This window comes from Ranitomeya variabilis, chromosome 4 (assembly GCF_051348905.1).
Source record: "Ranitomeya variabilis isolate aRanVar5 chromosome 4, aRanVar5.hap1, whole genome shotgun sequence".
In the NCBI taxonomy this organism is placed as follows: Eukaryota; Metazoa; Chordata; class Amphibia; order Anura; family Dendrobatidae; genus Ranitomeya; species Ranitomeya variabilis.
This window is the reverse complement of record NC_135235.1, coordinates 726,733,028-726,805,116: the sequence shown is the minus strand read 5'-3', so window position 1 is coordinate 726,805,116 and position 72,089 is coordinate 726,733,028. Positions and strand designations below refer to the sequence as shown.

The 72,089-nt window shown below is 44.6% G+C and overlaps 1 protein-coding gene across 3 annotated transcripts; it reads right to left on the bottom strand.

Moving 5' to 3' along the window:
• Window positions 1–13,482: 13,482 nt before the first annotated feature.
• On the bottom strand, window positions 13,483–71,059 carry LOC143766688 (uncharacterized). 3 transcript variants are annotated; one of them, XM_077254546.1, is made up of 7 exons: window positions 70,800–71,059; window positions 69,415–69,563; window positions 69,106–69,285; window positions 68,900–69,023; window positions 68,719–68,816; window positions 47,745–47,832; window positions 13,483–16,103 (listed from the first exon to the last, which is right to left on the bottom strand). In XM_077254546.1, exons 2-7 carry the CDS (start codon window positions 69,490–69,492, stop codon window positions 14,599–14,601), a joined length of 2,073 nt encoding a protein of 690 aa, XP_077110661.1. In that variant the 5' UTR covers window positions 69,493–69,563; window positions 70,800–71,059; the 3' UTR covers window positions 13,483–14,598. The 3 variants fall into 3 exon arrangements, with proteins under 3 accessions (XP_077110661.1, XP_077110660.1, XP_077110662.1); XM_077254545.1 differs by having other exon boundaries at window positions 13,483–16,106; window positions 70,987–71,043; XM_077254547.1 differs by having other exon boundaries at window positions 70,987–71,043.
• Window positions 71,060–72,089: the final 1,030 nt, after the last annotated feature.

The window sequence follows — 72,089 nt, the reverse complement described above, 5'->3', positions numbered from 1 at the left end:
GGTTTCACTTGTGGGGGGTTTCTACTGTTTTGGCACATCAGGGGCTCTCCAAACGCAACATGGCGTCCGATCCCAATTCCAGCCAATTCTGCATTAAAAAAGTAAAACGGAACTCCTTCTCTTCCAAGCTCTGCCGTGCACCCAAACAGCGGTTTACCCCCACATATGGGGTATCGACATACTAAGGAGAAATTGGAGAACAACTTTCATGGTCTAATTTCTCCTGTTATCCTTGTTAAAATAAGAATTTGTGGGTGAAAAGATCATGTTTGTGTAAAAAAAAGTGATTTTTTTTTTTCACGGCTCTACGTTATAAACTTCTGTGAAGCACTTGGGGGTTCAAAGTGCTCAGCACACATCTAAATAAGTTCCTTAATGGGTCTAGTTTCCAAAATGGTGTCACTTGTGGGGGGTTTCCACTGTTTAGGCACATCAGGGGCTCTCCAAACACGTCATGGTGTCCGATCTCAATTCCAGCCAATTCTGCATTGAAAAAGTCAAACAGTGCTCCTTCTCTTCCAAGCCCTGCTGTGCGCCCAAACAGTGGTTTACCCCCACATATGGGGTATCGGTATTCAGGAGAAACTGCGCAACAAATTTTGTGGTTAATTTTCTCTTTTTATACTTGTGAAAATAAAAAAAATTGGTTCTGAATAAAATGTTTGCAAAAAAAAGTTAAATATTCATTTTTTCCTTCCACATTGTTTCAGTTCCTATGAAGCACGTAAAGGGTTCATAAACTTTTTGAATGTGGTTTTGAGCACCTTGAGGGGTGTCGTTTTTTGAATGGTGTCAAGTTTGGGTATTTTCTGTCATATACACCCCTCAAAGTGACTTTTAATGTGAGATGGTCCCTAAAAAAAAATGGTTTTGTAAATTTTGTTGTAAAAATGAGGGGTGTGTTGGGGTTAGGGTTGGAGTTAGAATTGAGAGGTTTCCACTGTTCAGGCACATCAGGGGCTCTCCAAACGCGACATGGCGTCTGATCTCAGTTCCAGCCAATTTTGCATTGAAAAGTCAAACGGTGCTCCTTCCCTTCAGAGCTCTGCCATGCACCCAAACAGTGGTTTACCTGCATGTATGGGGTATCAGCGTACTCAGGACAAATTGTACAACAACTTTTGACGTCCAATTTCTCCCGGTATCCTTGGTAAAATAAAACAATTTGTATCTGAAATAATTTTTTTGTGAAAAAGTTAAATGTTCATTTTTTTAAACATTCCAAAAATTCCTGTGAAGCACCTGAAGGGATAATAAGCTTCTTGAATGTGGTTTTAACCCCTTAAGCCCCGAGGGTGGTTTGCACGTTAATGACCGTGCCAATTTTTACAATTCTGACCACTGTCTCTTTATGAGGTTATAACTCTGGAACGCTTCAACGGATCTTGGCGATTCTGACATTGTTTTCTCGTGAGATATTCTACTTCATGCTATTGGTAAAATTTATTCGATATAACTATTTTTATGCCCTTAAATCACAGAGATATGTCACGCAAAATACTTAAAAAATAACATTTCCCACATGTCTACTTTACATCAGCACAATTTTGGAACCAAAATTTTTTTTTGTTAGGGAGTTATAAGGGTTAAAAGTTGACCAGAAATTTCTAATTTTTACAACACCATTTTTTTTTAGGGACCACATCTCATTTGAAGTCATTTTGAGGGGTCTATATGATAGAAAATACCCAAGTGTGACACCATTCTAAAAACTGCACCCTTCAAGGTGCTCAAAACCACTTTCAAAAAGTTTATTAACCCTTCAGGTGTTTCACAGGAATTTTTGGAATGTTTAAATAAAAATGAACATTTAACTTTTTTTCACACAAAATTTATTTCAGCTTCAATTTGTTTTATTTTACCAAGGGTAACAGGAGAAATTGGACCCCTAAAGTTGTTGTACAATTTGTCCTGAGTACGCTGATACCCCATATGTGGGGGTAAACCACTGTTTGGGCGCATGGCAGAGCTCGGAAGGAAAGGAGCGCCATTTGACTTTTCAATGCAAAATTGACTGGAATTTATATGGGACGCCATGTTGCGTTTGGAGAGCCCCTGATGTGCCTAAACATTGAAACCCCCCACAAGTGACACCATTTTGGAAAGCAGACCCCGTAAGGAACTTATCTAGATGTGTGGTGAGCACTTTGACCCACCAAGTGCTTCACAGAAGTTTATAATGCAGAGCCGTAAAAATAAAAAATCATATTTTTTCACATAAATGATCTTTTCGCCCCCAATTTTTTATTTTCCCAAGGGTAAGAGAAGAAACTGGACCCCAAAAATTGTTGTGCAATTTGTCCTGAGTACGCTGATACCCCATATGTGGGTGTAAACCATTGTTTGGGTGCATGGCAGAGCTCGGAAGGGAAGGAGCGCCATTTGACTTTTCAATGCAAAATTGACTGGAATTGAGATGGGACGCCATGTTGCGTTTGGAGAGCCCCTGATGTGCCTAAACAATGAAACTCCCCACAAGTGACACCATTTTGGAAACTGGACCCCCTAAGGAACTTATCTAGATGTGTGGTGAGCACTTTGACCCACCAAGTGCTTCACAGAAGTTTATAATGCAGAGCCGTAAAAATAAAAAATCATATTTTTTCACAAAAATGAATTTTTCGCCCCAATTTTTTATTTTCCCAAGGGTAAGAGAAGAAATTAGACCACAAAAGTTGTTGTGCAATTTGTCTTGAGTACAACGATACCCCATATGTGGGGGTAAACCACTGTTTGGGCGCATAGCAGAGCTCGGAAGGGAAGGAGCGCCATTTGACTTTTCAATGCAAAATTGACTGGAATTGAGATGGGACACCATGTCGCGTTTGGAGAGCCCCTGATGTGACTAAACATTAAAACCCCCCACAAGTGACACCATTTTGGAAAGTAGACCCCCTAAGGAACTTATCTAGATGGGTTTTGAGAGCTTTGAACCCCCAAGTGTTTCACTACAGTTTATAACGCAGAGCCGTGAAAATAAAAATTATTTTTTTTTTCAGAAAAATGATTTTTTAGCCCCCAGTTTTGTATTTCCACAAGGGTAACAGGATAAATTGGACCCCAAAAGTTGTTGTCCAATTTGTCCTGAGTATGCTGATACCCCATATGTGGGGGGGAACCACTGTTTGGGCACATGGCAGAGCTCGGAAGGGAAGGAGCGCCATTTGGAATGCAGACTTAGATTGATTGGTCTGCAGGCGTCACGTTGCATTTGCAGAGCCCCTGATGTACCCAAGCAGTACAAACCCCCCACAAGTGACCCCATATTGGAAACTAGACCTCCCAAGGAACTTATCTAGATGTGTTGTGAGAACTTTGAACCCCAAAGTGTTTCACTACAGTTTATAACGCAGAGCCGTGAAAATAAAAATCTTTTTTTTTTCAGAAAAATGATTTTTTAGCGCCCAGTTTTGTATTTTTACAAGGGTAGCAGGATAAATTGGACCCCGAAAGTTGTTGTCCAATTTGTCCTGAGTACGCTGATACCCCATATGTGGGGGGGGAACCACTGTTTGGGCACATGGCAGAGCTCGGAAGGGAAGGAGCGCCATTTGGAATGCAGACTTGGATTGATTGGTCTGCAGGCGTCACGTTGCATTTGCAGAGCCTCTGATGTACCCAAACAGTACAAACCCCCCACAAGTGACCCCATATTGCAAACTAGACCTGCCAAGGAACTTATCTAGATGTGTTGTGAGAACTTTGAACCCCAAAGTGTTTCACTACAGTTTATAACGCAGAGCCGTGAAAATAAAAATCTTTTTTTTTTCAGAAAAATGATTTTTTAGCCCCCAGTTTTGTATTTTTACAAGGGTAGCAGGATAAATTGGACACCGAAAGTTGTTGTCCAATTTGTCCTGAGTACGCTGATACCCCATATGTGGGGGGGAACCACTGTTTGGGTGCATGGCAGAGCTCGGAAGGGAAGGAGCGCCATTTGGAATGCAGACTTGGATTGATTGGTCTGCAGGCGTCACGTTGCATTTGCAGAGCCCCTGATGTACCCAAACAGTACAAACCCCCCACAAGTGACCCCATATTGGAAACTAGACCTCCCAAGGAACTTATCTAGATGTGTTGTGAGAACTTTGAACCCCAAAGTGTTTCACTGCAGTTTATAACGCAGAGCTGTGAAAATAAAAATTCCTCTTTTTTTTCACAAAAATGATTTTAGCTCCCCAAATTTTTATTTTCCCAAGGATAACAAGGGAACTTGAACCCCAAAAGTTGTTGTCCAATTTGTCCCGAGTACACTGATGCCCCATATGTTGGGGTAAACCCCTGTTTGGGCGCACGGGAGAGCTCGGAAGGGAAGGAGCACTGTTTTACTTTTTCAACGCAGAATTGTCTGGAATTGAGATCGGACGCCATGTCGCGTTTGGAGAGCCCCTGATGTGCCTGAACAGTGGAAACTCCCCAATTCTACCTGAAACTCTAATCCAAATACACCCCTAACCCTAATCCCATCTGTAACCCTAACCCTGGCATACCCCTAATTCTAATCCCAACCCTAATCCAAACCGTAAATGTAATCCTAACCCTAACTTTAGCCCCAACCCTAACCCTAACTTTAGCCCCAACCCTAACCCTAACTTTAGCCCCAACCCTAACCCTAACTTTAGCCCCAACCCTATCCCTAACTTTAGCCCCAACCCTAACTTTAGCTCCAACCCTAGCCATAACCCTAGCCCTAACCCTAGCCCTAACCCTAACCCTAGCCCTAATGGGAAAATGGAAATAAATACATTTGTTTAATTTTATTATTTTTCCCTAACTAAGGGGGTGATGAAGGAGGGTTTGATTTACTTTTATTGTGTTTTTTTATATTGGATTTTTATGATTGGCAGCTGTCACACACTAAAAGACGCTTTTTATAGCAAAAAAGTTTTTGCGTCTCCACATTTTGAGACCTATAATTTTTCTGTATTTTGGTCCACAGAGTCATGTGAGGTATTGTTTTTTGCGGGACGAGTTGACGTTTTTATTGGTAACATTTTCGGACATGTGACAGTTTTTGATCACTTTTTATTCCGATTTTTGTGAGGCAGAATGACCAAAAACCAGCTATTCATGAATTTCTTTTGGGGGAGGCGTTTATACCGTTCCACGTTTGGTAAAATTGATAAAGCAGTTTTATTCATTGGGTCAGTACAATTACAGCGATATCTCATTTATATCAATTTTTTATGTTTTGGCGCTTTTATACGATAAAAGCAATTTTATAGAAAAAAATAATTATTTTGGCATCGCTTTATTCTGAGGACTATAACTTTTTTATCTTTTTGCTTATCATGCTGTATGGTGGCTCGTTTTTTGCGGGACAAGATGCCGTTTTCAGCGGTACCATGTTTATTTTTATCCGTCTTTTTGATCGCGTGTTATTCCACTTTTGTTCGGCGGTATGATAATAAAGCGTTGTTTTTTGGGCTCGTTTTTTTTTTTTTCTTATGGTGTTCACTGAAGGGGTTAACTAGTGGGACAGTTTTATAGGTTGGGTCGTTACGGACGCGGCGATACTAAATATGTGTACTTTTATTGTTTTTTTTTTTTTTTTTAAGATAAATGTATTTATGGGAATATTATTTTTTTTTTTTCTTCTTTATTTAGGAATTTTTTTTTACACGTGAATTTTTTTTTTTTTACTTTTTTACTTTGTCCCAGGGGGGGACATCACAGATCGCCGATCTGATAGTTTGCATAGCACTCTATCAGATCGGCGATCATGCTTTCATCGGAGCAGGCTGCTCTGCAGCCTGCTCCGACTCGGAAGTACTCCCTGCAGTACCCGGATGCAGCCCCGCGGCCATTTTTGATCCGGGGCCTGCAGGGAGAAGATGCTCGGTACAAGGTGAGTACATCGCCTTGTACCGATCGTCTCAGGGAAGCACGCAGGGAGCCCCCTCCCTGCGCGATGCTTCCCTGTACCGCCGGTACACCGCGATCATGTTTGATCGCGGTGTACCGGGGGTTAATGTGCCGGGGGCGGTCCGTGACCTCTCCTGGCACATAGTGCCGGATGTCAGCTGCGATAGGCAGCTGACACCCGGCCGCGATCAGCCGCGCTCCCCCCGTGAGCGCGGCCGATCGGCTATGACGTACTATCCCGTCGGTGGGAATTAAGGCCCACCCCACCTCGATGGGATAGTACGTCATATGGGATTAAGGGGTTAAGCACCTTGAGGGGTGCAGTTTTTAGAATGGTGTCACTTTTGGGTATTTTCTATCATATAGACCCCTCAAAGTGGCTTCAAATGTGATGTCATCCCTAAAAAAAATGGTATTGTAAAACTGAGAAATCGCTGGTCAACTTTTAACCCTTATAACTTTAAATTTTGTTTCCAAAATTGTGCTGATGTAAAGTAGTCATGTGGGAAATGTTATTTTTTAACTATTTTCTGTGACATATCTCTCTGATTTAAGGGCATAAAAATTTTCCCCATATTTCTGTTCTTTTCATAGATAATTGCAAGTAAAATCGAAGAAATCTTACCACTTACATGAAGTACAATATGTCACGAAAAAACTATCTCAGAATCAGCGGTATCCGTTAAAGCGTTCCAGAGTAATAACCTCATAAAATGACAGTGGTCAAAATTTGTAAAAATTGGCTCGGTCATAAAGTACCAAATTGGCTCTGTCACTAAGGGGTTAAATTAGTGTCTGACCTATTTCTTCACATGGGGATGAGGGTTCATGTGGGTGGGGGCATCGGCTTCAACTGCCTAGGACACCAAAATACCTTGTTCCAGCCCCATGTACAGAAGAATCATCATACTGTGCATGCGGAGAGTTCTCTGTAGGAATTTACTTTGGGGGAATCTTACTGTGTTTGGGGGCAATTTAGTTGGCATCACACTTTATAGGAGCAATTAAAGGGGAATCTAGAGCTTCAATAGGAGGAAAATTACTCTGTAAGTGCTGTAAAGTGAGATCTGCTCTTCTGGGCCCCATGATTTCTGTGTGCACCCCTGATTATCATGTTTTCAAATCTCTTTTTTACTGAAGTTCTTTGTTACCTGCTGTGACCTTCTTTCTTTGTGATTGGTCATGTTTGATCATGTGTATTGCAGGATGCTGACCAATTCACAATTGTATGTGCAATAAAGACAGCAGTCGGAAACCTGTTTGCGTGTAACAGATGGTTACTGGACTTGTGACCTTTTAAATATTTTTTTCAGTAGTGTTTTATAAAGATTTGGATGCTGTAATTTCTATACCTACCATTTTCCTGTGGCACCACCCGTTTCCTCTTCATGGATCTTCCATATGTGGCTGAGCTGACCATTTTCTCCTTCTTTGTCGCTAGACTGGAGTTACTTCTGCAACGATCTTCCTGAATCAACTCCAATCTGGACAGATGAGTACTGAGGTGACAAGAATGGAGTTGTTGGAAGCAGTGGTGCACCGCTAATGGCACTATCCTCACAGCTGCTATGGGGTCTGTGAAACCGAGGGGGCCCAGCCAACATCGTAGGTTGAAGTGTATCGGCATCCTGGATGCCATTACAGTTGAAAGCAATGATGAAATAGGGAAACCGTCAGCTTCCTTCTCCATCATTCTCCCTTTTGTAGGTGCGTCATTTAATTGTGCCGCTGTGCTGAGAAGTGAAGAGTTTCAGAGCACAGGCTATGGAGACTGGAGCAGCGGGGAAACCAGGAGAGTTGAGTATTTTATTATTTTAAATCAGTGAGTGCATTGTGTGGCCCATTATATTGTATGTGTGGACTATTATACTAAATGGAAGGCAATGTGGTGGCCATTATACTATATGGTGGACTATGTGGTAACATTATACTATTTGAAGGGTTATGTGAGGGCTATTGTACTGTTCGCAAGGCCATTATACTTTTTTCAGCACTTTGTGGGGGCCATTATACTGTGTTCAGTGCTATGTAGAGCCCATTACACTGTTTGAAAGGCTATTATAATGAATGCGAGTAATTAAATTGTGAAGATTTGTGTGGGGTCCATCATAATGTGTGGAGGGCTGGGTAGGAGCCTTTATGCTGTTTGGAAGGCTGTGCAGAGTTGAATATATTGTTTTAAGGGCTAGCTGGGGCCATTACACAGTGTGGATGGTTGTGTTGGGGCCATTATACTGTCTGGGGCCATTATAATGTATGTGGGGGTCATATTTGGACTGTTGGGGTATCATACAGTGTTGGGGTCACCACACTTTTCCAGGGGAGTTGAGGTGGGGGTACAAGAGGGTCATCATACTGTATATGTGGTGGAATTCAATGTGAGGGTATCATACCATGGTTGGGTGGGCAGTTATGTTGGCATCATTCTTTATAGGTGCAATCAAAAGACAATCAATGTGCGTCAATAGGAGGAAAAATAATTTGTAGGGGATGCAAAGTTGTGAGATATGCTCTTCTGTGACCGCACCAAGTATTTTTTTAGGGGTATTCCAATTAGACACAAAATGAGAGACAAATGTGCTAAAAGCCTTCAGAGAAGGACAGCCTATGGGAGAAAACAAAATCTGCAAACAGGTATGTTGCACACCCAGTCAAACGTCTACAAATTAACATAAGATACACTCAAGAAACCATAAATAGGTATATACCTTTCGCACTATTATGTCGGTCCCAGGAACACGTAGGACTCACAGCGAGTGTGATAAATTGTAAAAAACTTTATGTATACAGTACATCAACAGCACAATAGGTGTATATGTAAATGAAAACTAATAAAAACACAATATGAGGTAGTTTGTGTGCACTGTACACTGAATAGCAAACTTTGGGGTAGTGACAAACCAGGCTGTAAACAGGTGAATTATAAAAATTAAAGTGTGGAGATAAGCCTAATCTGCCCGCCCTGCCATCGTAGCGTATGTGCCAATATGCATTCAGCTACACATTAAAAACCTCAACAAACAGAGGAAACACTACAGTAATGAAGTATGTAATTAACCCATTCCCCACTATGCAGTCCAGTAAAGTTTTTAGTTACATCCACTTGAAAGGAGAGCCGCACTCGGCGGTGTACGGAGGTCCTTGGCGAAATAAAGAAGCAAGTAGAGTTGCAATATAGCCAACAGGCAGGCCTGGATGGTGGCGTGTCTGATCACAAAAACCAAGGCAATGCGGGCACAGGTACAGCAGCGTGTCGTGTCACACAGTCCACGGAGCATGAAAGCCGATGCGACCAACCAGTCCTAGTCCTTACACGTTTCGGAAAACTTGATTTCCATCTTGGGTTTGTACTTTGTTAATCCAGCGTTAATCTGCAGGTCTCTGCTTTAACCCTTTGCTCCTCTCCCCCTAACTAGCAGGGATATTGTTGTCTGTTACCTGTATGGATGCTGCTCAGTGCCCTGCGCCGCTGCGTAATGGTACATGTGTTGTGATGTCTTTGCTCCGCTGCATGACCATCCGCATGTGCGGCCCCTGGCTGCCACTGTGGAAGCTATTCACGGGTTGCAAAGTCCTCTGCAGCTGGTGCGTGACTTTCCATGTGTGTCCAGGCTTGCAGCCGCTGCCAGGTGCCTTAAGCCTCAGTTCCTGTGCTGACCGTGCTGTAATGGTTTCTGTTTGTGCTTAAGGTGCGTGCGGCCACACCTTCCCTGCTTTTATTAGGGTTAATGTGTGCACCTGAGTTGCCTTCCCCAGCCTATTGTTGAGGGGCAGCGCCTATATAAACTCCCTCTTTCCTGTTGGGGTTGCCAGAGCTTCACATTAAGTTTCTGAGTCTTGCCATTTGTGTGGGGTGTTCAGCTCTTCTGCCTGCGTTCAATTCTGGGAAAGCTGACACTTGTTCTTCTGCCTACTCTGGGGGCTGAGTACCCAGATCCATTTCTGTTTGTGTCTTGTTTTTCCGCCTGCTCTGGGGGGCTGAGTACCCAGATCCGCCTTTCCTAGAGGCTGCACATCCAGGCCTGTTTCTGCTGTGTTTTGTTTTCCGCCTCCCTGAGGGCTGCATTCTCAGGTCTAAACCCTTGATCCTGTTTCCATTCCTGTACCTGACCCTGTGTGAACTGTGTCCTCTGTTATATTCCTGAAATCCCTCTGTGCCTGGAACCCTGTACCCAGTGACTGTGAACTAACCTGGGTTCGTCTTTTAAAGATGGAGTACGGTGTTTTTGCCGAGCGTTTACTATGCTGTGCTCAGCCTGCTATGCGGTGCTAACTCTGTCTGGCCCCGGAACAACCCGGCGGTGCTGGCACCATCCCGCTTAAGTTCCTGCCTAGGTCCCATACCTGAAGCCTGACGGCCATAGTTAGGAACCTGACAACCGCTGCCTGGAGATGGTGTTCGATATCCGGAGACTGGCGACCGCTGTCTGGTTCCCGGAGCCCAACCACCGCTGCCTGGTTCTGTGCCATCCGTGTCCCAGTTGATGACCTAAGCCACCACACCGATGTCCCAATGTCATGCCTATGTTCCGATGTCCTGCCTGTGTCCTGATGTTCAGATGTCCAGCCTGTGTCCAGATGTCCAGCTTGTGTCCAGATGGCCTGATTTAAAGCCTTTGTCCTGATGTTCAGATGTCCAGCTTGTGTCCAGATGTCATGATGTTCTGCCTGTGTCCTGATGTCTCGCCGGTACCCTGGGTTCCACCCTGTGATGATGTCTGTCCAAGGTCAGTGTCTGATGTTCTCCTGCTGAGCCTGTGCTACGCCTGAGATAGAGGCCATCCTAGCATGCCCGTGCCAGATAACCCTGGACTGCATCAACCCGTGATGTCCTCCTGCCTTCGTCTGTTTCCCTGAGACGTGTACCCTTTCTTGATGTGCGGAATCGGGAGCCTGGCATAATTATGTTTTGTTTATGTACTGTGATTTTGTTTGAGTAAGCTTTATCCTTCTTCTTACCTGAAGTTGTGCGGTGTTATCTAGTTCTGCATGTCACCATTTCGTCCACGTGGAGGCGTCGGGTGGGCTACGTTTGCGGTTTCAGCTGTAACAGAGGGGACTGGTAACAAGCTTAACTGAGCGGCTTTTGTGTCCCTTTAATGCAGCAGATTAGTGAGATTATGGTTAAATAACAAGTACATAATGACAAAATAAAATGAACATAAACATATACAAACATAATTTATTTACAAAAGGAACTCAAGATTAAAAGCAAAAAAATATATATTTAAAAATGTAAAAAAATATATATTTAAAAATGTAAGTAAAATATGCAAATTATGGATATGCAAATACTGCCTGCACTTCAGAAGATGAATATACAGATGTATACACACATCACAAGATATTAATCGCAAAATATATGGACACACACGGCCATCTGCACATGCTGTCCGCAAGAGGGAAAAATACATGTTTAAAAATGTATATACAGTATACACATCTCAAGTCAAAACTATAGACTCCACAGCCAAGCTCTATGGGGCTAAGGTCAGGCGAGTTTGCCGGCCAATCAAGCACAGTGATTTTGTTGTTTGTAAACCAGGTATTGGTACTTTTGGCAGCGTGGACAGGTGCCAAGTCCTGCTGGAGAATTAAATTTTAATCTCCAAGAAGCTTCTTGGTAGAGGCAAGCACGAAATGCTCTAAAATTTCCTGGGAGACGGCTGTGCTGACTTTAGTCTTGATAAAACACAGTGGACCTACACCAGCAGATGATATAGCTCCCCAAACCATCACTAATTGTGGAAACTTCACACTAGACCTCAAGCAGCTTGGATTGTGTGCCTCTCCACTCTTCTTACAGACTCTGGGACCTTGATTTCCAAATGAAATGCAAAATTTACTTTCATCTGAAAACAACACCTAGGACCACTGAGGAACAGTCCAGTTCTTTTTCTCCTTGGCCCAGGTAAGACACTTCTGGCGTCTATTGGTAATGAGTGGCTTGATACAAGGAATGTGACACTTGTAACCCATGTCCTGAATACGTCTGTGTGTGGTGGCTTTTGAAGCAATGACTCCAGCAGCAGTCAACTCCTTGTGAATTTCCCCAATTTTTTTAATGGCCTTTTCGTAATTATCTTTTCAAAGCTGTGGTTATCCCGGTTGCATGTGCACCTTTTTCTACCACACTTTTTCTTTCCACTCAACTTTCCATTAATATGCTTGGATACAGCACTCTGTGAACAGCCAGCTTCTTTAGCAATGACCTTTTGTGGCTTACCTTCCTTGTGGAGTGTGTTAATGACTGCCTTCTAGACATCTGTCCAGTCAGCAGTCTTCCCTATGATTGTGGAGCCTACTGAAACAGACTAAGGGACCTTTTTAAACGCTTAGGAAGCCTTAGCAGGTGTTTTTTGTTAATTATTCTAATTTACTGACATAATGTCTTTTGGGTTTTCATTGGCTGTAAGCCATAATCATCAACATTAACATAAATACTTGAAATAGATCACTCTGTTGAGACTGACCTTAGCAATGATGTACAACTTGTGGGACAGAGGAGAGACTTTGGGGATAAGGGAATACTCTAATTTTACCCCATTATGTCAAAATCAGCGACTGGTGGACTTTGACAAATTTACTGGTTTCTGAGGTTGGGAATCAAGGGGAATTCAGACTTTAGAACAGTTAGTAGGAAATGGAACACTTAAAAGCTTTAAGAGTATGTGCACATGTTGCAGATTCCATTGCAGATTTTTCCATGCGGATTCTGCGGAATCCGCAGGTAAAACGCCCTGCATTTTACCTGCAGATTCCCTGTGGATTTTGTGCAGATTTTGTGTGGAATTCCCCTGCGCTGCGGATTCCTATTATTCCATAGGTTTACATGGTACGGTACACCGCATGGAAAACTGCTGCGGATCCGCAGGGCTAAATCCGCTGCGGATCCGCAGCCAAATCTGCAACGTGTGAACATACCCTAACAAACTACAAAAAGAGTTTGGATTGCCTCACGGCCTCTTCTTTTGATACCTACAACTTAGGCATGCATATCTGACTTAGTTTAGCGCTGCGGCACAGGATATACTGAAAAAATATTTACTATACTCAATAGCAGCGGCAAAATACATGACTGGCTTAATTTCAAACATCTATCAGAAACTCTCTCACAGTCTCGCATGGGAGACCATCCCGACAGCTACATTAAAAGAGGAAGCAGATATGATGCTGATTACGGAAGTTTTGAATCCACAATGGCTGTAGGTCTTTTGCGAACATTGTATAAAGCTTGCAAACTTATTGCACAACATTGGACAGACGCTCAACCACCGACAGTTAATGAGTTAATTAATAAGCAAAACAATATTATTTGGTTGGAAATTTGACAACACCTAGGGATCCTGGATAAATGTTCCAGACCTACCATCTGGAGTACTCCTGAGAGAACATATGGCAATTTCTGGCTTCATGAACACTTGTAGTATCATCAATCCAGGTTAAATGATATAAGTAGGGCGAGTACACATGCAAACTACAGTAATTATGATAACAATGGCAGATATTCTAATGTATACACATCATAAAAAAAATAATAGTATGAATACAGATTTATCTGGAGTGTTATTGGGGAGACGGGTTGTATTAGTTTGAATGAAAAAAAAATCGAATCAATGGAAGAAGATGACAACTTTATTGTATTTTATGTACAACAATAACATAATGATATCATGTAACATTGAAAATAGCTTTGTTCTACTGATGTCTCTTTGTAAAACCTATTGTGTAATTTTCTTAATAAAATTATCTAATAAAAAAGTGTGTCTTATAGTCTAAGAAATATAGTAAGTTCTAAAGTAATTTCCCTCTCATTCAATAATACGTCCGTTAAATGGTTTTGCACAATTTGTCAATAACGTATACTGTATAGTTTGAATTATTTTTGATGGTCAACAAAATAATATTTTCCAGTAATTCATTTTTCACACTCTAGGTCTGATAATGTCTTCTCCTCTGTGTGGGATTTTGACTTCTCATTGCTCATGTTTGGTCCTGTTAAAATATAAACACTTCTATAAACCTCCCATGCTGGGTCGGTTCCAGTAGTGTCAGCACTTGCATTTCGGAGGCTCAGGTTTTTATGTCATATGAGCCCCGCATCCAATTAGTGGTGGCTTCACTGTTCTCACCTTCAGACAAATAAACAATAAAAGGAAGTCAAAGAGAAGTCACAGTACTGGCTTCCTGTTCATGTTCAATACGTCTGAGGGTGGGGACAGTGAAACTGGGGCTGACTGGATACAGGGCTCGTGTGATGCAACAACCTCATATGAGTCCCAGGAATGCGAGTGACGATACCACTGGAACAGCACCGGCACGGAAGGTGAATATGATTTTTTTATTTTAACAAGGCCAAACATGACAATTCCTTTAAAGGGACTCTGTCACCTGAATTTGGAGGGAACAATTTTCAGCCATAGAGGCGGGGTTTTCGGGTGTTCGCTGGCTGCATGCTGGCTGCAATATTGGATTGAAGTTCATTCTCTGTCCTCCGTAGTACATGCCTGCACAAGGCAATCTTGCCTTACGCAGGCGTGTACTATGGAGGACAGAGAATGAACTTCAATCCAATATTGCAGCCAGCGGGTAAGGAAAGGGTGAATCAAACACCCGAAAACCCCGCCTCTATGGCTGAAAATTGTTCCCTCCAAATTCAGGTGACAGAGTCCCTTTAAGAAAATACCATTTCCGTATAAAACATTTCCCACATTAAGAACATGAAAAAGGCTTCTACCCTGTGTGGGTTCTCTGATGGCGATCAAGAACCGACTTTCGGTTAAAACATTTCCCACATTCTGAACACGAAAAAGGCTTCTCCCCTGTGTGAATTCTCTGGTGTATAACAAGATATGATTTCTTGTTAAAATATTTCCCACATTCTGAACAGGAAAAAGGCTTCTCACCTGTGTGAGTTATCTGGTGTCTAACAAAATATGATTTCTGGTTAAAACATTTCCCACATTGTGAACATGAAAAAGGCTTCTCCCCTGTGTGAATTCTCTGGTGTATAATAAGATATGATTTCTGGTTAAAACATTTTCCACATTCTGAACAGGAAAAAGGCTTCTTCCCTGTGTGAGTTATTTGGTGTATAACAAGATGTGATTTCTGGTAAAAACATTTCCCACATTCTGAACAGGAAAAAGGCTTCTCCCCTGTGTGAATTCTCTGGTGTATAATAAGATATGATTTCTTGTTAAAACATTTCCCACATTCTGAACATGAAAAAGGCTTCTCCCCTGTGTGAATTCTCTGGTGCTGAAGCAAATCTGATTTCTGGCTAAAACATTTCCCACATTCTGAACAGGAAAAAGGCTTCTCCCCTGTGTGAGTTCTTTGGTGCATTACAAGATGCGCTTTCTTTTTAAAACATTTCCCACATTCTGAACATGAAAAAGGCTTCTCCCCTGTGTGAATTCTCTGGTGCTGAAGCAAATCTGATTTCTGGCTAAAACATTTCCCACATTCTGAACAGGAAAAAGGCTTCTCACCTGTGTGAGTTATCTGGTGTCTAACAAAATATGATTTCTGGTTAAAACATTTCCCACATTGTGAACATGAAAAAGGCTTCTCACCTGCGTGAATTCGCTGGTGTCTAACAAAATATGATTTCTGGTTAAAACATTTCCCACATTGTGAACATGAAAAAGGCTTCTCACCTGCGTGAATTCTCTGGTGTCTAACAAAATATGATTTTTGGTTAAAACATTTCCCACATTCTGAACAGGAAAAAGGTTTCTCCCCTGTGTGAGTTATTTGGTGTATAACAAGATGTGATTTCTGGTTAAAACATTTCCCACATTCTGAACAGGAAAAAGGCTTCTCCCCTGTGTGGGTTCTTTGGTGTCTAACAAAATCTGATTTCTGGTTAAAACATTTCCCGCATTTTGAACAAGAAAATCTGTTCTCTGCTGTGTGAATTGTTTGATGTTTAATAAAAGACTTTTCAGGGGGAAAGCTATTTCCATAGTCGGAAAATGAAATCGGCTTCTTTGATTTAGGAACAGTTCGTTTTTTAAAGCTTATTTTGTGACTTTGATTTTCCTTAGTAGTTGGTAATGAATCAGAAGACAGGACTTGTTTCAAAAGATCAGATGACAGATCTTTGCAGTGAAGGGATGATGGTACATCTGGCGTAATGACATTCACTTCAATTGTATCCTGTGTGATCTCAAGATCATCTGATTTATAAATTGAAGATGTCAGCTGCACCACTGATCTCCTGGTACAGTAATCTGCTAAGAATAAAACAAATTATTATTTTTCAATGAATATCCTGAAATAATTTAACTTTTGAACATTTCTACTTAAACTGTCATTAATAATTCAAATTATGTAAAATATTTGAATTATTCACCAACAAAATGACAGTTGACAGTCTAAGGCTGCCATCACACTAGCAGTATTTGGTCAGTATTTTACAACAGTATTTGCAAGCCAAAACCAGGAGTGGGTGATAAATGTAGAAGTGGTGCATATGTTTCTATTATACTTTCCTCTAATTGTTCCACTTCTGGTTTTGGCTTACAAATACTGATGTAAAATACTGACCAAATACTGCTAGTGTGAAGGCAGCCTAATAGAAAACCTCATGGCATGAACCAGTGGAGTGTGGTGTTCAACTATTTGTTCATTCTACCTCCCAAATATGGAATAAAAAGCCACGAAACAATGTTATGTAGACAAAATAATACCAATGAAAAGTTCTACTCATCTTACAAAAAACAAATCCCCACTCAGGTCCATCATCTGTCAATGGAAAAACAGAGGTTTCTACATTAGTAGTGGCTTAAAAAGCAACATGGCTTTCATAAACCAATCTTGCAAAATCCACTCCTCCAAAGTTAAATCTCCCCCTCGCTTCGGAGCCTTGCAGTGTGCCCAAACCACATTTAGCATCCATGTATTTGACATTACTATAGCGAGAAGAACTCACTTAATTTATGGTGCGTGTGTCTTCTGGAGCACAATCTGGGCACTATGTGTTGGGTAATAAAATGGTATATTTTCAATTTTTACTCTCCAACATTCACTGCGCGCTAATTACCGGAAAATGGCTGTGGAGTCAAAATTGTCACTACTTCTATAGATTAATTCACACAGGGCTCTACTGTCCAAAATGGAGTCACTTTATGGGGATTTGTACTGCTCTGGTTTTCTGACATTGTCATATTAATGAATCTGTAAATGCTGTGTCCCATCTTCTCTGGGATCTGCTCCTATGACGTCTGCTTATCCATTCTGTAGGTGGCGCTGGAAATGGAGGAGACAACAGAACCAGAAGCTCTGGGGGGCACAGACTGTGGAGACACCAAGTTTAAGGTGCCTGCAACCTGTGATACCATCCATTCCAGCAGGGGTACCATCCATTCTGGCAGTTTGAGTGTGCATGCTGTCCAGCTAGAGTAATTTGCACCCTACTTCAGCCAACTGGAAAGCACCGCACTCCACTAAAGCTTGAAGCATATTGCCGGAAGCTGCAAGATACAGGCTTGTTCTCCTCTGGTTGTCCTCTGTACTCAGCTCCCAGCTTGTGTATTTGTTTCTTGTTGTGACCCCGGCTTGTTTACTGACTACTCGTATCTTTTGATTTTGTATTTTCTCTTCTCTCACGGTTGTAGTCAGACTACCTGACAATTCTTGCCCTCTCATACTACTGAAAAGCAAGTACAGTCATATGAAAAAGTTTGGGCACCCCTATTAATCTTAAGCTTAATGTTTTATAAAAAAAAATGTTTTTTGCAACAGCTATTTCAGTTTCATATATCTAATAACTGTTGGACACAGTAATGTTTCTGCTTTGAAATGAGGCTTATTGTACTAACAGAAAATGTGCAATCTGCATTCAAACTAAATTTGACAGGTGCATAAGTATGGGCACCCTTATCATTTTCTTGTTTTAACCCCTTCATGACCCAGCCTATTTTGGCCTTAATGACCTTGCCGTTTTTTGCAATTCTGACCAGAGTCCCTTTATGAGGTAATAACTCAGGAACGCTTCAACGGATCCTAGCGATTCTGAGAGATTGTTTTTTCGTGACATATTGGGCTTCATGTTAGTGGTATATTTAGGTCGATAATTTCTGAGTTTATTTGTGAAAAAAACGGAAATTTGGCAAAAATTTTGAAAATTTCGCAATTTTCACATTTTGAATTTTTATTCTGTTAAACCAGAGAGTTATGTGACACAAAATAGTTAATAAATAACATTTCCCACATGTTTACTTTACATCAGAACAATTTTGGAAACAAATTTTGTTTTTGCTAGGAAGTTATAAGGGTTAAAATTTGACCAGTGATTTCTCATTTTTACAACAAAATTTACAAAACCATTTTTTTTAGGGACCACCTCACATTTGAAGTCAGTTTGAGGGTTCTATATGGCTGAAAATACCCAAAAGTGACACCATTCTAAAAACTGCACCCCTCAAGGTGCTCAAAACCACATTCAAGAAGTTTATTAACCCTTCAGGTGTTTCACAGCAGCAGAAGCAACATGGAAGTAAAAAATGAACATTTAACTTTTTAGTCACAAAAATGATCTTTTAGCGAAAATTTTTTTATTTTCCCAAGGGTAAAAGGAGAAACTGGACCACGAACGTTGTTGTCCAATTTGTCCTGAGTACCTCATATGTGGGGGTAAACCACTGTTTGGGCGCACGGCAGGGCTCGGAAGGGAAGGAGCGCCATTTGACTTTTTCAATGAAAAATTGGCTCCAATCTTTAGCGGACACCATGTCGCGTTTGGAGAGCCCCCGTGTGCCTAAACATTGGAGCTCCCCCACAAGTGACCCCATATTGGAAACTAGACCTCCCAAGGAACTTATCTAGAAGCATAGTGAGCACTTTAAACCCCCAGGTGCTTCACAAATTGATCCGTAAAAATGAAAAAGTACTTTTTTTTCACACAAAATTTCTTTTAGCCTCAATTTTTTCATTTTCACATGGGCAACAGGATAAAATGGATCCTAAAATTTGTTGGGCAATTTCTCCCGAGTACGCCGATACCTCATATGTGGGGGTAAACCACTGTTTGGGTGCACGGCAAGGCTCGGAAGGGGAGGCGTGCCATTTGACTTTTTGAATGGAAAATTAGCTCCAATCGTTAGCGGACACCATGTCGCGTTTGGAGAGCCCCTGTGTGCCTAAACATTGGAGATCCCCTACAAGTGACCCCATTTTGGAAACTAGATCCCCCAAGGAACTTATCTAGATGCATAGTGAGCACTTATAACCCCCAGGTGCTTCACAGAGGTTTATAACGCAGAGCCGTGAAAATAAAAAATAATTTTTCTTTCCTCAAAAATGATTTTTAGCCCAGAATTTTTTATTTTCTCAAGGGTAATAGGAGAAATTGGACCCCAAATGTTGTTGTCCAGTTTGTCCTGAGTACGATGATACCCCATATGTGGGGGTAAACCACTGTTTGGGCGCATGGCAGGGCTCGGAAGAGAAGGCACGCCATTTGGCTTTTTGAATGGAAAATTAGCTCCAATCATTAGCGGACACCATGTCGCGTTTGGAGAGCCCCTGTGTGCCTAAACATTGGAGCTCCCGCACAAGTGACCCTATTTTGGAAACTAGACCTCCCAAGGAACTAACCTAGATGTGTGGTGAGCACTTTGAACCCCCAAGTGCTTCACAGAAGTTTATAACGCAGAGCCATGAAAATAAAAAATAATTTTTCTTTTCTCAAAAATGATTTTTTTAGCCCACAATTTTTTATTTTCCCAAGAGTAACAGGAGAAATTGGACCCCAAAAGTTGTTGTCCAGTTTCTTCTGAGTACGCTGATACCCCATATGTGGGGGTAAACCACTGTTTTGGCACACGTCGGGGTTCGGAAGGGAAGTAGTGACGTTTTGAAATGCAGACTTTGATGGAATGCTCTGCGGGCGTCAGGTTGCGTTTGCAGAGCCCCTGATGTGCCTAAACAGTAGGAACTCCCCACAAGTGACTCCATTTTGGAAACTAGACCCCCAAGGGAACTTATCTAGATGTGTGGTGAGCACTTTGAACCCCCAAGTGCTTCACAGAAGTTTATAACGCAGAGCCGTGAAAATAATAAATGTGTTTCCTTTCCTCAAAAATATTTTTTTAGCCCAGAATTTTTTATTTTTGCAAGGGTAACAGGAGACTTCATTTGACTGCAAAAGTTGTTGTCCAGTTTCTCCTGAGTACGCGGATACCCCATATGTTGGGGTAAACCACTGTTTGGGCATATGCCGGGGCTCGGAAGGGAAGTAGTGACGTTTTGGAATGCAGACTTTGATGGAATGGTCTGCGGGCATCATGTTACGTTTGCAGAGCCCCTGATATGCCTAAACAGTAGAAACCCCCCACAAGTGACCCCATTTTGGAAACTATACCCTCCAAAGAAATTATCTAGATGTGTGGTGAGCACGTTCAACCCCCAAGTGCTTCACAGAAGTTTACAACGCAGAGCCATGAAAATAAAAAATCATTTTTCTTTCCTCAAAAAAGATGTTTTAGCAAGCAATTTTTTATTTTCACAAGGGTAACAGGAGAAATTGGACCCCAATATTTGTTGCCCAGTTTGTTGTGAGTACGCTGATACCCCATACGTGGGGGTAAACCACTGTTTGGGCACACGTCAGGGCTCGGAAGGGAAGTAGTTACATTTGAAATGCAGACTTTGATGGAATGGTCTGCGGGCGTCACATTGCATTTGCAGAGCCCCTGATGTGCTTAAACAGTAGAAACACCCCACAAGTGACCCCATTTTGGAAACTAGACCCCCGAAGGAACTTATCTAGATGTGTGGTGAGCACTTTCAACCCCCAAGTGCTTCACAGAAGTTTATAACGCAGAGCCGTGAAAATAAAAAATAATTGTTCTTTCCTCAAAAATTATATTTTAGCAAGTAATTTTTTATTTTTGCAAGGGTAACAGGAGAAATTGGACCCCAACAGTTGTTGCCCAGTTTGTCCTGAGTACGCTGGTACCCCAAATGTGGGGGTAAACCACTGTTTGGGCGCACGTCGGGGCTTGGAAGGGAGGGAGCACCATTTGACTTTTTGAACGCAAGATTGGCTGGAATCAATGGTGGCGCCATGTTGCGTTTGGAGACCCCTGATGTGCCTAAACAGTGGAAACCCCTCAATTCTAACTTCAACACTAACCCCAACACACCCCTAATCCTAATCCCAACTGTAGCCATAACCCTAATCACAACCCTAACCCCAACACACCCCTAACCACAACCCTAACCCCAACACACCCGTAACCCTAATCCTAACCCTAATCCCAACCCTAACCACAACTGTAACCCCAACACACCCCTAAGCCTATCCGTAACCCTAACCACAAGCCTAATCTTAACCCTATTTCCAACCCTAGCCCTAATTCCAACCCTAACTCTAATTCCAAACCTAACCCTAAGGCTATGTGCCCACGTTGCAGATTCGTGTGAGATTTTTCCGCACGATTTTTGAAAAATCTGCAGGTAAAAGGCACTGCGTTTTACCTGCGGATTTACAGCAGATTTCCATTGTTTTTTTGTGCGGATTTCACCTGCGGATTCCTATTGAGGAACAGGTGTAAAACGCTGCGGAATCCGCACAAAGAATTGACATGCTGCGGAAAATACAACGCAGCATTTCTGCACGGAATTTTCTGCACCATGGGCACAGCGGATTTGGTTTTCCATAGGTGTACATGGTACTGTAAACCTGATGGAAAACTGCTATGAATTCGCAGCGGCCAATCCGCTGCGGATCCGCGGCCAATCCGCTGCGGATCCGCGGCCAAATCCGCACTGTGTGCACATGCCATAACCCTAACCCTAACCCTACCCCTAACCCTACCCCTAGTTCTAAACCTAGTTCTAACCCTAACCCTAGTGGAAAAAGAAAAAAATATATTTTCTTTATTTTATTATTGTCCCTACCTATGGGGGTGATAAAGGGGGGGTTTATTTATTATTTTTTTTATTTTGATCGCTGTGATAGAGCCTACCACAGCGATCAAAATGTACTTGTAACGAATCTGCCGAACGGCCATTTTGGAAGATGGCGGCGCCCATGGAGCAGACGGACCGACACCAGGAGCCTCGGTAAGTATAAGGGGGGGGAGATTGGGGCACGGGGGAAGCGTCGGAGCACGGGGGGGTGACATAGGAGCACGGGGGGAGCGGACAGGAGGACGGGGGAGCGGAGCACAGGACGGAGGGGACTACGGGACAGATCGGTGGCTTGGGGGGGCGATCGGTGGGGTGGGGGGGTCACAAGTGTTTCCAGCCATGGCCGATGATATTGCAGCATCGGCCATGGCTGGATTGTAATATTTCACCAGTTTTTTAGGTGAAATATTACAAATCGCTCTGATTGGCTGTTGAAAGTGAAACTGCCAATCAGAGCGATCGTAGCCACGGGGGGGGTGAAGCCACCCCCCCTGGGCTGAAGTACCACTCCCCCTGTCCATGCAGATCGGGTGAAATTGGAGTTAACCCTTTCACCCGATCTGCAGGGACACGATCATTCCATGACGCCACATAGGCGTCATGGGTCGGATTGGCACGGGTTTTCATGACGCCTACGTGGCGTCAAAGGTCGGGAAGGGGTTAAATACTCCTACCTACTTTTGACCGACTTACTAAAGCACTTTTTTTGGTTTTGTAACCTCATTGAGCTTTGAACTTCATAGCTAGGTGTATGCAATCATGAGAAAAGCTACTTAAAGTGGCCACTTGCAAGTTGTTCTCCTCCGAAGAGTGGCATCATGGGCTCCTCAAAACAACTGTCAAATGATCTGAAAACAAAGATTATTCAACATAGTTGTTCAGGGGAAGGATACAAAAAGCTGTCTCAGAGGTTTGACCTCTCAATTTCCACTGTGAGGAACATAGTAAGGAAATGGAAGAATACAGGTACAGTTCTTGTTAAGGCTAGAAGTGGCAGGCCAAGAAAAACATCAGAAAGGCAGAGAAGAAGAATGGTGAGATCAGTGAAGGACAATCCTCAGGCCACCTCCAGAGATCTGCAGCATCAACTTGCTGCAGATGGTGTCACTGTGCATCGGTCAACTATACAACGCACTTTGCACAAGGAGAAGCTGCATGGGAGAGTGATGCGAAAGAAGCAGTTTCTGCAAGCATGCCACAAACAGAGTCGGCTGAGGTATGCAAAAGCACATTTGGAGAAGCCAATTTCTTTTTGGAACAAGGTCCTGTGGACTGATGAAAACAAGATTGAGTTGTTTGGTAATACAAAAAGGCGTTATGCATGGCGGCAAAAAAACACAGTGCGTTGTATAGTTGACCGATGCACAGTGACACCATCTGCAGCAAGTTGATGCTGCAGCTCTCTGGAGATTGTCTGAGGATTGTCCTTGACTGATCTCACCATTCTTCTTCTCTGCCTTTCTGATGTTTTTCTTGGCCTGCCACTTCTGGCCTTAACAAGAACTGTACCTGTGTTCTTCCATTTCCTTACTATGTTCCTCACAGTGAAAATTGACAGGTTAAACCTCTGAGACAGCTTTTTGTATCCTTCCCCTGAACAACTATGTTGAATAATCTTTGTTTTCAGATCATTTGACAGTTGTTTTGAGGAGCCCATGATGCCACTCTTCAGAGGAGATTCAAACAGGAGAACAACTTGCAAGTGGCCACTTTAAGTAGCTTTTCTCATGATTGCATACACCTAGCTATGAAGTTCAAAGCTCAATGAGGTTACAAAACCAAAAAAAGTGCTTTAGTAAGTCAGTAAAAAGTAGGTAGAAGTATTTAAAACAAGAAAATGATAAGGGTGCCCATACTTATGCACCTGTCAAATTTTGTTTGAATGCAGATTGCACATTTTCTGTTAGTACAATAAACCTCATTTCAAGGCAGAAACATTACTGTGTCCAACAGTTATTAGATATATGAAACTGAAATAGCTGTTGCAAAAAAAACAATTTTTATAAAACATTAAGCTTAAGATTAATAGGGGTGCCCAAACTTTTTCATATGACTGTATCAATGTGGCCCAAGCCTAGGGGTCTGTGTGTAAGTCCAGATGTAAAGGGGATAAAGAAAAGGTAAAAGGAAGATGGGCAAAACTACGACTAACACACCTACTGAAATAATCAAGCTAAACAGTCTTTTTATTAAAAAAGTATTACAAAAAAATTAGCAACTAACGGCAAAACCTCTTTGGGGTAATTAGAGTATGGGACTGATAGCAATATAAACTATTGTAAAAGGCCAATATTTCATTAATTTCAACAAGAAATATGCACATTGTGTATTTGCTTGCAGAAATTTCTGCAAGGTTTCTGCATCCCTTGGCAGAAAACCGCAGCTGACAATACATGCGGTTTTTCAGCATTTTTGTGAATCTAAAGAGCTAAATAAAGATATATTAAAAAAAAAAAAAATAGTTGTGATGTCATTTCCTTGCTAAACCTCTTCAGCCAGATACCATCATTAATATTAAATAAAGACAGACACACACCAGCCTATGTAGGAGCATTAACATAATTAACCTACATATGCTGTAACAAAAAAACAATTATCAGAAATCTGCGTGAAATGCAATATCTGTTTATATTTCAAAATATTTAAAAAAAAATTGTGTGGCCTCCCACTTAATTTTCATAACCAGCAGAGGAAAAGCCGACAGCTGATATTAATAGTCTGAGAAGGAACCAATAGCCAAAGGTTCGCAGGCTACGAGTATTAATATCAGCTCAAAGCTGTTTGCTTAGCCTTTACTGGCTAGTTTACAGGGAAACCCCAGAAAAAAATATTGACATGGGTTCCCCCTATAAAATCAAACCAGCAAAGGTTAGGCAAACAGCTGTGGGCTGATATTAATAGCCTGGGAAGGGGCCATTGGCATCCCCCCAGGTTAGATTAGAAACATCAGCTCTCAGCCGCCCCAGAAATGTTGCATCTTATAGAGGCACCAATTCTGGCACTTATCCTCGCTCTTCCCACTTGCCCTGTAGCGGTGGCAAGTGTGGTTAACATTTGTGGGGTTGATGTCACCTTTGTATTATGAGGTGACATTAAGCCCACAGGTTAGTAAGGAAGAGGCGTCTATAAGACACCTATCCATTACGAACCATAGTGATATTGTATAAAACACAGACACCCAGAAGAAAGTCCTTTATTTGAAATAATCACAGACTCCTTTATTTAATCAAAATTTACCATACTTACTGAACGCCTTATCTCCGAACTCCCTTGTCTCCTGCAAACAATCAAAAAATGATAACCCAACATATAATACTATCCTGTCCACCGTAGTCCATTTAATACTGAGTGTCCCACGGCGATCTCACGTGTAGAACAGTCACATCAGGAGCTGTGACTGCTCTACCCGGCCTCCGGCGATACACTGACAGGAGGTAATTATTCCCGCAGTGTATCACTGCGCTGCCGTGAGAGTTCACCAGAGTTCATCAACTCCGATGCACTCACTTACGGCACTACCGATGTGAGAACTTTCCCACGCAGCGATGCCTTAAGTGAGAGCACCGGAGCTGATCAGCTGATTAACTGATTAACTCCAGTGAACTCTCACGGCGGCTCAGTGATACACTGCGGGAACGATTACCTCCTGTCAAAAGACATAGCCGGATGGGAGTAGTAGTGACATAAGATAACGCCTGGGTATACACATCGCATGAGTACACACACACAGTCACACACGCACATATTCTCCGCCCACACACACATACGCGCACATATTCTCCGCCCACACACTCTTCCTCCTTCTGACATTAATTCCCTTTGACAATTTGCTGTGTTTTTGGCAGCACATCCGCAAACCTTTTTACACAAGCATTTTTGCTGCAGATTTGACTGACTCTGAAACGCAAAAAGAATTGACATGCTGCAGAAAATAAAAGCTGCAAATACAGACAGAAATTTACTGATAATGTGTAGAACACTTCAGGATTGTCATTGAATTACTTTGCTTTAGTATTCCATTACGTTTTTTGGAGCATTAACACACGTAAAAAACCCCCAGCAAAAAGCATTCTGTGCTACAGCCTAAGGTCGGCGTCACACTAGAGAGTTTTACGGACGTATGAGAGGTGGAAAAACAACGCATTGCACACGGACCAATGATTCTTTATGGGGCAGTTCCTATCTGCCATATATTTCTCGGCCGTATTTAACGGGCTGAGAAAATTGCAGCATGCTGCGTTTGTCAGCGTATTGCTCAAAAAAATCCGCCAATGAAAGTCTATGGGGGTGAGAAAAATACGGATTACACACTGACCATGTGTGTGACTTGCGAGAAATATGCACGGGTGTCCTATAGAAAAGCCGGCAATTCAGTGCGGTGTACAGTAAAATCACCCTGACAGGTTAGAATAGATAGAATAAATGTCTACACATCGTAAAGGTAGGTGTGTGTGTATATATTATATATACTCCATATTATATTTATATATATACTAGATGGTGGCCCGATTCTAACGCATCGGGTATTCTAGAATATGTATGCGTAGTGTATAGCACAGGCCACGTAGTATATTGCACAGGCCATGCAGTACATTGCGCAGCCCACGCAGTACATTGCGCAGACCACGCAGTACATTGCGCAGCCTACTTAGTATATTGCCCAGCCCACGTAGTATATTGCGCAGCCCAAGTTGTATTTTGCACAGCCCAAGTTGTATAGTCACGTAGTATATTGCCCAGCCACGTAGTACATAGCACAGCCACGTAGTATATTGCCCAGCGCACGGAGTATATTGCGCAGCCCATGTAGTATATTGCCCAGCGCACGGAGTATATTGCATAGCCCATGTAATATATTGCCCAGCCCACGCAGTATATAGCAATGTGGGCATCATATCCCTGTTAAAAAAAAGAAATAAAATAAAAAATAGTTATATACTCACCTTCCGGAGCTCCCGGATCCAAGCGAGGCATTTACCGACGTGAGGCCTTTACCGACGCTCCTCGCGCGCTCCGGTCCCAGGAGTGCATTGTGGTCTCGCGAGATCGCAGCATGGAGCGGTCACCGGAGCGTCAGGCAGGCCTGTTGTCGATTAAGGGGCCGACGGACGGTGAGTATATAACGATTTTTTATTTTTTTAAATTAATTTTTAACATTAGATCGTTTTACTATTCATGCCGCATAGGCAGCATGAATAGTAAAAAGGTGGTCACACAGGGTTAATAGCAGCGGTAACGGAGTGCGTTACCCGCGGCATAACGCGGTCCGTTACCGCCGACATTAACCCTGTGTGAGCGGTGAGCAGAGGGGTGTATGTGGGCGCAGGGCAGTGAGTGTGGGGAGTAAGGAGCGGCCATTTTCTTCTGTACTGTGCGCGTCGCTGATTGGTCGCGGCAGCCATGACAGGCAGCTGCCGAGACCAATCAGCAAACAAATAACCGCGACAGAAAGAAGGACAGACAGAAAGACGGAAGTACCCCTTAGACAATTATATAGTAGATATATATATATTCCGTAACAGACGGAAGTGAACTAATTATATATATCTCTCTGATTGGTCGCGGCACGGGATGTAATGTTAAAAATAATAAAAAAAAATATAAAATCGTGCTATTCTCACCTTCCGGTGTCCACCAAAGCTGTCCCGCTCCTCGCGATGCTGCCGGCAGCTTCCGTTCCCAGTGATGCATTGCGATTCCCCCAGATGACTTAGGCTACTTTCACACTAGCGTCGGGCTCGGTCCGTCGCAGTGCGTCGGGCCGACGTCACCGACGCTAGCGTTGTCTCCGCCGCACAACGGGGGCAGCGGATGCATTTTTCCAGCGCATCCGCTGCCCCATTGTGAGGTGCGGGGAAGTGCGGGGAGGTGGGGGCGGAGTTCCGGCCGCGCATGCGCGATCGGAAAAAGCGGACCGTCGGGAGCAAAAAACGTTACATGTAACGTTTTTTGCGCCTGACGGTCCGCCACAACACGGCACAACTGTCACACGACGGTTGCGACGTGTGTCAATGCGTCGCTAATGTTAGTCAATGCAGAAAAAACGCATCCTGCAAGTACTTTTGCAGGATGCGTTTTTTCGGCAAAACGACGCATTGCAACGTATTGCAGTTAACGCTAGTGTGAAAGTAGCCTTAGCGGTTTTGCGAGACCACTACGTCATCACGGGTTATTGCCGCAAAGCATCACTGGGAACGGACCTGGCGGGAGCATCACGAGCATCGGGACAGCTTCTGTGGACGCCGGAAGGTGAGAATATTATTTTTTATTACTATTTTCTATTTTAATTCTTTTTTTAACATGGATATGGTGGCCACACTGCTATATACTATGTGGGCTGTGTTATATACTGCGTGGGCTGTTATATACTACATGGCTGCTATATACTACGTGGGCTGTGTTATATACTATATGGCTGCTATATACTACGTGGCTGCTATATACTACGTGGCTGTCTGTTATATACTGCGTGGGCTGTTATATACTACATGGCTGCTATATACTACGTGGGCTGTGTTATATACTACATGGCTGCTATATACTACGTGGCTGCTATATACTACGTGGCTGTGCTATATACTACGTGGCTGTGCTATATACTACATGGGCTGTGCTATATACTACATGGGCTGTGCTATATACTACATGGGCTGTGCTATATACTACGTGTGCTGTCTTATATACTATATGGCTGCTATATACTACGTGGCTGTGCTATATACTACGTGGCTGTGCTATATACTACGTGGGCTGTGCTATATACTACGTGGGCTGTGCTATATACTACGTGGGCTGTGCTATATACTACGTGGATGTGCTATATACTACGTGGGATGTGTTATATACTATGTGGCTGTGCTATATACTATGTGGGTTGTGATATACTACGTGGGCTGTGTTATATACTACGTGGCTGCTATATACTACATGGCTGTGTTATATACTATGTTGCTGTCTGTTATATACTACGTGGCCTGTGTTATATACTACGTGGCTGTGCTATATACTATGTGGGAAACACGTAGTATATAGCACCCCAGAATATTTTTTTTTCAGAATATTTTCCCACGCTAGAGTAGTATATACTGGCTGTGCTATATACTACGTTGCTGTCTGTGTTATATACTACGTGGCCTGTGTTATATATTATGTGGCTGTCTGTGTTATATACTACGTGGGCTGTGTTATATACTACGTGGCTGCTATATACTACATGGCTGTGTTATATATTATGTGGCTGTCTGTGTTATATACTACGTGGGCTGTGTTATATACTACGTGGCTGCTATATACTACATGGCTGTGTTATATACTATGTTGCTGTTTGTGTTATATACTACGTGGGCTGTGTTATATACTATGTGGCTGCTATATACTACGTTGCTGTGTTATATATATATCACGTGGCTGTGCTATATACTACGTGGGAAACACGAAACATGTAGTATATAGCACCCCAGAATATTTTTTTTCAAAATATTTTCCCACGCTAGAGTATTATATACATGGCTGTGCTATATACTACGTTGCTGTCTGTGTTATATACTATGTGGCTGTCTGTGTTATATACTACGTGGGCTGTGCTATATACTAGGTGGCAGTGATATATACTACGTGGCTGTCTCTGTTATATACTACGTGGGCTGTGCTATATACTACGTGGCTGTGCTATGTACTATGTGGCTGTGCTATATACTACGTGGCTGTCTGTGTTATATCCAGAAACAAAGAGGGATGTGGAGGGCACCACCATGTATATAACTATGAGGGGCTCATCATGGGCAAAAAATGCAACAGTCAAAAACCAAAACGAGAAAAAGCATGCCCATATAGCAGGGAACACCCAAACTCATTAAACGTGCCAAAAGATTTTTTTTCAATTGCACAAAATAAACAAAGCACATAAGACACACTAACAATTAAAAACATTTAAAAACACAATGTGAAATACTCAATGGTCATGCCTTATAATAAAATCCATGATCCACCGCAGCTGCCTGCTCAATCTCAAATTGCGGATATAAGCTCCAGAACATGCATGTGAAAATCCCTTAATGACAATGAAACTGCATATATAATTACAAATCTTGTGTATAATATTATGCATACCATAAATACATGCAGGTTAATACACTGACCTAACTATTCACAGTACCATGTAACCAATAAGGTGGGAAGGAACATGGTCAGTCCTGAACAAAACGTTAAGTTTAGTCTCGCCTGAAGAAACCAGGCTAAGTACCGTATATACTTGAGTATAAGCCGAGATTTTCAGCCCACTTTTTTGGGCTGAAAGTGACCCTCTCGGCTTATACTCGAGTCAATGGCAGCTGGGGGGTTGGCGGGGGAGGGGGAGCGGCGCGGTGACATACTCACCTGTTCCTAGCTCAGTCCCTGCATGTCCGATGGTCTCTGGGAGCCGGCGGTATCTTCCTGTGTTCAGCGGTCACGTGAACACATCACGTGACCGCTGAACACCGGAAGATGCCACCGGCTCCCGGAGACCATCTGACAGTGAGACGCTGCCAGGGACCGTCCGGGAGCAGGTGAGTATATATCGGGGGAGGTGAGCAGTGCGCGATAGTCACCTTCCTCGTTCCATCGCTGCGCGCCGCGCTCTCTTCCATCCTCTGCACCGTTCAGGTCAGAGGGCGCGATGACGCGATTAGTGTGCGCGCCGCCCTCTGCCTGAACAGTCAGTGCGGAGGATGGAAGACAGAGCGGCGCCTGGAACGAGGAAGGTGACTATCGCAAGTGCCGGGGCCGGAGCGAAGAGAGGTGAGTATGTGATTTTTTTTTTTATTTTAATCGCAGCAACAGCATATGGGGCCACAATGTTTGGAGCATCTATGGGGCCACAATGTTTGGAGCTTCTATGGGGCCACAATGTTTGGAGCTTCTATGGGGCCACAATGTTTGGAGCTTCTATGGGGCCACAATGTTTGGAGCTTCTATGGGGCCACAATGTTTGGAGCTTCTATGGGGCCACAATGTTTGGAGCTTCTATGGCGCCGCAATGTTGGGAGCTTCTATGGGGCCACAATGTTGGAGCTTCTATGGGGCCACAATCTTTGGAGCTTCTATGGGGCCACAATCTTTGGAGCTTCTATGGGGCCACAATGTTTGGAGCTTCTATGGGGCCACAATGTTTGGAGCTTCTATGGGGCCACAATGTTTGGAGCTTCTATGGGGCCACAATGTGTGGAGCATCTATGGGGCCACAATGTGTGAAGCATCTATGGGGCCACAATGTGTGGAGCATCTATGGGGCCACAATGTTTGGAGCATCTATGGGGCCACAATGTGTGGAGCATCTATGGGGCCACAATGTGTGGAGCATCTATGGGGCCACAATGTATGGGGCATAATGTGTGGATCATCTTATGGGGCCATCAACCTTTATGCAGCATTGTATGGGGCAAATGTTTCTATAGAGCATCTTATGGGGCCATTATTAACCTTTGTGCAGCATTATAAGGGGCGTATTTTGTATGGAGCATCTTATGGGGCCCATCATGAACTGTATGGAGCATTATATGGGGCTCCAGATTCAATATGGATAGTCAAAAACACAACCTACTGATGTCTCAATTTATTTTACTTTTATTGGTATCTATTTTTATTTTTGACATTTACCGGTAGCTGCTGCATTTTCCACCCTAGGCTTATACTCGAGTCAATAAGTTTTCCCAGTTTTTTGTGGCAAAATTAGGGGGGTCGGCTTATACTCAGGTCGGCTTATACTCGAGTATATACGGTAAATCTGTATGTTTCCAAGACCATGTGGTCCCTGTTCAGCAAGTAATGTTAATGGGACCCAGGCTATAATGGTATACAAAACCTGTTTTCACCGCAGGCAAGGAAAAGAAGGCCAATACTCAGACCCCACGATTGGGGTGTGAACAAGTCCAATGGAGCGTCATTTGAGCTGAGAGCAGGTGCGGGTGAACCTTTTCCTTGCCTGCGGTGGAAACAGGTTTTGTATACCATTATAGCCATTATACTAACAGGTCTTGACACATCTCCATTATTAACCTGGCTTAACCCCTTCATGATCCAGCCTATTTTGGCCTTAATGACCTGGCCTTTTTTTGCAATTCTGACCAGTGTCCCTTTATGAGGTAATAACTCAGGAACGCTTCAACGGATCCTAGCGATTCTGAGATTGTTTTTTCGTGACATATTGGGCTTCATGTTAGTGGTAAATTTAGGTCGATAATTTCTGAGTTTATTTGTGAAAAAAAAACGGAAATTTGGCGAAAATTTTGAAAATTTCGCAATTTTCACATTTTGAATTTTTATTCTGTTAAACCAGAGTTATGTGACACAAAATAGTTAATAAATAACATTTCCCACATGTCTACTTTACATCAGCACAATTTTGAAAACAACATTTTTTTTTGCTAGGAAGTTATAAGGGTTAAAATTTGACCAGTGATTTCTCATTTTTACAACAAAATTTACAAAACCATTTTTTTTAGGGACCACCTCACATTTGAAGTTAATTTGAGGGTTCTATATGGCTGAAAATACCCAAAAGTTACACCATTCTAAAAACTGCACCCCTCAAGGTGCTCAAAACCACATTCAAGAAGTTTATTAACCCTTCAGGTGTTTCACAGCAGCAGAAGCAACATGGAAGGAAAAAAATGAACATTTAACTTTTTAGTCACAAAAATGATCTTTTAGCAACAATTTTTTTATTTTCCCAAGGGTAAAAGGAGAAACTGGACCAAGAAAGTTGTTGTCCAATTTGTTCTGAGTACGCTGATACCTCATATGTGGGGGTAAACCACTGTTTGGGCGCACGGCAGAACTCGGAAGGGAAGGAGCGCAATTTGACTTTTTGAATGAAAAATTGGCTCCAATCTTTAGCGGACACCATGTCGCGTTTGGAGAGCCCCCGTGTGCCTAAACATTGGAGCTCCCCCACAAGTGACCCCATTTTGGAAACTAGACGCCCCAAGGAACTTATCTAGATGCATAGTGAGCACTAGGGTTGAGCGAAACGGATCGATCATTTTCATAAGTCGACGACTTTTGGCAAAGTCGGCGTCTCATGAAACCCGACCCGATCCCTGTGTGGGGTCGGCCATGCGGTACGCGACTTTCGCGCCAAAGTCACGTTTCAATGACGCTAAAAGCGCCATTTCTCAGCCAATGAAGGTGGACGCAGAGTGTGGGCAGCGTGATGACATAGATCTCAGTCCCCACCATCTTAGAGAAGGGCATTGCAGTGATTGGCTTGCTTTCTGCGGCGTCACAGGGGCTATAAAGGGGCGTTCCCGCCGACCGCCATCTTACTGCTGCTGATCTGAGTGTAGGGAGAGGTGCCGCTTCGTCAGAAGCAGGGATAGTGTTTTTTTCAGGGTACATTCACCCCCAAACCGCTTGTGCTGTAGCAATTTCCACTGTCCAACACCACCTTTTGTTTGCAGGGACAGTGGAAGCTACATTTTTTTTTCCTCAGCGCTGTAGCTCATTGGGCTGCCCTAGAAGGCTCCCTGATAGCCGCGTTGCTGTGTGTGTACGCCGCTGTGCAAACCAACTGCTTTTTTCAAAGCACAAATCCTGTTGTTCCTTCCTTTCTGCACAGCTATCTTGTTTGTTTGTCCTCACTTTTGTGTGCAGCAGTCCTTTTTATAGCTGCCTGCCATACTTTTCTGAGATTACTGCAGGGAGATAAAGATTGGCAAGTCTGCCTCTGTGCCAGTGCTGTGTGTGGCATCTGTCTCTCATTGTGTGCCACAGAAAACCTAGTGTGTAATATTGTTTTTTTTTTTTTTTTTTTTTTTAATTCTCCCTGAAAAAAAAAAAAAAATAAAAAATAGCGGGAGATAAAGATTGGCAAGTCTGCCTCTGTGCCAGTCCTGTGTGTGGCATCTGTCTCTCCTTGTGTGCCACCGAAAACCAGTGTGTAATACTGGGCCTTTTTTTTTGGGGGGGGGGGTAAATTCTCCCTGTCAAAAAAAAAATTAATAGTGGGAGATAAAGATTGGCAAGTCTGCCTCTGTGCCAGTCCTGTGTGTGGCATCTGTCTCTCATTGTGTGGCACCGAAAACCAGTGTGTAATATTGGGCCTTTTTTTGGGGGGGGGTACATTCTCCCTGTAAAAAAAAAAAATAATAGTGGGAGATAAAGATTGGCAAGTCTGCCTCTGTGCCAGTCCTGTGTGTGGCATCTGTCTCTGATTGTGTGCCACCGAAAACCAGTGTGTAATATTGGGCCTTTTTTTTTTTGGTAAATTCTCACTGTAAAAAAAAAAAATTAATAGTGGGAGATAAAGATTGGCAAGTCTGCCTCTGTGCCAGTCCTGTGTGTGGCATCTGTCTCTCATTGTGTGCCACCGAAAACCAGTGTGTAATATTGGGCCTTTTTTTTGGAGGGGTAAATTCTCCCTGTAAAAAAAAAAATTAATAGTGGGAGATAAAGATTGGCAAGTCTGCCTCTGTGCCAGTCCTGTGTGTGGCATCTGTCTCTCATTGTGTGCCACCGAAAACCAGTGTGTAACATTGGGCCTGATTTTCCTTTCAGTGTCAGGCACCTATAAAGGTATATATAAATCCTACAGAAGTTTGAGTTCACCTTATAAGTTGTTTTACAGTAACAAATACTGTTACTTTGGTTACGTTTTGCAAACAATGAGGAAGTCTAGTGGAAGAGGTCGTGGCCGTGGGCGGTCATTGTCAGCTGGTAATGATGGTAGTGGTGGTGGAGCATCAGGTGGTCGTGGTAAAAGCAGTACAGCACCTAAGTCTCGAGTTGTTGAGCCAGGTTCGTCGTCTGGCTACACAAGGCCTCGAACGCTCTCTTTTCTGGGAGTAGGAAAACCACTTTTGAAGCCGGAGCAGGAGGAACAAGTATTGGCTTTCATTGCTGACTCTGCCTCTAGCTCTTTCGCCTCCTCCTCGGAAAGTGCCAAATGTCAGCAGTGCATCGTCAGTGGATGCTCCCGGTCAGGAACAAGTCGCTTCCTTGCGTCCTTCACCCAGAACAACAGTGAAGGATGCGTCAGTCGACACAACAGGTTACTCTATGGAGCTCTTTACACATACCGTTCCTGATTTAGACAGTGAAACAGTTAACAGGCCATGCCCATTAGAAGTTGAATCGGACATGGAGTGCACAGATGCACAGCCACAGCCAGATTACTATGCTGTTCCTTTGACTCAGACCAGAACATTGCCCTCGCAGTGTACCGAGGCAGAATCCAACCCAGCGGAGACTATGGTGCCCCGTCACGAACGCTATACCACCGGCTTACACGGTGACACAGACGAAGTTGCACACGACATAGAAGAGGAGGTCATAGATGACCCAGTTGTTGACCCCGATTGGCAGCCATTGGGGAAACAGGGCGCAGGCGGCAGTAGTTCTGAAGCGGAGGAGGAGGAGCCACAGCAGGCATCAACATCACAACAGGTTCCATCTGCCGGGCCCGTATCTGGCCAAAAACGCTTGGCAAAACCAGTTGGAGGACAGCGTGGCCATCCGGTTAAAGAAGCTCAGTCTGCAATGCCTGAAAAGGTATCCGATAGTAGAAAGAGTGCAGTCTGGCATTTTTTTAAACAACATCCAAATGATCAGCGCAAAGTCATCTGTCAAAAATGTTCAACTACCTTAAGCAGAGGTCCGAATCTTAAAAGTCTAAATTCAAGTTGCATGCATAGACATTTATCCACCATGCATTTGCAAGCCTGGACTAACTACCAAACGTCCCTAAAGGTTGCAGCACCCTCGGCCAATGAAGCTAGTCAGCAACGCTACATCCCTTCCCTCACTGTAAACCCACCATTTCCCGCACCACCTGCAGTATCTGTGCAGCTTTCGTCGCCAGGCCAAAGCAGTCAGGGAATCACCAGGTTTGCAGTAGGAAACACTGCATGTAGGGCACCGGCAAGAATACCATCTCCAACCCTCTCTCACTCACCCATGTCCACCGGCACCACCGCTAGTTCCACGATCTCCAGCTCTCCAGTCCAGCTCACCCTACATGAGACTCTTGTTAGGAAAAGGAAGTACTCATCCTCGCATCCGCGTACACAGGGTTTGAACGCCCACATTGCTAGACTAATCTCATTAGAGATGATGCCCTACCGGTTAGTTGAAAGCGAAGCTTTCAAAGCGCTGATGGACTACGCTGTACCACGCTACGAGCTACCCAGTCGGCACTTCTTTTCTAGAAAAGCCATCCCAGCCCTCCAACAGCATGTTAAAGACCGCATGGTCCATGCACTCAGGCAGTCTGACTACAAAGGTGCACCTGACAACAGATGCATGGACCAGTAGGCATGGCCAGGGACGTTACGTGTCCATCACGGCACACTGGGTGAATGTGGTGGATGCAGGGTCCACAGGGGACAGCAATATTGGGACAGTTCTGCCTAGCCCACGGTCAAGGAAAGAGTTGGCTGTAGGCGTTCGCCCCCCTCCTCTTCTTCCTCCTCCTCCTGCAGAAGCGAGAGCTCGTCCACAGACCGCAGTCGCACATCCACTCCATCCGCAGCTGCCACTGTTGCACACCAGGTGTGCCATTATGGGACAGCTAGTGGCAAGCCTCAGCAGGCTGTATTGGCAATTAAGTGTTTGGGCGACAACAGACACACCGCGGAAGTTCTGTCCGAGTTTTTGCAGAAAGAAACTCAGTCATGGCTGGGCACTGTACATCTTGAGGCAGGCAAGGTAGTGAGTGATAACGGAAGGAATTTCATGGCTGCCATAGCCCTTTCCCAACTGAAACACATTCCTTGCCTGGCTCACACCTTAAACCTGGTGGTGCAGTGCTTCCTGAAAAGTTATCCGGGGTTACCCGACCTGCTCCTCAAAGTGCGCAGACTTTGCTCGCATATCCGCCGTTCGCCCGTACACTCCAGCCGTATGCAGAACTATCAGCGGTCTTTGAACCTTCCCCAGCATCGCCTAATCATCGACGTTGCAACAAGGTGGAACTCCACACTGCACATGCTTCAGAGACTGTGCGAACAGAGGCGTGCTGTTATGTTTTTGTGGGAGGATACACATACACGGGCAGGCAGTTGGATGGCAGACATGGAGTTGTCAGGTGTGCAGTGGTCGAAGCTACAAGACCTGTGTCAAGTCCTTCAGTGTTTTGAGGAATGCACACGGCTGGTTAGTGCAGACAACGCCATAATAAGCATGAGCATCCCCCTAATGCGTCTGCTGATGCAAAGTTTGACGCACATAAAGGAGCAGGCGTCTGCAGTCGAGGAAGAGGAAAGCCTTGATGACAGTCAGCCATTGTCTGGCCAGGGCCGTGTAGAGGACGCGGTAGCGGGCGAAGAGGAGTAGGAGGACGAGGAGGATGATGGGGATGAGTACTTTTTTAATGAGGAAGCTTCTCCTGGGCCAACCGAAATTAGTGGCGTTGCAACAAGGCCGGGTTCTGTTTTTTTAAGGGAGACAAGTGACGTAGATTTGCCTGTAACTGCCCCTCAAACCAGCACAACCGCAGATTTGACAACTGGAACTTTGGCCCACATGGCGGATTATGCCTTACGTATCCTCAAAAGGGACCCACGCATTATTAAAATGATGAGCGATGACGATTACTGGTTGGCCTGCATCCTTGACCCTCGCTATAAAGGCAAATTGCAAAATATTATGCCACATGAGAACCTCGAACAAATATTAGCAACCAAACAAGCTACTCTTGTAGACCGTTTGATTCAGGCATTCCCAGCACACAGCGCCAGTGATGGTTCTCACACGAGCTGCAGGGGGCTACAGGGCAGAGGTGTTAGAGGTGCACAAATCAGAAGTGGCGTTGGACAGAGGGGTTTTCTGACCAGGTTGTGGAGTGATTTCGCAATGACCGCAGACAGGACAGGTACTGCAGCATCTATTCAAAGTGACAGGAGACAACATTTGTCCAGTATGGTTACTAACTATTTTTCATCCCTTATCGATGTTCTCCCTCAACCGTCATTCCCATTTGATTACTGGGCATCCAAATTAGACACCTGGCCTGAATTGGCAGAATATGCATTGCAGGAGCTTGCTTGCCCAGCAGCTAGTGTGCTATCAGAAAGAGTATTCAGTGCTGCTGGTTCAATATTAACCGAAAAAAAGACTCGTCTGGCTACCCAAAATGTGGATGATCTAACCTTCATTAAAATGAACCACTCCTGGATTTCAAATTATTTTGCCCCACCTTTCCCGGCTGGCACCTAGCTTTCCTATAAAAAGGTCTTGCTTGTGGACTGGTCTTACTGAGTGTTCCAATCTCTTAATTTGCAGCAGCTGTTTGTCCAGCATACGACTTGTTTACACCTCCCTCAATGGGAAAACTCCCCCCACGGGGCCGTTGTCTCGCCACTTGGCGTAAGCACCTGTTAGATTGGCGTTTGTCTGAAGAGGTGGGTGTGCCCGCTTTTGGTCGACGGCACTGCCACTGGGTCCCTCATAGTACAATAAAGTGTCTCTGGCGGTGGTGGCGCGCACCCAACGTCAGACACACCGTTGTAACATGAGGGGCCCTGGGACGGTACCGCCGGCCACAAGAGAGTTCACCCCCCCCCCCCCCAGCTCAAACTGTGCTCTACCACGTGCAAAATTATCTCTCACAGCTCCACCAATGTTTAGTGTATGCTCTGACATCATTCAATGCCTGGCACTGACAATACCAATTTGTTGACATCTATGATGCTAGTTAAAATAGTCAGGGTCAGTGTCCTATATTGACACCAGTAAATACTTACTGCCAAATTACTATGTCAGAAACTCAGCAGATGAGCCCACCCCTGTACCTAAGTATGCCACACTTTTTTTTTTTGTTGTTGTTGTTTTGCGAGACATTAACATCTATTTATTTTTTGTGAGTACTAACTGTGTCAGACACTCCTTGCAATCGTCCTCCGCTGACCACACCAATGCTGCCTGTGTATCCATGTAACCGATTTAAAACTGCCTTGAGCCTACTTTTAGTTATTTTAGGCCTAGTAAGCCTGTCTGCGGTCCCTACTTGCAATCCTCCTCCTCCGCTGACCACAATGCTGCCTGTGTATCCATGTAACCTATTTAAAACTACATAGAGCCTATTTTTATTTATTTTAGGCCTAGTAAGCCTGTCTGCGGTCCCTCCTTGCAATCCTCCTCCTCCGCTGACCACAATGCTGCCTGTCTATCCATGTAACCGATTTAAAACTGCCTTGAGCCTACTTTTAGTTATTTTAGGCCTAGTAAGCCTGTCTGCGTTCCCTCCTTGCAATCCCCCTCCTCCGCTGACCACAATGCTGCCTGTGTATCCATGTAACCGATTTAAAACTGCCTTGAGCCTACTTTTAGTTATTTTAGGCCTAGTAAGCCTGTCTGCGGTCCCTACTTGCAATCCTCCTCCTCCGCTGACCACACCAATGCTGCCCGTGTACCCCTGGAACCTATTTTAAAGTGCATAGAGCCTATTTCTTTATTTTATGTAATATTAAAAAAGCCATGATGGACTACGCTGTCCCACGCTACGAGCTACCCAGTCGACACTTCTTTTGCAAGAAAAGCCATCCCAGCCCTCCACCAGCACCACCTCCATTGTCCATGCACTCTGGCAATCTGTGAGTACAAAAGTGCACCTGACAACAGACGCATGGACCTGTTGGCATGGCCACGGAAGGTTACGTGTCCATTACGGTGCAATGGGTTAATGTGGTGGATGCATGGTCCACAGGGGACAGCCTACTAAGTCTGTCTGCAGTCCCTAATTCAAATTGTCCTCCACTGAATAAATCTGAGCTTCAACCTTCTGGCTCTCATTAAGTGTTTTTTTAACCAAAAATTGGTGGTTGGGGCCTAATAACTCTGTTTGCCGCTCCCTGGTGTTGTCCTCAACTGTATAAAGCTGAGCTTCAACCTTCTGGCTTTCGGCCTATAGTATCAGATATTAAACTGCATTTGGCCTTCAACTTTGGTTACGGCCTACTAACGGTGTCTGCCGCTCCCTGGTGTTTGTCCTCAACTGTATAAAGCTGAGCTTCAACCTTCTGGCTCTCATTAAGTGCTGTTTTTTAAAAAATTGGTGGTTAGGGCCTACTAACGGTGTCTGCCGCTCCCTGGTGTTTGTCCTCAACTGTATAAAGCTGAGCTTCAACCTTCTGGCCTTCGGCCTATAGTATCAGATATTAAACTGCATTTGGCCTTCAACTTTGGTTACGGCCTACTAACGGTGTCTGCCGCTCCCTGGTGTTGTCCTCAACTAAATAAATCTGAGCTTCAACCTTCTGGCTCTCATTAAGTGCTGTTTTTTAAAAAAATTGGTGGTTAGGGCCTACTAACGGTGTCAGCCGCTCCCTGGTGTTTGTCCTCAACTGTATAAAGCTGAGCTTCAACCTTCTGGCTTTCGGCCTATAGTATCAGATATTAAACTGCATTTGGCCTTCAACTTTGGTTGCGGCCTACTAACGGTGTCTGCCGCTCCCTGGTGTTTGTCCTCAACTGTATAAAGCTGAGCTTCAACCTTCTGGCTCTCATTAAGTGCTTTTTAAAAAAAATTGGTGGTTAGGGCCTACTAACGGTGTCTGCCGCTCCCTGGTGTTTGTCCTCAACTGTATAAAGCTGAGCTTCAACCTTCTGGCTCTCATTAAGTGCTGTTTTTTAAAAAATTGGTGGTTAGGGCCTACTAACGGTGTCTGCCGCTCCCTGGTGTTTGTCCTCAACTGTATAAAGCTGAGCTTCAACCTTCTGGCTTTCGGCCTATAGTATCAGATATTAAACTGCATTTGGCCTTCAACTTTGGTTGCGGCCTACTAACGGTATCTGCCGCTCCCTGGTGTTTGTCCTCAACTGTATAAAGCTGAGCTTCAACCTTCTGGCTCTCATTAAGTGTTTTTTTAACCAAAAATTGGTGGTTGGGGCCTACGAACGGTATCTGCCGCTCCCTGGTGTTTGTCCTCAACTGTATAAAGCTGAGCTTCAACCTTCTGGCTCTCATTAAGTGTTTTTTTAACCAAAAATTGGTGGTTGCGGCCTACTAACGGTATCTGCCGCTCCCTGGTGTTTGTCCTCAACTGTATAAAGCTGAGCTTCAACCTTCTGGCTCTCATTAAGTGCTGTTTTTTTAAAAATTGGCGGTTAGGGCCTACTAACGGTGTCTGCCGCTCCCTGGTGTTGTCCTCCTCCTGAGTGTTCTCCTCCTCCTTGGTGTTCTCCTCCAGGTTGCCTTGTCTGAGCTTCAACCTTCTGGCTCTCATTAAGTGCTTTTTTAACAAAAAATTGGTGGTTAGGGCCTACTAACGGTGTCTGCCGCTCCATGGTGTTGTCCTCCACTGTATAAAGCTGAGCTTCAGTCTTTAGGCTTTTGGCCTATAGTAGCAGATATTAAACTGCATTTGGCCTACTAGTGTGGTTGGGCCCTTAAAACAGTGTCTGCTGCTCCTGGGTTTGCTACTCCACTGAACAAAGCAATGCCGCCTGTTTAGTCCTGTTACCAATTTTGAACTGCATTTAGCCTACTTTATTCTCTGGCCCTATATCTGTGTTTCCTCCTCATCCTGCCCATTGCCCAGCCACTGCTAGATGAGTCTGCTGGTACATTGACCTAGACCACTACATTCCCCTTGCACTCTACACAGCCAGAATCTGACCCTGCTGAAAGTAAGGTTCCCCTTCCCGCATGTTATACCACCTTACACAGGGACAAAGAGGAAGGTGGAGATGAAAGTGCAGGTTCCTTCATCAGGTGGGGGGGGCATACTCGTTGGCGAAGTCACTGGCACAGGGCCCCTCAGAGTACGCAAAAGTGTCGCTGCTGGTGGAAGGCGCCCCCGCCGTGCAAACACACCGCTGTACTTTGAGGGGCCCTGTGCCAGTGCCAATGCCGACGAGTGGGCCCCCCTGCTTGCTTAGGATCACAGCACTTGCAAACTTGACATACTTACCTCTCACTGCTCCACCGCCGTGACGTAGTCCACGTTTCCTGGGCCCACTAAAACCTTGAACCAGCCCTACCCCCCACAACTTTTGCCAAATGACCCCCAATTTCCAATGCCCAACTATTATTATAAAGTTAATTAAGATTGACAAGCTTCAGAAACAAGAATGGATGTTTTTGGCATTAAAATGGGCACTGTAGGCGTTTTCCTGGTCTCCACTCACTGTCGACTATGCTTCCCCATTGACTTGCATTGGGTTTCGTGTTTCGGTCGATCCCCGACTTTTAGCGATAATCGTCCGACTGTACTCGACTCGACTTTGAACAAAGTCGGGTTTCGCAAAACCCGACTCGATCTTAAAAAAATGAAAGTCGCTCAACCCTAGTGAGCACTTTAAACCCCCAGGTGCTTCACAAATTGATCTGTAAAAATGAAAAAGTACTTTTTTTTTTTCACAAAAAAATTCTTTTAGCCTCAATTTTTTAATTTTCACATGGGCAACAGGATAAAATGGATCCTAAAATTTGTTGGGCAATTTCTCCTGAGTACGCCGATACCTCATATGTGGGGGTAAACCACTGTTTGGGCGCATGGCAAGGCTCGGAAGGGAAGGCGCGCCATTTGACTTTTTGAATGGAAAATTAGCTCCAATCATTAGCGGACACCATGTCGCGTTTGGAGAGCCCCTGTGTGCCTAAACATTGGAGCTCCCCCATAAGTGACCCCATTTTGGAAACTAGACCTCCCAAGGAACTAATCTAGATGTGTGATGAGCACTTTGAACCCCCAAGTGCTTCACAGAAGTTTATAACGCAGAGCCATGAAAATAAAAAATAATTTTTCTTTTCTCAAAAATGATTTTTTTAGCCCAGAATTTTTTATTTTTGCAAGGGTAACAGGAGAAATTTGACCCCAAAAGTTGTTGTCCAGTTTCTCCTGAGTACGCTGATACCCCATATGTGGGGGTAAACCACTGTTTGGGCACACGTCGGGGTTCGGAAGGGAAGTAGTGACGTTTTGAAATGCAGACTTTGATGGAATACTCTGCGGGCGTCACGTTGCGTTTGCAGAGCCCCTGATGTGCCTAAACAGTAGAAACTCCACACAAGTGACCCCATTTTGGAAACTAGACCCCCAAAGGAACTTATCTAGATGTGTGGTGAGCACTTTGAACCCCTAAGTGCTTCACAGAAGTTTATAATGCAGAGCCGTGAAAATAATAAATAAGTTTTCCTTCCTGAAAAATAATTTTTTAGCCCAGAATTTTTTATTTTCCCAAGGGTAACAGGAGAAATTGGACCGCAAGAGTTGTTGTCCAGTTTCTCCTGAGTACGCTGATATCCCATATGTGGGGGTAAACCACTGTTTGGGCACATGCCGGGGCTTGGAAGTGAAGTAGTGACGTTTTGAAATGCAGACTGTGATGGAATGCTCTGCGGGCGTCACGTTGCGTTTGCAGAGCCCCTGATGTGCCTAAACAGTAGAAACCCCCCACAAGTGACCCCATTTTGGAAACTAGACCCCCAAGGGAACTTATCTAGATGTGTGGTGAGCACTTTGAACCCCCAAGTGCTTCACAGAAGTTTATAACGCAGAGCCGTGAAAATAAAAAATCATTTTTCTTTCCTCAAAAATAATTTTTTAGCCCGCAATTTTTTATTTTCCCAAGGGTTACAGGAGAAATTGGACCCCAAAAGTTGTTGCTCAGTTTCTCCTGAGTACGCTGGTACCCCATATGTGGGGGTAAACCACTGTTTGGGCACACGTCGGGGCTCAGAAGGGAGAGAGCACCATTTGACTTTTTCAACGCAAGATTGGCTGGAATCAATGGTGGCGCCATGTCGCGTTTGGAGGCCCCCTGATGTGCCTAAACAGTGGAAACCCCTCAATTCTAACTCAACCACTAACCCCAACACACCCCTAACCCTAATCCCAACCCTAACCACAACCGTAACCCCAACACACCCCTAACCCTAGTCTTAACCCTAATTCCAACCCTAACCCTAAGGCTATGTGATCACGTTGCGGATTTGTGTGTGGATTTTTCCGCACCGTTTTTGAAAAATCTGCAGGTAAAACGCACTGCGCTTTACGTGCGGATTTACCGCGGATTTCCAGTGTTTTTTGTGTGGATTTCAACTGCGGATTCCTATTATGGAGCAGGTGTAAAACGCTGCGGAATCCGCACAAAGAATTGACATGCTGCGGAAAATACAACACAGCGTTTCCACGCTGTATTTTACGCACCATGGGCACAGCGTATTTGGTTTTCCATAGGTTTGCTTGGTACTGTAAACGTGATGGAAAACTGCTATGAATCCGCAGCGACCAATCCGCTGCGGATCCGTAGCCAAATCCGCACCGTGTGCACATAGCCTAATTCTAACCCTAATTCCAACCGCAGCCCTAATTCCAACCCTAACCCTAATTGCAACCCTAACCCTAATTCTAACCCTAGCCCTAATTCTAACCCTAGCCCTAAGTGCAACCCTAGCCCTAAGTGCAACCCTAGCCCTAAGTGCAACCCTAGCCCTAAGTGCAACCCTAGCCCTAAGTGCAACCCTAGCCCTAAGTGCAACCCTAGCCCTAAGTGCAACCCTAGCCCTAAGTGCAACCCTAGCCCTAAGTGCAACCCTAGCCCTAAGTGCAACTCTAACCCTAAGTGCAACCCTAAGTGCAACCCTAGCCCTAAGTGCAACCCTAGCCCTAAGTGCAACCCTAGCCCTAAGTGCAACCCTAACCCTAAGTGCAACCCTAACCCTAAGTGCAACCCTAACCCTAAGTGCAACCCTAACCCTAAGTGCAACCCTAAGTGCAACCCTAGCCCTAAGTGCAACCCTAACCCTAAGTGCAACCCTAACCCTAAGTGCAACCCTAAGAGCAACCCTAACCCTAAGTGCAACCCTAAGTGCAACCCTAACCCTAAGTGCAACCCTACCCTTAACCCTAATGGAAAAAAAATATATATTTTCTGTATTTTATTATTGTCCCTACCTATGGGGGTGATAAAGGGGGGGTTTATTTACTAGTTTTTTTATTTTGATCGCTGTGATAGAACCTATCACAGCGACCAAAATGTGCAGGGAACGAATCTGCCGGCCGGCCTGCCATTTTCCAGGATGGCGGCGCCCATGGAGAAGACGGCCGGACACCGGGAGGGATATCGGAGCTAGGTAAGTATGGGGGGGTGGGAACGGAACACGGAGGGGGGATCGGAGCACGGGGGGAGCGGACAGGAGGACCGGGGGAGCGGACAGGAGGGAGGAGGGGAGCAGGGGACATTACAGGACAGAGAGAAGGCGATCGGTGGCGGTGGGGGGGGGGCAGATCGGGGTCTCCAGCCATGGCAGATGCTATTGCAGCATCGGCCATGGCTGGATTGTAATATTTCACCATTTTCATAGGTGAAATATTACAAATCGCTCTGATTGGCTGTTGCACTGGGCTGAAGTACCACTCCCCCTGTCCCTGCAGATCGGGTGAAATTGGAGTTAACCCTTTCACCCGATCTGCAGGGACGCGATCATTCCAAGTGTGACGCCGGCCTAATAGTGCAGAGCTGACGTGTGATAAATTTAGATCTCAAGCGTTTGGAAAAGGCAATGGAGACCTTTTTTAACCCCTTAACGACCAGAGGTATTTTTGGTTTTGCATTTTCATTTTTTGCTCCCCTTCTTCCCAGAGCCATAACTATTTTTTTGGTAAATATTGCCATGTAAGGGCTTGCTTTTTTGTGGGTTGACTAGTATTTTTGAACAAGGGCTTAATTTTAACATATCGTGTACTGGAAAAAAATTCCAAGTGCGGTGAAGTTGCAAAAAAGTGCAATCCCACAGTTGTTCTTCGTCTTGCTTTTTTACTATGTTCATTAAATGCTAAAATTTACCTGCCATTATGATTCTCCAGGTCATTACAAGTTCATAGACACCAAACATGTCTAGGTTCTTTTTTATCTAAGTGGGGAAAAAAAATTCCAAACTTTGTTAAAAAAAAAAAAAAATTGCGCCATTTTCCGATACCCGTAGTGTCTCCATTTTTCGTGATCATGGGTTGGGTGATGACTGATTTTTTGCACACTGAGCTGATGTTTTTAATTATACCACTTTTGTGCAGATACGTTCTTTTGATCAGCTGTTATTGCATTTTAATGCAATGTCGTGGAGACCAAAAAAACATAATTCTGGCGTTTCTACTTTTTTTCTTGCTGCGCAGTTTAGCGATCAGGTTAATTCTTTTTTAATATTGATATATCGGGTGATTCTGAACGCGGCGATACCAAATAGGTGTATGTTTGATTTTTTTTTTTTTTTTTGTTATATAGAATTGATCAATTGTTTGCTAAATGTCTCATTTTTGAACTACAGTTAGAAATCAATATGTGCATTTGCACTTTATGTATTGCGTTCTGACCATAAGCAGCGCTGGCTTCTCCCCTCTTGTGCTTTGATTTTTTTTTATTATTATTTTAAATAGGGCAAAAGGGGGGTGATTTGAACTTTTTTTTTTTTTTAATATTTTTAAAAACATTTTTTTTCTACTTTTGGCATGCTTCAATAGCCTCCATGGAAGACAGGAAGCTGCCATAACCCAATCGGCTCAGCTACATACAAGCGATGATCAGATCACCTGGATGTAGCAGAATTTCTCACTTGATATGAGCGCTCACCACGTGGCGGCGCTCACAGCAAGCCAGCAGTGACAACCATAGAGGTATCCAGGAGACCTGTGGTTGTCATGCCAACCCATCGGTGACCCATGATCACGTGACGGGGGACACCGATGGGCGGATTTCTGGCGCGATTGCCGGAAGCGCATGTTAAATGCTGCTGTCAACGCTTAACGTGTTAATAGCCGAGGGTGGATCACGAATCCACCTACGGCTGTTCCTTGCACATGTCAGCTGTTCAAAACAGCTGACATGTTCCGGGAAAGATGTGCACTCACCGCCGGAGTCCACATCAAAGGGAAGGTGTCCGACATCGGTGTACATTTACGCCCGATGTAGGAAAGGTGATAAGGACTAACACGGAGTTACAGACTCAGATAACTGAGGCAGGGCGATCCCACCACAATCAAACTATCATACAGATGAACAGGTAAAAAAAGACATAGAATAAAAAACTATGTTACATCCCCAACAACAGCGTATGTATGAGGGGAGTGCTCAAACACTAAATCGGAGTTGCACTCATTTATGGTGGACCATTGGAGCTATTATGAGTACTGACCAGAAGAGTAGAGAAAGTATTAGCGCCCCCATTTTAGGAGAGATTGTGCAGTAATCTGAATTCCTTAGGATCGAAAACAATGTCATATATAACGTGGAGAGAATCCATGAAACCAGGGCTCGAGCCAACACATCTCCTGCAGGGGTGAATAATTGTATATTACAGCCATCAGCCACGCACAGCTTAGAGATATATCATGGCACAGGTGTAATATTTTTTATGTAGTTTATCACAATCCTCCTTGAAGTTATTTGGTTTTAATACAAATTGAAAATTTAGTATAAAGGGAAACGCTGTTGTTACAGTACAGAAATTCACACTTGGCCTCACTGCACATTTAATGTTGTCGATCATAAAAGTGAAGTTTGACCAGAAAGACTGGACCTGGTCTTGTAAGGACCATATGATCACAATCAGCAGCACAGAAGGGAGAGAAGGGAGATTCATCCAATAAGATATCAGGGCTCTAGGAAGCCAACAGCATCATTACCCTCCACTTTCTATTACAGGCCCATCATAGTATTTTTCTTCAAGAGATTTTCTATCTTATCAGCACATTCTACGTACGCTGTCATTTGGCTTTGTAGTTTACAGATCTGTGCAGGTTACGGTCAGCATCTCCTAATTTCACGGGGTAGGTGGATCCTCCAGGCTATACGTTCTATAGAAAAGGGCTTTTAATGCCCAAAGTCATTTGTGCAGTTTTGGATGGAGGAGAATGTTGTGGTCTACAGGCAAAATGGTGATCACACGATTGTGATCCAGCCAGACTACACCACCGATAAAGCAGCCACAGCCGTTGACTGAGAAGAATCTGACTTCTCTGCATTTAGTGGTTACTACTCACCTGGGTAGTCATCTGTAGGAATCTCCTTACACCGCTCATCATCCCTCTCATATGACTCTGTAGTATTAATATGGGTCAGATCTTCACCCTGAAACAAATATTGTAAAAGTCACAGACAGATGGAGAAGTCACATCTATGATCAGCTCTAATCCTGCCATCTCCACCGTTCTCATTACACAAGTATAAACCGGATTATTTACCGGTAATTGTATTTTATGGAGTCCACGACAGCACCCACAGAGAGGAGATATGCCCCCAGGAACAGGAAACCTACAGATAAAAATGGGCAGTCCCCCTCCCCTCCAGAGTTTGATTACAGAGTACAAGAGGAACCGCCAAAAAAAATTGGAACATCTTCATAAAAACCACTCAATATGTCTAAACATATACCTCAATGTATACTACCATCACCCGGAGTGAATTACATACACATCTCTATTATGTGCTACTAAAGGGAGGGAAGTGAGTGGGTGCTGTCGTGGACTCCATAAAATACAATTACCGGTAAGTAATCCATTTTTCTATTCTCGCCACGACAGCACCCACTGAGAGACTTTCGGAGAACCATCATCTGGAAGGGACCACCATATTGAGGACAGATCTCCCGAAAACCAAGTCAGAAGATGATGACAAATCGAGTCTATACTGGTTGTAAAAGGTAGATGTTCAAGCCCATGTCGAAGCATTACATATCAGATCCATCAAGACACGTCCACCTTCTCAGCCCAGGAAGATACCATAGCCCATGCCGAATGTGCCCTTATTCCATCCGGAGGACCTTCACCCTTTGCTGAGTAGGCCAGACAGATTGAATCTCTGATCCAAAGTGAAAGTGCTCCTTCTGACTCTAAACCCCCTCCTGTGGCCCTGAGAAGACACAACCAGAGCTCTACTCTGCCTCCAGGGATGAGTTCTGTCTATATAAAACTCAGGACAGCTCTCCTCATCTAAGGTGTGGAATCTCTCCTCAGAAGTAAACGGGTTATCAAAAATGGAGGGAAGGAAAATCTCCTGACTTCTATGAAACCTGGCAGCTCCCTTAGGGAGGTAGGAAGGTTCTGGCTTCAGCACTGTCCATATGTCAAAAAGAAAGGGTAGCGGGCACCACACAGAGTATTTAGGGATCAACCAAGTGCATATAATATATATATATATATATATATATATATATATATATATATATATATATATATATATATATATATATATATATATATACACATATATACATACATACACACACATACATACACACAGTATAAACCAAACAAGAAAAGATATGCACACAATTGGGATCAACTTCAAAAAATGTGTGCAAAGTTTATGATTTTCAATACAAAAACACAGCAAGGCAATACATACTTGTTAAAAACATTTAAAATCACAAAAAGATGGCTGATAAGCCACACATCCCCCCCAGGTGAGTAGAGAATGTACTGACAAAGCACTTTACAATAGACAATCTGCCCAGACTAAGGTATATAAGAAGGAACGCTCAAACCCCCGTGTTTTGTATTGAAAATAATAAACTTTGTATATTTTTTGAGGTTGATCCCAATTGTGTGCATATCTTTTCTTGTTTGGTTTAGGCTTCAGCACTATCCTATCAGGAAATACAGGAAAGGAGGGTCGATAGATAGAGCCTGTATGTCACTAACTCTTCTAGATGATGTTAAAGCAACTAACAGAGCAACGATATGTACTTTAATGCGACAGACACTAAAAGGTTCAAAAGGAGGACCTATCAGGGCATCAAGGACCAGGTTAAGGTCCCAAGGAGGCAAGCGAGCAATGTGTACAGAGTCGCTACGCTCACATGCTGAAATAAACCATGCAACCCATCTCCTGCAATATTATGACTATTATGGCTCCAAAAGCTGATATCTGAACCTTTAATGTGTTAACTGAAAGATCCAGCTCCTAACCCTTCTGCAGAAACTTAAGAATTGCAGCAATTGGAACCTCAATAGAAAAGGGCAAAGTATGAAAATTAAGGAACTTCCTCCACACTCTTCTGTATATCTTTGTAGTGGATTCTTTCCTACTCTGCAGACTGGTACTAATCAGGTTGTCAGAAAAAACCCTTAATTTCAACAACTGCCTCAAGTTCCACGTCGTCAAGTGGAGACCCCTCACCCGAGGATGACTGAATGGACCCCAAGAGAGCAGGCCCGGATCTGATGTGAGGATCCAGGTGTCTGATATGGACATGGCTCTGAGCCATGAAAACCAAAGTCTCTTGGGCCAGAAAGGAGCGATGAGAATTACCCTTGCTCTATTGTCCCTGATCTTCCTGATGGAAGCGTAACAAGAACAAGTTACACGGCACTCTATAAATTTGGGAGTAGAGGTGCTCAAGTAGGGTTTCCAGCCCCTTAAATCAAATGTATCAAAAAGCTTGGCACTCAATAATGCTTGTAGAAAATACACCAAGGTTACTTACTGGTAGCCGGTTTTTCCGGAACCCATGACGGCACACCTGAGAGAGGGGATCCGCCCAGTCAGGACAGGAAACCCTACTGAAAATAAAAGGGCGGTACCTCTCTGTCGCTTCAGTTGGTTTTCAGAGCATGAGAGGCCCCCCTGGTTAGTACACATGGCAATCCAACACCACATTATATTAACTAAACACACCCAAAACAATAGTGCACACCGAAGGGGTGATAAAGGGGGGGAATATACGGGTGCCGTCATGGGTTCCGGAAAAACCGGCTACCAGTAAGTAACCTTGGTGTTTTCCCTTCCCCCATGACGGCACACCTGAGAGACTTTTGTAGAATGAAACCTTAGGGAGGGACCACCGCTTGTAGCACCCTTCTACCAAAGGTTAGGTCAGCAGAGGAAGAAAGATCTAGCCGGTAGTGCTTGAAAAAAGTTGAGGGTGAGGACCAGGTAGCGGCCTTGCAAATTTGATCAATTGATACCTCAGCCTTTTCTGCCCAGGAGGTAGCCACGGCTCTGGTGGAGTGAGCCTTGATGCCTTCGGGAACCGGAGTGCCACCCGCAGAGTAGGATAAACTAATGGCCTCCCTAATCCATCTGGCAATAGTACTTTTAGCTACCCCACACCCTCTTTTGCTACCCTGAAAGGCTATGAATAGGGTTTGGCCTTTCCTCCACTGACTAGTCATAGATGTGTATTGTAACATAGACCTTCTCACATCTAACATGTGGAACTTTAGTTCCCCTGGATTTTTAGGATTACTACAGAATGATGGTAAAGTAATCTCTTGACTCCTATGGAACTTTTGAACCACCTTGGGGAGATAAGCCGGGTCTGGTCTTAGAACAATCCTGTCATCAAAAACCTGAGTATAAGGAGGGCATATTGACAGGGCCTGTAAGTCACTTACCCTACGTGCCGATGTTAAGGCTACTAGTAAAACTGTTTTAAGGGTAAGCAACTTAGGTGATAACTCCTGCAAGGGCTCAAAAGGCTGTTTAGTTAGGGCTTCTAAGACTAAATTTAGATCCCAAGGAGGGATTTTTGGGATAACGACCGGCTGAGATCTACTACAAGATTTTATGAATCGTGAGACCCATCTATTTGAGGCAAGATTACAATTATATAGGGCCCCCAAGGCTGAAACCTGAACTTTAAGGGTGCTGGTTGCTAACCCAAGATGTAATCCTGCTTGCAGAAACTCTAGGATAGGACCTACTGGAGCCACCTCCCCCAAAGGTTCACCCAGGAATTCAAGAAATTTTTTCCATGTCCTACCATAGATCCTAGAGGTTATGGGTTTTCTGCTTTTCAACAGGGTGGAGATTAACCCTGGTGAGAATCCTTGGCGACTTAGTAACGCCCTCTCAAATTCCAGGCTGCGAGATGGAAGCCCTTCACCTGAGAGTGGGTTACTGGGCCCTGGGTTAGCAGGTCCGGAACCTCTGGCAGAATCCATGGGTCTGTTACCGACATCTGCCTTAGAAGGGAGAACCATGGTCTCCTTGGCCAAAAAGGAGCTATGAAGATGACTTTTGCCTGATCCTCTCTGATCTTCCGGATAACAGCTGGAATCATCACTATCGGGGGGAACGCGTAGGCCAGAGAAAACTTCCAGGGTATCAGTAGGGCATCTACTGCGAAGGGATGTTCTCCTGGATTCAAGGAGCAGAACTTTCTGACTTTTCTGTTGTGAGAGTTGGCAAACAAGTCTATCTCTGGTGTGCCCCAGGCTTGGACTATTTGTTGAAATATCTGGGGGTTTAAGGACCATTCCCCCTGCCTTAAGCCTCTGCGACTCAGGAAGTCCGCTTGAGTGTTTTCTATGCCTTTGATGTGCAACGCCGACAGATGACAGGTGTTGTTCTGCTAGTTGAAAGAGTAGATTTGATGCATTCATGAGGCCTTTGGATCTCGTCCCCCCCTGATGATTGACATACGCCACCACTGCTCGATTGTCCGTCAGGATTCGAGTATGGCGACCCCGAAGTAAAGGAAGAAAATGTCTTAGGGATTTCTCCACTGCCCATAGCTCTTTTTCGTTTGACCCATAGTTTTTCTCTCGTATGGACCAGGTTCCTTGTACAGAGTGAGACCTCAGGTGAGCCCCCCAACCTGTACCGCTTGCGTCGGTCGTGATGAGGTCTATGACCAGATTTTTCCACTGGACCCCCATTGTCAGGTGGTTTTTCACCGTCCACCAAACTAGGGAATCCCTTACGCCCAGAGAGAGACATAGATTTCCTTCTAAATGCCCTCTTAACAGTTTTTGAGCTGAGAGAACTTCCCACTGTAGTGGTCTTAAGTGGAATTGTGCCCATCCTACCGCCGGAATACACGATGTTAACGAGCCTAGTAGGGACATCGCCTTTCTCAGAGTCATTGTTGGCTGGCGTATTGCTGTACTGGCCAGGTTTATTATTTTGTCTACTTTGTTTTCTGGAAGGAGGCAGAGCTGACGTTCGGAGTCCAGTATTAACCCCAGGAAGGACTGTAATTTTACTGGCAGTAGTCTTGACTTGGGGATATTTATTAACCAGCCCAACTCCACTAGAGTTGATGTTACTACTGATACTTGATGAGAGCAGTGGGACTCTGACCTTCCTATTATAAGGAAATCGTCCAGATATGGGACGATGACTACATCCCGGGACCGGAGGTACGACATTACTTCCACCATTACCTTGGTGAAAACCCTGGGAGCTGTAGACAGACCGAACGGAAGGGCTGTGTATTGATAATGCTTTACCTGATTCTGAACATAGAGAGCTACTCTCAAGTATTTCTGATATTCCGGATGTATTGGTATATGGTAATATGCATCCTTCAAGTCTATTACTGCCATGAAGCAGTGTTGGAAAAGAAGTTTTATGGTCGTATTTATAGACTCCATCTTGAAAGAGTAGTTCTCTATAGATTGGTTGAGTTTTTTTAGGTTTATAATAGTTCTCCAAGAACCATCCGGTTTTTGGATTAAGAAGAGGGGGGAGTAAAACCCGTCTCCTTCCTCCCGAACCGGGACCTCCTGAAGAACCTTTTTGTGGATAAGTCCCAAGACTTCAGTTTCTAGGGCAGATTGTTCCTGCTGGGACTTTCTTCGGGGAGTTATTATAAAGTTTCTTCTGGGTGGACAGATGAATTTTATTTTGAGGCCGTCTCTGATAATATTTATGACCCAGGTACTGGGGGAGATATTTACCCAGGCCGGAAAGAAGAGGGAGAGTCTTCCTCCCACTTCTGGCGTAATGTCATTGGGGGGATTTTTTTGCCGATGTAGAGGGCCCTTTAAACATATAGCCCGATCCTCTCTTATCCCTAAAGTCCCAGTTTTTTCTCTCCCCTGGGGGGCGACCTCTATTATATCTTCTCCTCCGAAAAAAAGGTTTTTTGGAGTCTTTAGGGATATTGGGAAAGACTTTCTTTTTATCTCCTGCATGTTCCAGGATCTCTTCAAGTTTTTTCCCAAAGAGAAGTTGGCCGTCACATGGAATGGAGCACAGCTTGTGTTTAGATGGCAAATCCCCCGGACAACCTTTGAGCCAAAGGGCTCTTCTTGCCGCATTAGACAAGCTCGCTGCTCTGGCGGTTAGTCTTGCGGAATCCGCAGAAGAGTCTGCTAAAAAGGCTGCTGCTCCTTGCACTAAGGATATATTGGCAAGGATGTCGGTTCTGGGTACTTTGTCCCTTAGCTGATCCTCTATCTGCTGTACCCAGACCATTAGAGCACGAGCCGTACATGTTCCAGCAATCGCTGGCTTCAGGCCCCCCGCTGAGGCTTCCCAGATATGCCTCAGAAAACCATCTGCTTTTTTATCAAGCGGGTCTCTAAGAACACCCGAGTCTTCTAATGGAAGGGATGATCTTTTTAGACATTTGGCAACTGCTCCGTCAATTTTTGGGACCTTTTCCCAGGGTTCAGAGTCTTTATCCTCAAAGGGATATCTCCTTTTGGATGAAGAGGGTAGAGAACCCATTTTTTCAGGTCTTTTCCACTCTTTCTCAATTAATGCTTTTATTTTTGTATTAACCGGAAACGTGCGTTTCCTCCTCTCTTCTAAGCCACCAAACATGACATCTTCTAGTGACCTAGGTGTCTTCTCCTCTTTAAGACCCATTGCAGACCTAACTGCTTTGACTAATTTGTCCACGTCCTCAGTTGGAAAGCATGGACGACCTCCTGAATCACTGTCCGAGGAGGAACCTGAAGAGTGGACCGAGGCCAGGGAAGTAGAGGGAGATCGGGATGTTTTATGACTCCCCTGTCTCTGAGAGGCATCCGACTCTGTAGATGCCTTACGGCTTCTCCCTCTCGGTTCGTTAAGGGCCAATTTCAAGGAGTCTTTTATTTCAGCCTGTATTATGGCTTTAAGGCTAGTGGCGAAATTAGGGGTCTCCTCTTGTATCGTCTTACTAATGCAGTTAGCACAGAGATCCTTCTTATACTGAACTGCAAGCGGGTCTTTACAAAGGGCACACTCTCGGTTCTTTGTTTTACCGCTAGCTTTCCTGGACCCCTAGTGATCAAAACAGAGAAAATGGACCCCGTTACCATAAGGGATACATTCACGTAGATCACTCACCACCACCGACAATCAAGGGTACCGATTTTGGAGGCTGGACCGATGCACGTGAAGCGTCCCTCTTGGACGCCGACGAATCTTGTCGGACAGAACGACCACTGTTCCTACCACTTGAGCGGCTGCTCCTGGTATGCTGGTGGCTCGGCAAGGCATCTGGTGAGAGCTCCTGCTGCTGCTGCTGTGAAGGCGGCTGCTGCTCCTGTTGTCCTACTTCCATGGTGAAGTGTTGAACATGAGCGCGTCTTTTGTGGTCCAGCACCCTTTTATGGGGGGACCACTGCACTCCCCGCCTCCTTCGGTGCCCAATAGTGGCCCCTCCCCTTCTCTGCCATGCCGCCGGAGTCCTTTTTTCACCGGCCGGCGTTTCTTCATGGGCGCCGCCATCTTGGATCTGGCGCCTGCCCCTGACGTCACACGGGCACGCCCATTCCCAGCGTGCCTGGCGTGTGACGTCAGACGAGCGACCCGGAAGCGGCCGCCGTGCCTGGACGCCGGCAGAGAGGGGAGAGTGGCGTGGCAGCCATGGAAGGAACCTGGTCCTGCAACCATGCTGCACAACGCCCGCACGGACGCAGCGACCCGGGGGACCTGCGGACGGCGCCTCCAGGACCCGAACTTCCGACGCACAGGCGCTGCCTGTTCTTCCACGCCGGGACGGGACCTGGGTAAGTCGAACCGCCGTGTTCAGCACAAGGGTCCCTGTCAGGACAGGAAACCCAACTGAAGCGACAGAGGTACCGCCCTTTTATTTTCAGTAGGGTTTCCTGTCCTGACTGGGCGGATCCCCTCTCTCAGGTGTGCCGTCATGGGGGAAGGGAAAAAAGTAATTTATTTTACATCTGGACAAACAGATCAGCGGTAGCTCGTTTCTTGCTAAATGTTTTCGGTCCTTTGTGGACCTTCCTCAGATCAGGTTTATCTAATGTAATACAGAGATTATACACAATAGAAAAAAAAAGAAAAAATAAGGATCAAAATATAAATCTGTCAATGTCAAAGCACATTACATAACAATATAAAACAAAGAAACAAAAGAAACGTAAATAACTGCATTATATGTCAAAATAATGAAATAACAGTGACTGCAGCTGTTCAACTAGTTTCTGGAGAGACAAGCACAAAGAGTTTCCAGAGTGATAAAACACAAAGCGTGATGTCCATTGGCTACAGAGTCATCAGTACCAACTTGAGATCCTAATAGAAAAGGATATTGTGGAACAGAGAGACGGACATATGTGCTCCTTACGGATCTAAGTAGGTGTCGTAGATAAGCTGAGGTATCGTGATGCGTACTAGAGACGTGCCCAAAAGAATAATGCCATAATCGTGCTCTGGTGTATCATGCCAATATCCTATGATCTGGAGCGTAGGATCTGGACTTATAATCAGATGTATGAGTATATTGGCAATATATGTGGGGGCTAATTTCAGAGGCAGTAATGGAGACCGTGACTGTGAGCAGAATAAGCTGCTTGGGCATGCGGTGTGCCCACACTGTATGCGTTCTGGTGCCTGGAGCGCTGGTGGCGTGCTGAGACGCTGAGGGAGGCACGCCTCCTGATGGAAGCACCATCATTGGGGGAAACGCATAGGCCAGACTCAACCACCAAGGGAACTGGAGGGAGTCGACCATCTCTGGCTGATCTGCCCTGTTCAGGGAGGCAAACCTTTGGACTGGTCTGTTGCCCCTGGTAGCAAACAAGTCTATTTCCGGAAGCCTCCACAAGTCCACTAACTTCCTGAATACTTGGTGATTGAGAAACCATTCTCTCTGATATAACGTATGGCGACTGAGGAAGCCGCTTTGATATTTTCCACTTCTCTGATGTGAAGGGCTTAGAGGGACAAGAGATGGGTTTCAGCGAGTTCGAGAATCTCCATCGCAGTAGACATCAGCACGTTTGATCGAGTTCCACCTTGCCAATTTACGTATGCAATTTACATATGCAACTGACATGGTATTGTCTGACAAAACTCTCACATGAGACCCCCACAGCTGTGGGAGAAAGTGATGTAAAGCATGGCTGACTGTCTTTAATTCCTTTAGATTTGAAGAGTCATCAGCCTCCTCTATGGACCGCTGCCCCTGGACCAGGTTATAGTACCATATGAGCTCCGCATCCATCAGGACTAGCATCTGTAGTAACTATCCAGGACGGTTTCACTAACCATGGAATCCCCTTCCCTCCTGGTCTCCCGGGACCTCCACCAGGACATGCTAGATAATAGACATAAAACCTCCAACTCAAGATCCTCCTGTTGAGCCGGGGATCTAAGAGAGGTCATGACAAAGGAATCTGGGGGGGAAATGACGAAACTCTAGTTTCAACCCTGATGTTACTAAGCCCAGGGAGTAGAAGTGATCTCCTGCCATCTGTGGCAAAAGAATTTTAACCTGCCGCCCACAGGAGGGTCAGGGTCAATGGAATTTATTACTCTTCCTGGGAGAGGATCCTCTAAAATGGGCACCTTTTTGTTTAGTCTCCTTTGTTGCCCAGCAATCTCAGTTTTCATAAGGCCACCTTCTACCGAATGGCTGCTTTCTAAAGGCCCTCCTGTAGCATGGAACAGACTGGTTAGGGTACCCCTTCTTTCTCTCTCCCACCTTGGTGAGGATCTCATCGAGCATGCTGCCAAACAGGATCTCACCCTGGCATGGAATTGCGCACAATTTAGACTTTGATTGCACATCACCCTTCTAGCACTTCAGCTATAGGGCATGACGAGCAGAATTAACAAGACCAGCTGACCTTGCCGCCAGGTGTAGGGAATCCACAGAAGCATCGGCTAGATATTCTGTAGCTCCCCTGATCAATGTAATAGAGGACAACAGCCTCTCTCTAGACAATCCTGTCTTCATCTGTTCCTCCAGCTGGTCCACCCAAACAAGTAGAAAAATGCACAGCAAATACGATTTGTTGGGAAAATGATCAAAAAAGCCGATTACAGAAAAAATCCCAATTATTAAAAAATACCTTTTATTCTTATTTATGTTTAAAAACTGGTGCACACAAAACCATCACCAAAGAAAAAACAACATCTATTAAAGAAAAGCCCTAGGGGGGTGCCTAACCCTATGGGCCTATCACTATACTGCACCCTACCTGGCAGTGGAGGTTGGTGCCCTATTTCCTACGCAATGGCGCCCGCGCTCACCGTTGGCTATCCCTTCTATTCTAACCATCCCTATAGGGAAGGGGTAGAAAGACAGTTAAATTCCCTAAGTCTGCATATGAGGCTATGGGCCTGAGGATATGACTTTTGGAGGCCCAAAAATATGCTTAATTGCCCCTATTCTGATCCTGACTCACAGCGGGGATTGGCACCCTAGATTTCTTTGCAACATGTGGCGCCCCCAATCCTTGACGGCTGTCCCAATGCTGACCCTGATAGAGAGATCTTAATGTGCAAAAAATAATGTAGCAAAAAAATTGATGGGCTTACAGTTGCTGGAAAAGCACATTAATGATTATCTATTAAATTTAATAATGATTATCTGACAATTTTCATAAATGTAATCCCATTAATGAATGTCAAGATGTCTTCTATAATGATAAAAACAATGAGGATAAGAAAGAACAGGGGCCCCTATTTCATAAAGATAACCACTAAGCACGCTATCCAGAGGGGATCCACCCTGTGTGTCTGTGACTACATCGTTATGCCGTAGGATATTTGACATCATAAAGCTAAGTAGCAGACTTTAACCCCTTTACCCCCAAGGGTGGTTTGCACGTTAATGACCAGGCCAATTTTTACAATTCTGACCACTGTCCCTTTATGAGGTTATAACTCTGGAACGCTTCAACAGATCCCTGTAATTCTGACATTGTTTTCTCGTAACATATTGTACTTCATGATAGTGGTAAAATTTCTTTGATATTACCTGCGTTTATTTGTAAAAAAAACGGAAATTTGGCGAAAATGTTGAAAATTTCACAATTTTCCAACTTTGAATTTTTATGCAATTAAATCACAGATATATGTCACACAAAATACTTAATAAGTAACATTTCCCACATGTCTACTTTACATCAGCACAATTTTGGAACCAAGTTTTTTTTTGTTAGGGAGTTATAAGGGTTAAAAGTTGACAAGCAATTTCTCATTTTTACAACACCATTTTTTTTAGGGACCACATCTCATTTGAAGTTATTTTGAGGGGTCTATATGATAGAAAATAATCAAGTTTGACACCATTTTAAAAACTGCACCCCTCAAGGTGCTCAAAACCACATTCAAGAAGTTTATTAACCCTTCAGTTGTTTCACAGGAATTTTCTCTAGTCACCTTCCACGACGGCATATGGAGGTTGTCTCTTTGCCCTAATGGGGAACAGGAAACACAGAGGTTAAAAGGACCTCCCACCTCCCACTTGCCAGTGTCTTTCCTGTTCCCCATGGGACAGGGAGAGGTGTCCATGTGCTGTAGTGGCCGGCGACTGCAGTACCTTGTTCAGGCTTTGCCTGTTAGAGCCGGTCAGCTGGAGGTCGCTTTCAGCCTCCTCCGTATGCTGCTCCCGTCGTCCTGCGTGCAGGTATCTCGGGACCCCCTCCCGGCCTTCCCGCGCCCCCACGAGGGCAAAGCAGGCCTGGGATCCCCGTCCGGGTTCCTCCTGGAGCTGCCCGGCGTTTCTCCCCCTCCATGCGGTCGGCTCGGCGTTCCGGAAGTGACGTCAGCGGCTCCCGCGTGTCACTTCCGGTTTCTTCATATCTCCCTGAAGCCGGTACTCCCGGGTTCGCCGGCCGGCGTGTCGGGCCTGGGAGCTCCCTCACATGGATCCTGGAGGGGGAGGGGGATGTCTGATTGCTGGAGGCAGGTGCTAAGGACGGCGTCCATAAAATCCTGCTGAACCACCACTGAGGTAAGACTATTTCCCCAGTATGGATGGTTCCTTGTGCCCTGCGTCTGCGGAGCCCAGCGCTACCCCTGCTACTGTGAGTGTTTGCAGGGGTGGGATCCGGGAGGAAGTATAGTAAGGGGGTTAGTAGTCCTCACCCCTCTCTCCCTTTGTATATTTCAGGGAGGAAAATCTGCCCCTAAAGCCGCCTATAGAAAGAAGTGCCCAGTCTGTTCTGTTAAATTCCCTCCTAACTGGGATAAAAAAACTCTGCCAGCCATGCACTGACAGGGCAATAAAAGCTCAGCAACCATCTCTGCTGGATGAAATTCGCTCACTGGTAAAACAGGAGGTACAATCTTCCTTGGCAGCTTTTACTCTTCCACCTCCACCTCCGCCACCCCATTCCCCGGCTAAGAAGAGGAAAATTCAGGTCGTTGAATCTGATTCTGACTCGGACCTCTCTCATGCCTCATCTACTGGCTGGGAAGATCCAGTATCACCTAAAGCTGAAGTCAGGAAATACCTCTTTTCCTCAGATTACATTGAGGATCTAGTCTCTGCTGTCCGTAACACTATGGGACTAGAAGAGGAACCTGAACCACAATCCATACAGGATCAGATGTTTGGTGGGCTTAGATCGGAGAAGAGAGTGGGTTTCCCAGTTCACGCTAACATTGTTAGTATGATTGATCAGGAATGGGAACTGCCTGAGAAACGACTCAGTACCCCTTCAGAAATGAAGCATAGATTTCCTCTAGAGGGTGAACTTATTAAATTGGACATTCCTAAGGTTGATGTGCAGGTGGCTAGAGTCGCCAAAAGAACTGCACTCCCCTTCGAGGATTCTTCACAGTTGAAGGATCCTATGGATAGGAAGATTGAAAGTCTCCTGAAAAAATCATGGGAAACTTATACGTCTGTCCTTAAGGCTAACGTCGCCTCTACTTGTGTGGCTAGGGCCCTCTCCTGCTGGCTGGAAAAATTGGAGACTCACATATCTCAAGGTACCTCAAGAGGCGAGATATTGGATTCACTCCCTATTCTGCATAAGGCTGCTGAGTTTCTGGCGGACGCTTCTCTGGAATCTGTTAGAGTTGCCACCAGATCCCTTGTACTTTCCAACTCTGCCAGAAGAGCTCTCTGGCTTAAATTATGGAGCGGTGATATCAACTCTAAAGCCAAGTTGTGTGCCATACCCTTTAAAGGAGATTATGTTTTCGTTCCAGCCTTAGATGACATTCTTGACAAGGCTACCGACAAGAAAAAAGTGCTCCCGGAGCAAAAACAACCTCTGCAAAACAGATGTCCTTTCTTCCAGACGATAACAGACTTCCTTTAGTAGCAAAAATCAGGAAGTTCAAAGAGATGAGATCTCCTACTCTGCGCGAGGGAATGTCACTTTTGGGCTCCATGAGAGCCTGCATACAATCGGTGGCTTGGGCTCAAGCTCACTCAAGAATCCTCCAAACCCACATTCTGGGCAATTGGGATGGTCGACCTGGCACTCTTGCTAAGAGGATCCACACACCGGGCCGAGTGAAAGCATCCTTAACATGGTGGATGAATTCCAGAAACCTCCTGAAAGGCGTGTGCTGGATTCCGTTTCCTCTGACCACGATCAAATCAGATGCCAGCAAGAGGGGCTGGGGAGCCATAATAAATCATGTTCCTTATCAAGGTCTTTGGAACCGGTCGATCAGCGAGAAATCGTCAAATTTCAGAGAGCTCAAAGCTGTGGAAGAGGCCCTATTAGCGGCAAGTCGGCAGCACGGTGGTGCAGTGGTTAGCACAGCAGCCTTGCAGCGCTGGAGTTCTGGGTTCTAATCCCACCTTGGACAACATCTGCAAAGAGTTTGTATGTTCTCTCCGTGTTTGCGTGGGTTTCCTCCGGGCACTCCGGTTTCCTCCCACATTCCAAATACATACTGATAGGGAATTTAGATTGTGAGCCCCATTGGGGACAGCGATGATAATGTGTACAAACTGTAAAGCGCTGCGTAATAGGTTAGCGCTATATAAAAATAAAGATTATTATTATTATTATTATTAAATTTCTGGACAACATGTTCAGATACATTCAGACAACATGACAACGGTGGCTCACATCAGGCACCAGGGCAGTACAAGGATCCTCAGTTTAAAATGGATCTCCGCTCAAATCTTTTCTTGGGCCGAAAAACACTTACTGTCCCTGACGGCAATTCACCTGAAGGGTGCTACAAATATTCAGGCGGATTACCTGAGTCGACAGGATATTCATCCTGGCGAATGGAGCCTGGATGTTCAAACGTCCAACATGTTAGTACACAAGTCCAGATGTTGACCTCTTTGCCTCTCACCAGAACGCAAAAGTCGAAACCTTTTTTCCTTGAACCCGAGAGGCAATCCCAGAGGGGTAGATGCCTTGATCCAGGACTGGCATTTTCACCTAGCTTACGCGTTTCCGCCAATCCCAATTCTTGCCAAAGTTCTACGGAAGATACGAATAGAAAAGACTCCGACTATTCTGATAGCTCCATTGTGACCCAAAAGAAGTTGGTTCAACTTGATCATCCAACTACAAGTGGATGGGCCGGTAATGTTACCAATAAAACACAATCTCCTCTCTCAGGGTCCCATTCTCTACTCAGACCCTCAGAAATGGAACTTGGTGGCGTGGTTGTTGAAGCCCAGGTATTAAAAGCAAAAGGTTTATCGATCCCTGTCATAGCTACTTTCCAAAAATCGAGAAAGCCAGTAACCAACGCCATCTACAATAAGATCTGGAAAAAGTTTTCATCACTCTGTCTGCCTAACCTTCCAGACCCTCTCAAGCCAAATATACCTATCATATTAGATTTTTTACAAAAAGGCTTGGAAATAGGTCTTAGGCCCAGTACCCTCAAGGTCCAGGTCTCTGCACTTAGCTCTGTTTTTGATCAAGATCTAGCTGGTCATCGATGGATTAAAAGGTTTATGACATCAGCAACTAGAATGAATCCTAGAAAACAAATCATAGTTCCCCCATGGGTCTCAATGTGGTGCTCCAAGGCCTGACAGGTCCACCTTTTGAACCATTGTCTTTCTGTTCTCCACAAAATCTGGCCTATAAAACTGTGTTTTTGGTAGCCATAACTTCGGCTAGAAGGGTTGGTGAATTACAAGCCTTGTCTATACGAGAACCTTATCTTCTAGTAAGAGATGATTCAATTGTGCTTCGTCTTGATCCTTCCTTTCTTCCAAACGTTATCTCTGACTTTCATCATTCTCAAGAGATTGTTCTACCGACCTTTTGCCATAAACCTGCAAACTTGGAAGAAAGAAAATTTAGCACTCTAAATGTCCGGCGTATTCTTTTACAGTACTTAGATCAGACCCGTGCTCTCAGAATTGATCATAACCTCTTTGTCCATCTCTCAGGACAAAATAAAGGGAAGAAAGTAGCCAAAAGTACCATTGCTACGTGGATCAAGAAAGCTATAACGGAAGCCTACCTTGCTCAAAACAAAAAGCCTTCAGTAGGGATCAAGGCCCACTCAACTAGATCTACATCAGTTTCCTGGGCAGAAAGAGCAGGTGCATCTCCGGAGCAGATCTGCAGGGCAGCAACGTGGTCTTCACTCCATACCTTCTCTAAACATTATAGATTAGATGTATTGTCCAATAAGGACTTAGCCTTCGGCCGTAAAGTTCTCCAGGCCGTTGTCCCTCCCTAGTACCAAATTAGTTGGTATTCCTCCATATGCCGTCGTGGAAGGTGACTAGAGAAAATAGAATTATTCTTACCGTTAATTCGGTTTCTAGGAACCTTCCACGACGGCACTAATTTCCCACCCGATACATATTCCTGGATTAGTTCTGGGATTCTGAAGGTAAACCAGTGCTATGGTCTCAGTTGTAAGTCACTGGCAAGTGGGAGGTGGGAGGTCCTTTTAACCTCTCTGTGTTTCCTGTTCCCCATTAGGGCAAAGAGACAACCTCCATATGCCGTCGTGGAAGGTTCCTAGAAACCGAATTAACGGTAAGAATAATTCTATTTTTGGAATGTTTAAATAAAAATTAAAAAACATTTAACTTTTTTTTTCACAAAAAATTTACTTCAGCTCCAATTTGTTTTATTTTACCAAGGGTAACAGGAGGAAATGGACCCAAAAATTGTTGTGCAATTTGTCCTGAGTACGCTGATACCCCATATGTGGGGGTAAACCACTGTTTCGGCGCATGGCAGAGCTCGGAAGCGAAGGATTGCCATTTGACTTTTCAATGCAAAATTGACTCGAATTAAGATCGGACGCCATGTTGTGTTTGGAGAGCCCCTGATGTGCCTAAACATTGAAACCCCAAACAAGTGACACCATTTTGGAAAGTAGACGCCCTAAGGAACTCATCTAGATGTGTTGTGAGAGCTTTGAACTCCCAAGTGTTTCACTACAGTTTATAACGCAGAGCCGTGAAAATAAAAATTCTTTTTTTTCCCACAAAAATTATTATTTAGCCCACAGTTTTGTATTTTCCCCAAGGGTAACAGGAGAAATTAGACCCCAAAAGTTGTTGTCCAAGGTGTCCTGAGTACACTGATACCCCCATATGTGGGGTAAACCCCTCTTTGGGCGCATGGGAGAGCTCGGAAGGGAAGGAGCACTGTTTTACTTTTTCAATGCAGAATTGGCTGGAATTGAGTTCGGACGCCATGTTGCGTTTGGAGAGCCCCTGACGTGCTTAAACAGTAGAAACCCCCCAATTATAACAGAAGCCCTAATCCAAACACATCCCTAACCCTAATCCCAAACGGTAACCCTAACCTGAACACCCCTAACCCTAACACACCCCTAACCCTAATACCAACCCTATTCCCAATCGTAAATGTAATCCAAACCTTAACCCTAACTTTAGCCCCAACCCCAACTTTAGCCCCAACCCTAACTGTAGCTTTAACCCTAGCCCCAACCCTAACCCTAGCCCTAACCCTAACCCTAACGGGAAAATGGAAATAAATACATTTTTTTAATTTTTCCCTAACTAAGGGGGTGATGAAGGGGGTTTGATTTACTTTTATAGTGGGTTTTTAGCTGATTTTTATGATTGGCAGCCATCACACACTGAAAGACGCTTTTTATTGCAAAAAATATTTTTTGCATTACCACATTTTGAGAGCTATAATTTTTCCATATTTTGGTCCACAGAGTCATGTGAGGTCTTGATTTTTGCGGGACCAGTTGACGTTTTTATTGGTAACATTTTTGGGCGCGTGACGTTTTTTGATCGCTTTTTATTCCGATTTTTGTGAGGCAGAATGACCAAAAACCAGCTATTCATGAATTTCTTTTGGGGAATGCGTTTATACCGTTCCGCGTTTGGTAAAATGGATAAAGCAGTTTGATTCTTCGGGTCAGTGCGATTACAGCGATACCTCATTTATATCATTTTTTTATGTTTTGGCGCTTTTATACGATAAAAACTATTTTATAGAAAAAATAATTATTTTTGCATTGCTTTATTCTGAGGACTAACTTTTTTACTTTTTCGCTGATGATGCTGTATGGCGGCTCGTTTTTTGCGGGACAAGATGACGTTTTCAGCGGTACCATGGTTATTTATATCTGCCTTTTTGATCGCGTGTTATTTCACTTTTTGTTTGGCGGTATGATAATAAAGCGTTTTTTGCCTTTTTTAATTTTTTTTACGGTGTTCACTGAAGGGGTTAACTAGTGGGACAGTTTTATAGGTCGGGTCGTTACGGACGTGGCAATACTAAATATTTGTACTTTTATTGTTTTTTTTTTATTTAGATAAAGAAATGTATTTATAGGAATATATATATATATATATATATATATATATATATATATATATATATATATATATATATATATATATATATATATATATATATATATATATATATATATTTAGGAATTTTATTTCTTTTTTTATACACATGTGAATATTTATTTTTTACACTATAACATTGCCCCAGGGGGGGGGCATCATGTTATAGTGTAAGATCGCTGATCTGACACTTTGCTGTGCACTGTGTCAGATCAGCGATCTGACGTGCACTCCTGCAGGCTTACCAGCCCTTGCTCTGAGCAGGCGCTGTGAAGCCACCTCCCTGCAGGACCCGGAAGGCCCCCCGAAGCCATCTTGGATCCGGGCCTGCTGCAGGGAGGAGGTAAGAGACCCTCGGAGCAACGCGATCACATCGCGTTGCTGCGGGGTTCTCAGGGATGCTTCCCTATACCGCCAGAACACTGCAATCATGTTTGATCGCAGTGTGCCGGGGGTTAATGTGCCGGGGCAGTCTGTGACCGCTCCTGGCATATAGAGCCGGATGTCAGCTGCGATAGTCAGTTGACATCCGGCCGCGATCGGATGCGCGGCCGATCGCATAATAATAATAATAATAATATTTATTGTTATAGCGCCATTTATTCCATGGCGCTTTACATGTGAGGAGGGGTATACATAATAAAAACAAGTACAATAATCTTAAACAATACAAGTCATAACTGGTACAGGAGGAGTGAGGACCCTGCCCGAGAAGGCTCACAATCTACAAGCATATGACGTACTATCCAGTCGGTGGTCATACGGGTCCACCCCACCTCGACGGGATAGTACGTCTAATGTCAGAAAGGGGTTAACAAAATATGTATTTACTCCTTATGAACCTCCGTGTAGAGGGGAAACGCGTTGAGCTTTATTCTATATACACATGTCCTTTTGCAATATGTTCGGCTCATAAGCTTTGGTTGGTTTTTTTGGCACTAAGTATCATTATGAGGAGAACATGTCCCAAGTGGTTATCTTTAGGAAATAGGGGCCCCTGTTATTTCTTATCCTCATTGTTATCATCATTATAGAAGACATCTTGACATTCATTAATGGGATTACATTTATGAAAATTGTCACATAATCATTATTAAATTTAATAGATAATCATTAATGTGCTTTTCCAGCAACTGTAAGCCCATCAATATTTTTTTGCTACATTATTTTTTGCACATTAGCACCTTAAGATCTCTCTATCAGGGTCAGCATTGGGACAGCCGTCGAGGAGTGGGGGTGCCACATGTTGCAAAGAAATCTAGGATGCCAACCCCCGCTGTGAGGCAGGATCAGAATGGGGCAATTCAGTACATTTTTTGGCCTCCAAAAGTCATATCATTAGGCCCATAGCCTTATATGCAGACTTAGGGAATTTTACTGTCTTTCTACCTCTTCCCTATAGGGATCGTTAGAATTGAAGGGACAGCCGACGGTGAGCGGGGGCGCCATTGCGCAGGAAATAGGGTGCCAACCTCCGCTGCCAGGTAGGGTGCAGTATAGGGATAGGCCCATAGGGTTAGGCACCCCCCTAGGGCTTTTCTTTAATAGACGTTTTTTCTTTGGTGATGGTTTTGTCTGCACCAGTTTTTAAACATAAATAAGAATAAAAGGGATTTTTTAATAATTGGGATTTTTTCTGTGAATCCACTCAAACAAGTATTGACCTTGCTGCACATGTGCTGGGTATAGCCGGTCTAAAGGCTCTGGTGCAGGACTCCCATGATCTTTTAAGTAATGTATCTGCTTTGCGGTCTAGAGGGTCAGATAGGACCCCAGAATCTTCTACAGACAGGACAGAATGCCTAGAAGTCGAGGCCACTGCGGAGTCCACCTTGAGAATTTGGACCAAGCTGTCAGGTTATCATCCTCAAAGGGACAAAGGGATACCTCCTCCTGGAAAATGAAGAGAGGAACCCTCGCGCTGCCCTTGCTTGCTCCATTCCTTCCAGACCAAATCCTTCTACAGTAACGGGGAAAGCACGTCTCTTTTTCTACAAAAGAACTGCAAACATAATTTCCTGCGTAGATCTAGCCTCTGTCGCCTCTGAAAGCCCCATGGTATTTCTAACTGATTTCACCAGGTTATCCATACTCTCTATGGGAAAACAAGATAGCCCTTCTTCACCAGATGACGATGATGAATCAGAAGCATCAGAGGATTCAGCCTGGTCACTACCGGAAGCAGAACTGGAGACAGGGGTTAACACTCCTTGCTTTGGACTTATGTTTCCTAAGGACTGAAGTTCCTCTCTTATCATTAATCGTATATCAGCGGATCTACCCGAGGACTCCTCCTCTAAAGTCTGGCTGATACAACTCTGACACAGTCTTTTAAGATAGAGATCAGGAAGGGGTTGTGAGCACAAGGCACATTCTTTGTGCTTGGATTTTTTTAGATTTCTTAGCCTGAAGGGGAGGTACACAAAGAAGCCGAATCAGCTTAGTAGGCAGAGTCATGTAACACTCACCCAGTGAAGCTGTGATGTGGTACCGGTTCTGGAAGCGGAGGCACAGCACGAGTTCTAGAAGGTTCAGCTCCATTACTCCGTACCCTCTTGTCAGTGGAGTCGCCCTCGCGGGAGCGCCCACTGCTGCTCTTGGGATTGCTGTGCGGCTGCACTTCCACCACCTGTGGGTGCACCTTAGATTCTCCTGGAGAGGACATCTTTGGGACACATCGGCAGCAGGAGGCCGCCGGATCTTATACTTTCAGCCCGTCCATCTCCGGAACACGCCTACCCGGATTCCCGGAAGTGAACTCAAGCAATTTCGGTTCAGGAATGCTGAATAGGCACTGCTCATGCGTGGGCCGAAACCTGGAAGCACAGCCTGATGGAGGAGCAGGTCGGCCGATGCACGCATCCCGCTCCACAAGATGAGTGCCGGTCTGGTCCTACTGCACCGCGTGAGCCAGGACAGCCTCTTCCGGATCCTGGCCTCACATCATCCACCATCAGACGAGGGGGGAGTCGGACAGGCAGGGCTCCCGACGCTGCTTCTGGTGCCGCAGCCCCTGCCGTTCCCCCAACACCGTACAGGCAGCAGGTACAGGTCCATGTAACCTTTCCCCTGCAGGTTCCCACAGGAACAGGAAACCAATATAGGAGGTGAGGAACACCCCTTTTTATCTGTAGGTTTCCTGATCCTGGGGGCGGATCCCCCCTCTCAGTGGGTGCTGTTGTGGCGATAATAAAAAAAACCCCATATAATACTGGTGGATAAAACAAGACTGAGCACAAAACCTTCACAGTTGTCTACACATCATAGGGGAGATCTCATGACACCTTCTCTCCATCTACCTGATGATCCTGAGGAACATTGGGATCTTCTTGTTTACAGTCCTGTGGAAGAAGAGGACGGGGACATCTCTCTGGTGTTGTCATCTTACTGGATAGATCTGGAGGAAACACATACAGGGACTGAATTCATTCTTTACATACAGATAATTATAGGCCGTGTGTATTTAGTCCTGTCTATTACCTGGTGATGTGAGGGGCTGGGGAACCTCCATCATGACGTCCTTGTACAGATCTCTGTGTCCTCCTAAATACTCCCACTCCTCCATGGAGAAATAGACGGCGACATCCTGACACCTTATAGGAACCTGACACATACAATGATACCGTCATCCCCCGATCCCTTCATAGCGTTACTGTATAATGTCCCAGCATTCCCAGCAGTGTCACCTCTCCAGTCAGCAGCTCAATCATCTTGTAGGTGAGTTCTAGGATCTTCTGGTCATTGATGTCCTCATGTATCAGTGGGTGAGGTGGAGGCCTTGTGATTGGGCTCAGGGGTCTTCCCCATCCCTCAGACACAGGGTCCTGACAGCGCTCACTAGAGGTCTTCTTCACTACTGTGTAATCCTGGTTATGGAGAGAAACATTAATAAATCTCACTACAGACATTTCCAGAGTCCTCACCTCTCCAGTTCTGTCCATCTGTTATTCCCATAGATAAGAATGATGTAATGTGACGTCATCAGAATCTCTCACCTCTCCAGTAAGCCGAAAGAGGATCTCTAGGGTGAGGTGTAATATCCTCTCCGCCATCTTGTCTCTGTCCATATCCATCCTTGATGGGTAAATCAGGAAATTCTCTTATATAGAAGATCTTCACTGAGAGAATCCGATATTGTAGAGACCTGAATGAGAAGAAGATGAGCCGATGTAACATCATAAGAATCCTGTGTAATAATACAATTACTGGAGATAATAAGGGAAACATATGAGGAGATTTATTATTTTACAGTATTTAGTTTCCTTCTTTCCATCTACTAATAAAACCTATATATTTAGGCCACAGACAACAAGCAGTTTCTCCCTCGGAGTCGGCAGCTGAATACGTTCCTCATAGACTCATCTTCCATAACGCTAATTCTCGTCTCATTTACCGACCCTGGAATCGGCATTAGTAATACTGCAGGAGATATTCATTACACGTGACAGGAGAAATAACGACTTCATGATGAGGACGACATCTTCATCTCCTACTGCGGCTCTAGGAACAGATCTGTCCAGAGTCGGTCACTGACTCCATCCCCACCGGCCTCTATATGGAGGTTTCCCGTCTTCCCCGCACTGGAATCTTCTATCACGTTAGATCTCAGCTCTGAGTCACACACAGAAGTTTGAGGCTTTTATAGGAGATTGTTGGTAAGAACAAGACAGGAGATATCTGAGGCCAATGTCTCCACGTACAGTTTTTTTTCTTCGGATATGATGTTTTGGGGGGCATTTTCCCATAGGCTTCCATATGTTACATGAAAAAACATTATACTGTGTGGGCCCCGTACTATGAGAGTAATACTTGTTTCCCGTCTTTCATATTTTGGTCGCTTGTATCTATCAGCGGAAAAGGAACAAAACCATTGTGATTCTTATAAGGAGACAACACAAAACCCCTAAATATAACATTTGATAACAACCCCACAATTTATACATGAAGAGAAGAAAGCGACGCAAAAAAGGTGCACTCAAAATCCATATAATATATATTTAGAAATAATGCTTTATTGAAACATTAGTGCACAAACATCATAAGAACATTTAAAAACATGTATAAAAAACACCCATACATGCATGATCAATATCCTCTAGTGTGAGGACATAGACAGAAGTAGGCTCAGAGATAAGGGGTACGATAATCCCATGAGCAATTCCAGTGAGTTGCGATAATTAGCTTATAATGTCTATATTATATTTGTACCACTGTTTGCATGACTGAGGTGTGGCTCTCTCCTAGAATACAACTATACTGCGAAAACAAATAAATGATTGCTGCTGAGATCCACTACGGAGAGTGCGCCCTATTCAGGTCATGCAGACCAATGCTTATTTACACATATAACATGTCAAATCAAGTCAATGGTGATACTCACTGGAAGTAACTGAGCCCACTGGCTCCCAACGCGTATCGCTACTCCTGGTAGCTTCGTCAGGGGAAGTGACACTTATGTGTGTAAATAAGGGGCACTTTTCAGTGTTTGTCAGAACTGTCCGAGGATTATTAGAGGGGATAGTTTCCCCCCAATTACAAGGGACACCTGTGGATATTGGGGTCTTTACCTGCTACAGTCCTGGTGTGGACCCTCCACCTGCAGAGCCACACTCCACATATATGGCTGCTCTGTGTGCACAGGACCTGTGATGAGGTCACAGGGGGGGAGGAGTCAGGGGTCACATGATCAGGGGCCTCAGTGTATGCAGGACTCTGCTGTGCTGGTTGTCATGGTGCTGGATGAGGGGAAGTTTATGTGTGGGGTCAGGAGGGGTTTACAGTGTGGATGTAGGGGAGCCGTGTGTGTACGAGGTGTACGGAGCGGAGCCGTGTGTGTACGAGGTGTACGGTGCGGAGCCGTGTGTGTACGAGGTGTACGGAGCAGAGCCGTGTGTGTACGGAGCGGAGCCGTGTGTGTACGAGGTGTACGGAGCAGAGCCGTGTGTGTACGAGATGTACGGAACGGAGCCGTGTGTGTACAAGGTGTACGGAGCGGAGCCATGTGTGTACGAGGTGTACGGAGCGGAGCCGTGTGTGTACGAGGTGTACGGAGCGGAGCCATGTGTGTACGAGGTGTACGGAGCGGAGCTGTGTGTGTATGAGGTGTACGGAGCGGAGCCGTGTGTACGAGGTGTACGGAGCGGAGCTGTGTGTGTATGAGGTGTACGGAGCGGAGCCGTGTGTGTACGAGGTGTACGGAGCAGAACCATGTATGTATTACATGTACAAAGCGGAGCTGTATGTATGTGTGGAGTGGCTACGGTATTACTGTGTATAGCAGGCAATCCCCACATGTTAATGTCGGTCTAACAGCTGTGAAACATGCGGGGTGAGGACTCAATTGAAGGGGGAGACTGGGTGAAGAAGATGCCTTGGTAACGGGGGGCTGTGACGATGCTGTTGAGTTTTATATACATGTGTGATAAAGTGATGCTACATTTTATCCCTATGGCCGGTGTTGTATGTTCGGTTCTCCTACAGGCTATGCCTATGGCCGTCCCTGGGAATGTGGGAGGTCCGTCCACTAGGGGAACCATACACCATACCGTAGATAGGGACACAGTTTGCACTACACTGGGTATAATATAGTTAATACTTTTGGGATTAGCCCACAGTTTGGGAGGGGTTAGATGAGGTTTTATAGAGAATGTTTTCCAGCTGACAGTCAGTC

Excerpts from the sequence above, each read along its gene's own strand:
- LOC143766688 (XM_077254545.1), bottom strand. The coding sequence starts at position 69,492 with ATGGATATGGACAGAGACAAGATGGCGGAGAGGATATTACACCTCACC. Across the intron at positions 69,024-69,105 it reads TTGAGCTGCTGACTGGAGAG|GTTCCTATAAGGTGTCAGGA; the intron begins GTGACACTGCTG and ends TGTATGTGTCAG. Across the intron at positions 47,833-68,718 it reads ATGTTCCTCAGGATCATCAG|GGTGAAGATCTGACCCATAT; the intron begins GTAGATGGAGAG and ends TATTTGTTTCAG.